Genomic DNA, 72,089 nt, shown 5'->3' on the forward strand with positions numbered 1-72,089 from the left:
AAACTGAGTCTGATTTAGCCCCTACATCTATGTTACAGTATGACTTGGTATACGTTGAACTGTATATATCAATGAACACCCCTTGCTAATGTATACTGTATACTCTATTACCAAATATTTGCTTTTATTATAACACCCTCTATAGCCTGGGACTATATATAGTGACAGATCATACTGGAATTATCTCAGGACAAAAAAAAGTTGCACAAAATTATTTATGTGCATTTCTTACATAGGAAATATTTAAGCACCAGTACTGGCAAATGTCCACATAGAAACTGGGGTATGCTGTGACTTATAGTCCTACAACCACTTCATAGCTAAAGAGTAACAACCCAGTGTAGAGACAGTCTCTTATTTCATATTTCTAAGAAATTGAATGAATTGTGGTATAACAATATGATTTTTTCTCATGAAAATAACGATTTGGTGGAAAATCTGTGGAAGATCAGACACATTCCCATAGCATGAAGCACTGCAGTGACCTCCACACCCTTCAGTGGATCCACAGTGCCACCCAGTGGTAAGTGCTGGCATGATGCTTCCATATAACTTGCAAGGACTGGAAGGGGCTGAACCAAACTTGGGCAGAAAAAAATTTAGAGAGATAGAAGGAGCTTGGGTGTAGGAAGGAAACTTTTCTGTCCTGAGAAGAAGGTCCCATCTCAAGCATCAGCTTCTCTCTCACTACAAAGAATGCCCAGGTCCAGCTAGAAGTGACAATATAGAAAACATTAGCTTTGTTCCTACCTTTAAGGTAAGATTTTTCATGTTTTATGGCAAATGTAGGGGTTTGCTTTGGAACATCAGCAGGGATCAGCCCAATACTGTAATGCTATACTGGATTCCTTTGGCATGGTTATAGTTAACAGAATCAGGTATGCATATCATAAGGAAATTGGGTTGAAATTTGCAGATTTTGGCCAGACATTGAACATATTGGACCGATTATCCTAGCTGGCCATATACACACCATCCCTATTGTAGCCATATAAAACTTTCCTATTCCCTGTAATGGAGACTTTACTAACTATCATAACTTAACTTATAGATTGATATTGATGCTTTTCCAGTCTGATGGAATTGATGACCATTAGTTATATTGTTTGGATCCTAAAGATCTAAAAAAGATTCTCCATGTATAAAACCAAAAATAACAGATTTGATATATTTTATTATTCGAAGGGGATGACCCAATCTGAAGAGATCCTATGCTAAGAAACATTTCCATGTTGTTTATTGTGTGTTAGTTTGTATATAATCTCTTATGTGTGAGATATAACTAATTACATTAAATTGTATCATTTACAAAATATTTGTAATTTCCATATATTTCCAATTGTAGGCTACTTTAGTGTTGCATTGTATGGCAGACCCATCTATTCTATGAAAAAAAGTTATATTGATGGTCTATAATCCCAGATGCTATACTAGGCTACACTAGGCTAGTTCTGCATGCTGTGACTATCTAGGAGTTGTGGTACTACAATTACCAGGAAACGTTGGGATTTGCTGAACCTCAGGATAGGACCATTGGGCTATGATGTGCAATAATTTGTCTGACACTGTCACACCTGTGACATGAGTATAGCATACAGCAAATGAGTCACAACTATATTTTTGTATGCATTGCTAATGTGTTTGTATATATGTTTATCCATATGTATTAAGCTTCAAATGAATCGACAGATATTACTGATATAATGTAATTGGTGCACATTGTCAGTAGCCGTGACTGCAGCTGTTCAGAGTACACTGTTTCGTTATGGGGATCAAGATAGGTGGGAATAATTTTCCCAATTCTGGACTGCATGTACTAATGGCCATGTAATGTGTTATATGGTCAGACATCACCAGCAACACATTATTATACCGCACATGCCCCATGGCATACATTATGGCTTTGTAAACATGGCACAAACTGACATCGGCAGAGATTGCTCTACTGGGTAGACCCTTGGTCATAAGAGAATGGTAACACAATGTGATGACTGTGCAGTGGTGATAATACTATCAAATGCATCAGGGATTTACTCTAGAACAGCAAAGAGTTTGTATTCTTCTACTACATCCGATTTTAGAATACCCTACCGTTGTGTGTATGCAGCACCTACTTACATATATCTTCCCCATGGTTACAGACTACAAACAAACCCTGTGTGTAGTCGGATCTTGTAGTCACGTCTTAATCTCCTCCCTCTGACAGTACATGAGGAAGCACTAGGAAGAGTAACACACGACTACAGGATCAGACAGGGCTGTCTCTAACCATGGCAACACATAGGCCTGCAGAGTAGCTGTAGACAAAAAATGGTGTTACACAGTATTATATGAGAAACTATCATCAAAGAAAGATCAATTCTCATTGCTTTATCATGTGTACAGAGTATTTCAGGAATGGTTTACACATGCCAGGGAAGAAGAGGGCAACTACATAATCTAAAAAATACACGGAAAAATGCTAATATGTGCAATAGCATCGCTGTATAAGAAATGCAATTCCTGGGACCCATGCTGATCTAGAAAGAAAGTGTCAAACTCTCTGCATAGTTCCTCTACTGTAATACAGCTTTATTAAAGTCATGCAGTTTATAATACAGTCCGTAGACAAGAGAGGTGCTGTTAGGGTTAGTTCACACGGGGGCAAGGAGGTGGATTTTGACCTCAAAATCCGCCTCCATACAATGGTGGTCTATGGAGACCACTAGCGTTCTTTTTTCTACTAGCGGCATGTTGCCGCTAGCGGAAAAAAGATGCGAACTGCCCTTTCTTCAGGCAAATTCCGCGGCTCGCCGAGCCATGGCTTCCGCCTGGCGGCAGCAACCTCTGGGGTTGGCCCATTTATTTGAGCCGACTCCGGAGGGGAAAGCCGCAACCGTGACGGTCATGGCAGGCGGGTTTTGACCCGAGAGTGACGCGGCTCCCCGCCAAAATCCGCCCCACCGCTCCCCGTGTGAACGAGCCCTATGGGAAACCAAAATTGTAAGGGGGTTATCTAGCTTTCAGAGGCATAACTTGAAGCTCCAGAACCCCAAAAATCAATAACAAGGTCCCTACCTACCTTGTGCCCTGGCATATTTTATGTGTCAATGGTACTTTTGCTGCCCCCTCAGGGTTCAGGGCCCAGTAGCCACTGCTACCTCTGCACCGCCTATAACAAAGCCCCTGATAGCACTGTAACAGGATGTTTGTCAAATCCCATGGATTAGGAAGCGATGGCATATCCTGGTGGGAAAACCATTTTAACACCTAAAGACCATATGATATAGTATTACATCATGGATAGGTAATAGTACATCATATTGACAAGAGCTGTACCCTGACCGTTACTGCTGACCGGGCATTTAAGTGGTTAGAGAGAGTGGGGCTGCCAATTACTCCACCCATGTGGCCTAGCAATGGCCCCTAGATCTTAGTACACCTATTAGGCCCTTCTGGAGAATGCCAAATACACTGCAAAAAGTGTGTGTGTGTATATATATATATATATATATATATATATATATATATATATATATGCTGTATATATATATGCTGTATATATATACATACAAATAAATACACATACAGTAATTGGGGGGGGGGGAAACAACTATAGCAACAAAAACTTTTACTGTTTTTTGTGCAAAGGTATCAAAACATTAAAAAAATATGTATTAATTTGGTATCATTATACTGATCAGCACAAGTTTTCATTACATTTATATTGCACAGTAACTACCAAAAAACCCAAAACTTACATAAACAAGTTGCTTTTTGTTCCCTTGTTCTGAAGGCCATAATAGGCTGTATTCTTAAATGGCCTGCCCTCCTGCTTCCTCTCCCCTCCATTTCCAGGGACTGAGCTCAGGATTGCATTGTATCTTGTTATCTCTGGATTAACATGTCCAGATAACAGAGGCAGTGATCAAGTACTGTACTAGCACTTTTCAGGGCTCAGCACTTGAGAGCACTTTGCAGAGAAAGAGGAGAAAATACATGTGGCTGAAAACAGTGTGTGAGTCATCAGCCCAACCAGAGAGGTGGTCTGTAACCTAGGCAACAAGCTGTTAATGCCCAGGAGGCATATTTAGCTATATCTGAGAAAGAAAGCACAATAGATAAAGAAATGTATTGGGTAAAACAATCCCGTACGCTTAAAGAGGACCTTTTTCCTCCTGGGGCGCATGCGGTGTAATAAACCACTAGAAAGCTGACAGTGCGCTGAATTCAGTGCACTATTGGCTTTCACGTTCTGTGCCCCTGGTGAAGAGCTATCGGTGCCGGTACGGTACATAGTTCTTCGCTGTCAGAAGGGTGCTTCTGACAGTCAGTCAGGAATGCCCTTTTGCACAGTAGCGTCTATTGCGCTGTACTGTGAGAGGGGGCGTTGCTTTACCTCCCAGCGATGACGTTGAGCGGTGAGGAACACCCCACCAGTTCTCGTCTATGGATGAGTACTATCAGGAGGGGAGGGAGTCTTTCCTCACCGCTCTCACATTACAGCGCTATAGACATTGCTGTGAAGAAGGGCTTTTCTGACTGACTGTCAGAAACGCCCTTCTGACAGTGAAGAGCTATGGTACTGGTACCGATAGATCTTCACTATGGGCACAGAACGTGAAAGCCGATAGTGCGCTGAATTCAGCGCACTGTCGGCTTTCTAGCGGTGTAATACACTGCATATGACCCAGGAGGTGAAAGGTCCACTTTAAGCTACAAGTCTGAATATGATCCAAAAGATGGGAATACCATTTAAGGGGTTGAAAAAGCAGTATTAGGAAAAGTACCTACAAGGCTTCCATGGGAGATCATAACTGTAGCTTTATGTGCGGCCACCAATCCACATTCTTTCCTCATTTAAATGATTTTTACAGAATTTTGATATTAACAACCTATATTTAGTATAGGTGATCCATATCAGATGGAAATAAGCCCAACACATCAGCAGACGCAGTGCCAGCAATAACACAGAGCCGGTACATAGTGTACTGAGCTGTACTGAGCTGGAAACAGACTGCTCCATACACTATGTAGAGGCCAAACCAGGTTACTGCAGCTCAGTTGAGCCAGTACACAATGTGCAGAGCCGCTCCGTACACTGTGTATATACTAGTTCCCACTATTAGTTGATTTGTTCGGGTGTCAGTCGTGGGACAAATTAGCAATATCAAAAACGTGGAAATCCATTTTTATGTCAATATTTGGAAATCCCCTCCTAAAGCCAATGATAGGGCATAGGCTGTGCTGGCCGTTTGTGGACTCTGTCTCCCATTCTGTTTGAAGTATGTGGAGAGAAAAGTCCTGCAAGCCAATTTTGGGTGGAAATCTGGCAGACCCTATTATAGTCTATGGGGCTTGTGGGTTTCCAAGAGTAAACACTTTTTAAGCAGATCCAAAGAACGGAAACACAAACGCTAGTGTGAACCTAACAATAATGCTATAAAAAACCCCTCAGAATAAAGAACACCTAAATCATACATTGCTGTGTCCTGATATCTATTATATGATATATCTGTGTATCTTTTATAGAGTGGCCATGGCCCAGCTACAAGTGCTGTGTTTGCTGCTCTGCTTTGCCTTCGGTTTCATATCAGCCCAGAATGATGAGCTAAAGACGTGTGAAGGTAACCTGAAAGTATACCTAATGTTATATCAGTACCCCTCAGTACCAGTTTGATGTGGTACCAATGGAAATGCAACTGCACTTGGGATAGAAAAAGACCCTAAAATGTTAAATAACCACACAAGCCTATGCATGATCAAAATCCAAACTTTCGAAATCAAAACTTTACACCCCCAGGACTGAGATCGTAGATGCCCAGGTGGTGGACCCTTCAAGTTCATTGCCCTTGACTTTCTGCACTGAATGCTTTCCCGCCCGCTCCTCTGCCCAGAACGATTGCTCCTGATTGGATGCTAGGGAGATGCTGGGGGCCACCTCCTGGGTACTTGTGATCTTGGCACTTGGAGCATTGAGATGGGGGTTTATCAGTTATACGACCTGCATGACCCTCACCCCACATATGTTTAAAATTGTTCTCCAGAGGCATAACATGAAGTTTCTGGGATCCAATGTAAATTCTGTACCTAGCCCCCCAACTATAATGTATCCTTTAAGGTACTGGTCTCCTCATAATAGGAAGAGACTCATCATTGGTCCTCTAAGGTTCTTGGGCCTCACCCTTTGCACCACTTCCAGTTATGCCCCTGCTGCGCCATATAGCGCCATCTGCAGTTTTGAGGGGTCAAAACTGGTGACATTAAAACCTATTCATTTGCAGAACATTTTATGGTCTGCTTCCATTTTTGGGATATTTTTTATATTGTATGAAGGGGAACATAAGACATATGGGATTTTCCTCACTCTTCTACATTGACGTTATCTGTGAACATTTCTTGTAGATAAGGCCAAATGTCCCATCAATGTGTACTTCCTCATTGACACATCTGAGAGTATCATTCTTCAGACCTCTCCCATCCAGAACTTGCTGGATTTAATGAAGAGATTCATTCCTGCCTTCCTGGCCAAGTTAGAGAATGAGGCCTACCTAGATCAGGTGACTCTGAACTGGCAGTATGCAGGTCTCCATTTCTCAGATGAGGTCCAGGTCTACAGCCAGTTCACCACTGACAAGAATGAATACATTGCAAAGTTACGAGGAGTCCAGTATATCGGACGAGGTACCTTTACAGATTGTGCCATCTCTAACATGACCGCACAGATAAAGGCACATACGGCAAATCAGGTCTCTCAAGGTGGTCGTGAGCCGGTGAATTTTGCCATAGTGATCACTGATGGTCACGTGACTGGTAATCCCTGTGGAGGAGTGAAGACACAGGCAGACAGAGCACAACTCGCTGGAATCAAACTATTCTCGGTAGCCGCAAGTCGCGATGTTTACGAATCTGGTCTACGGGAGATTGCTAATATGCCACACGAGCTGTTCAGGAACGCTTACTCCGTCACCAGTCCTGATAACCAAATCGAGATTGATACGAGGACCATTGATAAAATCATTCAAGTTATGGTAAGCGGAAAAAAAAGGATAAAGATTCACTATATTAAAATGTAATATTAAGGATATCTCAGTCAAACAAGTCTGACAACTGGGTGTTACCAGTGGGGGGTGGGTTCCTATACTGTCTGACACTGCCCGAATAGAGCCGACTGTGGTAACATCTTCCTATGACATGGAGAATAGCAATGCCCAATTGTTGATTTATTCATACATTTTTAGGAGAAATAACAGAGGGACAGCATGATGGAATATTGCAGAAAAAGATTCTCCAGATGTGAAAAAAATGCAAAAAATATACTGTACTAAAACACAAGTTATGAGTAGTGGCAAGTCCACTTTGGATGGCTGCAGGTTAGAAGCTAGAACCCGAAAATTTTGTAGTCCTTAGACATGGTCAAAGACAAGGCTAGCACAAAATAATGAAATCATAAGATTGTATAATTCCTTTGATTTATATTATTGCTCTCAGACACTGCTTTACTGACAGTGGTTACCCCCTAGGATCGGTGATCAGTAGAGAGTCTGAACACTGGGAACCCAACTGATCGCAAAAACTGAGGTTCCAGGTCCCATGGTGGGATGAAAAGTGGTCTTGTATACATGCTGCCGCTCCATTCAAAGTCTATGAACCTAACCAATTACTATGGCTCCATTCAAGTGGGAGACATGAAGTCCTCATTCTATTGATGATGTGCTTACAGAATTTGGGTATCTTTGTCAGTCCCATTGAATATGAATGGAGCTACAGCAAGTAGGCAAGGCAACTGCTTCATCTAAGCCACAATTCCCACAAACCATTTGGGTTCCCCAGTGTTTGAACCCGCAGTAATCAAAAATGTGTTATCTATAGGTGACAAATACTTATTATGTGACAGCCCAATCCAGTCATGTCATGACTGCTGGTAACCCTGGTATCACATTCCTCTAGGAATTAGTCATCTGGTAATCGGTAAGACAGTCCTAAACCGAATGTTTCTCACCCATCTGCATTTAGCAATGGAGAAGTTGGAAAGTGAATTTAAACCTCAGTTGTAAAAAAAATTTTGGAGTAAGCTAGACATGTGGACACGTCTAAATGTAAAGAGTGGATGTCAAGGCACTAAGTTACCCCTCATTCACAGCCAACTTACCCCTCAAGTCGGTGTGTTGGCTGGTAAAGCCAGCCAAAACAGTATGCTGGGATAGAGACTAGTAGTAATACAGTCATCTATACTGCTAGGAGTCCCTGCCTCCCAGAGACATAGTGCCCTGTACTATAATCACTATGAGACAGTATATCAGTGAGAGACAGGGACTCCTAACATCTTAGATAATTCTACTTCTTGGAGACCCTCTGCCGTCATACTATTCTGGCTGGTAAATCCGGCCAACACACGAACCGAGTTTCATGGCTGATACTCGGTTGCGTGAATGCAGGGATACTCTCAACTATAGATAAGTTTCATCTTCCAATAAGGATGTGGCTTCAGATGTATGGCCTCTATATACAGAAATTAATAGGAGTTATTAGAATGTCTGAACGTAAGACCACCTTGAGGTCCAACTAAGATTACTATTTGACAAGATTTATGATCAAAGAACCCTATTTAGATGTTTTCCATGTATCAATGTAAAATAAAACATTATAAACTTTTTTCAACATCATTATTTACTACATTTACACAATAAGCTAAAAATATTTTGTCACTTCTTAATATGGACACAGAAACAGCCCATAATGGTGATTAGCATTACATACAAAGAAACCTCACATCATATTCTTGCAAAAAAACTAGCTTGAAAAAAACTCATAATACCACATGGAAAAAGCACAAGCTAATACAAGAAAACAATAATCCAGCCAATATATAAAAAATTATCAAATATTTTATTACACATTAGATAACAGATTAATATTAAAAACAATAATGTACAGCAGGGCAGATGGATTTAAGCCAAAAGACATACACAAATAGACACACAGAATAAAGAACGTGGGTTCTTATGCTAGACCATATAAGATGAATAAAGGTAAATATAGTAGCATAGAATAACACTTGTATAAGTATAGCAAGGCTACATTAATACCAACAATAAAATACTGTTGGCAAAAAACCCCTCCAAAAATATGTCCCTATAAATGTATATCTATATACTGATATTTTGTAATTATAGCATAAATAGCTGAGGACATATAGGAGGAGGCAAATAAAATATGTAAAGTGTGAGGTAAACTACATGGATATTGCTCCCATCAATAAGAATATAGATTACATATATAATCACACTACAATGCAGCCAAAGCTATATACATACGGAATACAAATAGCTCCTATAAGGCAATAAGCCAAATACCTGAAGTCATGTCTCCAAATGGTAAAGGTCAGCTAGCAGCCACGATAAAGTACTGACAGTTAGGTAGACGGACCACCCCATAATGGTGATTAGTCCTATGGATTCGGGCTAATCCAAGAATGGATCTGTGGCAGAGCAAACTGCAAATCCATAGCGGAAACTTAAGACTCAGCCTTGAATCTCTGTTGTGGCATTTCTTCTAAATTTTTAAGCTTCAAAAATCAGCCATATGAACGTGGTCTTACTGGTACCATGACTCTAAAAATGGTTTTAAGAACTAGCGTTTGGGGGTATATAATGATTTATGCGTTCTGTTATGCTTATGTATATACTGTATTTATATATGAATATTACGTTACCTTTTTAACTACATTGATCTATGAATGTCTTAAGATTAACTTATCTAATTAAATATGTGTGTTTCTTTTTTCTCTGTAGAAACATGAAGCTTACGGAGAGGTATGTAAACTCCCACCTACATGTCATTTTTTTGTCTTCTATTAGAATTTTCACTGGATACTAGATCATAGCATAGCATAGTATGAAGCATGTATCACAACACTAGCAGATAACAAGCATTCAAGAAAATAGGAACTCACCAGTAGATGACTGGAACAGAATAATGGTGGGAATCAAAGGATAAAGCGAATGGATGATGGTGACAGAAGTCAGTGATGGAACAAATAGATGAGGGGTCTTGTATAGTGAACAGATGAACAATCAGACAGGAACTGAACCTGACTTTAATTTTTCCTGAATCTTTCCCACCATTTATTCCTAAATGCTGACCTTAACAAAAAACACCCCCAACCCTTTCTATCCATAATGCAAATCCTAATATGCAATGCTAACTGGAACACAAACTAAGCAAACCTGAATAACAAGCAGTTAGATTCCAGCAGGAAAATAGAAAATAATCAAACAACACAAGAATTTAGAACTGAAAGAAACCACTAGAACTAATAATACTCCAAACACTCCCTTAGGTTAAGGCTCCACATTATGGAAATGCAGCGTTTTCTGGGGTCTGTGTGCTTTCTGCATGGTCTCCGCACAAGTCACATAAACGTAGATCATGAAGTACTTTTATGTCCGCATGTTCCTTGCAGACACCGCATCGAAAGCACATGGACCCCATTATAGTCTATGGGGTCCGTGTGCTGTCATAAGCTCACCGCTTGCCAATGCGTTCGGTAGTCCGTTCAGAGGGGTCCCCATGCGGACTTCCCCGAACGGATTACCAAACACAGATGTGAACCAGGTCTAAGAAAATTGGTTCAAAACATGTATGTGGCTAAAGACATAGGGATGTGTCAAAGCTAAGAATCTTAGACAGTGAACTGTGATCTAGATGGAATATACATAAGTATAAATGTAACTGTAATCCTAATGGTTATTATTCCATTTGCCTAGTATACACTTCTAAATACACAATGTTTCCTCTCTTGCAGTGTTACAGACTGAGTTGTCTGCAGCTTCCCGGACCTCCTGGTTCAGCTGGTCAGAGAGGACAGAAGGTAAGTGACATTGACCGAACCTCGATTTACACTTCTATTTATAACTAATGCTGCCCAGATCATGCTCCAAGATGTCCTATAGATACCTTAACATGTATATAGCCCAAGTAACTCAAGTGTATGGGACTGAGCTTATGGCACCATTGGCAGCTGCTACAATGTATTTGGAGCTGTGTAGTCCTGGAGCAGCTCCGGGAAACAGCTGATCGGGAATTGGGGGTTGGACCCTCGATGATCTGTTGATGATCTATGCTAAAGATCAAGTAGTAAAGACGTGTACAGACATCTACTATTGATAACCTATCCTTAGCATAAGTCGTCACTAGTGAAGTCATGTACTAACCCTTTTACAATAAGTTACTGTGTATAGAACACAATGTAGAATATTATTGTACTCTCTTACTAAAACATGACTCTATTTCAGGGTGCTAAAGGTAATGCCGGTGAACCCGGAGCTGTTGGTCAGAAAGGTCGGCAGGTGAGTGGCGTCACTTTCTATATCGTATGTTCTTTGCATCATTTTTTATTTAAAGATCTTACATTCTAATATTTTATTTTAGGGAGATCCTGGAATTGAGGGACCAATCGGATACCCTGGACCTAAGGTGCGTAGTAGTATTCAGACGTAGCACATAGCCAATAAGCTGTATCTACACATGTCCGTCAAGTAATCCTACATATAACCACTTCTCTCTTCTATTTTAGGGTGGTCCTGGTGCTAAAGGTGAAAAGGTACAGTAACTGCTTCATCTCTAGAAGGTTGTATTTGATGTGATATGAATATTTTTTCTTCCATTAACATATTTTTTTTTTTATCCTAGGGAGATTTTGGTGCAGATGGAAGAAGAGTAAGTTGGGTTTCTAACATTTCTATATTCATGTCTGGAGAGATGGAGTGAATTGTAAAGTAACCGCTGTATTTCTGTCTATGCCAGGGGTTACCCGGTGTTCATGGAAGAAATGGCACAGATGGACAGAAGGTAAGGAGATAAAATGGCGTTAAACTGATGTATGATAGTTACATATTGAGAATAGTATCAGTGCACTGCCGCATACAGGTATAGGAAAAGGTTAGACTGTTTTATTTCCAGACTATGGTTAAGGTCAGATTAAAGTGTTTTGCACTATATACTATTATGGCATATCTACAATCTATGTAGTAATGGACTGATAGGCAGAGATGCCATTCTTAGTACCCCCACCAATTTGTAGAGATCCTATGACCCCCAACTGCTAGTTGTCACATCCAGGTGGTCTATGAATGGCAGGATGGCCACAAATTGACACAGCTCTCGTCATTCAGTTCTGCAATAAATAACTAAGGTGGGAAAATCCCTATAAAGACCATTGCCCCTATATATAGGTCCCTAGACTTGTCTATCCTCTAATCTATAGTCTCTACAGCCTGTTAACTTTTGCTAGGAGCTTTTGGTGACATCCATGTTGCGTTATTACAATAATTATAGTAAAAAATAGTGTTTTCTGACATTATTTCATAGTTACATAGTAGATGAGGTTGGATAAAGACATTAGTCCATCAAGTCCAACCTATAACCCTACAGTCCCTACAGTGTTGATCCAGAGGAAGACAAAAAACCCCATGAGGCTCATGCCAATTACCCCATTTCAGGGGAAAAAATATCTTCCCGACACCAAATCTGTCATTCAGTATAGAAACCCTGGATCAACGTGTCCGAAAAATCTAGAATCCATAACCTGTTATATTGTTCTCTTCAAGAAAGGCATCCAGGCCCTCTTTGAACATTTTTAATGAATCCGCCATCACCACTTCCCGGGGCAGAGACTTCCAGAGCCTCGCTGTTCTTACTGTGAAGAATCCCCTTCTATGTTTCTGGTGAACCTTTCTCTCCTCCAGACGTAGAGGATGTCCTCTTGTCACTGTCACTGGCCTAGGAGTAAAAATATCCTTAGAAAGTTCTTTGTATTGTCCCTTCCTGTATTTGTACATTGTTATTAGATCTCCCCGTAGACGTCTTTTCTCTAAACTGAATAACCCCAAGTTTGTTAATCTATCTTTGTACTCCAGTCCACCCATTCCCCTAATCATTTTGGTTGCTGGTCTTGGCACTTTTCCAAGTTCACCTATGTCTTTCTTGTATATCAGCGCCCAAAATTGCGCACAATATTCTATGTGTGGCCGTACCAGTGATTTGTATAGAGGCATAACTATGTCCTTGTCATGAGAATCTAGACCTCTTTTGATGCATCCCATAATTTTATTTGCCTTGGCAGCAGCTGCCTGGCACTGGTCACTAAAGGTAAGCTTGCTGTCCACCAAAATCCCTAAGTCTTTTTCATTGACAGTCTTACCCAGTAATTTACTATTTAGTACATAGTCATACGTTTTATTATGTCGACCAAAGTGTATTACCTTACATTTGTCAACATTAAACTTCATTTGCCAAGTCTCCGCCCATGCTTCCAGTTTCCTTAGATCCCCTTGTAATATTCTACTATCCTCCTCATTATTGATTACCCTACAAAGTTTAGTATCATCTGCAAATATGGACACCCTGCTCTGTAATATGGACCTCTGCTCTGTAAACCCTCTACCAGGTCATTAATAAAGATATTAAACAAGAGAGGACCTAGTACTGACCCCTGTGGCACCCCACTGGTGACTGTGACCCCCTAATACTGACCCCTGTGGCACCCCACTGGTGACTATGACCCCCTAATACTGACCCCTGTGGCACCCCACTGGTGACTGTGGCCCCCTAATACTGACCCCTGTGGCACCCCACTGGTGACTGTGGCCCAGTCTGAATATTTACCATTAACAAGTACCGTCTGTTTCCTATCTGTGAGCCAGTTGCTAACCCAAAAGCATATGTTTTCCCCCAGTCCCAACATTCTCATTTTGCATACCAACCGTTTAGGTGGAACAGTATCAAAAGCCTTTGAAAAGTCCATTTTTGTAATTTTCTGATCAATTTATGTAGTTACAACCAAACGTGTGATGATCAATAACAAATTCCCAAATCTATAAGTAATGTAAGACCCTGTGGTGAGCCCTGCCATTGCTACCAGGCATCCCTCCCTGTGTAAAGTCAGGTCTCCGCTCCAGATTCCTATCCTATGGATCTCATGGTAGAAAACCAAAGAAGAGCTTCAGCTTTCCGCTGGATGTTTAGTCGCTGACTAACCGCAGACACAATGCGGCTGTATCAGAAATCATGGGATGATCAAGCAGGACGCTTCTTCTTTCAGAGATGATCACTGCCACCCATTAAAAACAATGGGATTCATATTCAGGATGGAATTGAAAGCGGATATCAAGGCAGAATCTGCCTTACAATCAGCTCCAGATTCCTCTATGTGAACATAACCTTAGTTGATCACCCTGGAAAGATTCTTCTGAAGGTTGGCTGTAAATGGCACCCGTTCTTTCTCCTTCAGTAATGTTTAATGTGGTGCTTTAATCTCTCAATATTTCTGTACAATTAATAATAAGAATGAATAATAATGGGATGATAAATACTCTATCTGTCTCTATCTCTAGGGTAAAAGAGGTCGCATTGGTGCTCCTGGATGTAAAGGAGATCCTGGAGACAAGGTAAGATTTCCCTGTAGTACTGAGGATCTTATAGAGGTAGCGTAAATCAATATTGTCATAGAGTGCCCAAATAAGTAGAGTCATATTGTTTCCAAACGAGCAGTATTATATAGTATACTGATACTTAACATTATACAGTGCCCTTATAGAGAGCGTCATACACTGCCCTGATGGATTGGGAATGTATTGTTCTAATTTATAGTGTCAAACAAATTTCAGATGGTTGGTCAGAGAAATAGGATATACCATGTCCAGATAGTGACTAGATTTAGTGTTCAGGTAAAAAGTTGCACACAGTAACAATGGCGCCCAGCTGTGTCCAGTACTTGACTGGATAGTAACTTACTGTACAATACCCTGGTGTAAAGTGTTATACTGTGCACAGATGACTGGTAGCATACTGTTATGTGCCCAGACAAACGGACACTTGCAGTCACTTGATGGTGGTTTCATATAGTGAACAGACAAAAAGCAACATATAGCGCTGTCCAAAGGTTTCAGGCAGGTATGCTTATAATGCTGCCAAGTAAGAACACTTTTAGTACTGGAAGTGTTAATAGGTTATTTTTGTCAATTAATAAAATGAAGTGAATGAATAAAAGAGAAATCTAATACCAATCAATATTTGGAGGAAGTGATGATATGGCCCCCACAGATCTCAACATCATTCAGTCTGTCTGGGACCACATGAAGAGAAAGACGGACTTGTGGAACAACCTCCCTGCTGAGTTCTGCAAAAACTGTCTTCATGTGTATCTAGAAGAATTGATTCTGTTTTGGAAGCCAAAAGCAGTCATGCCAAATATAGATGGGATTTAGATTTCTCTTTTGTTCATTCACTTCTTTTTTTAATTGACAAAAATAAAATATTTCTGAAAGCAGGCTTTTGTTTTGTAGTATTTATTCCACACCCGCCTAAAACATTTGCAGGGCCTACATGAGTAGCATGATACAGTGCCAAATTTTTAGACTCATACAGATTTCAAAAGCATTGTGTAAATGGTGCTCAGATACTAATATATGAGGTATCCAAATAAATATATTACATACAGAGTCAATACATAACGTACTAAAGCATTGCAAATAGCAGCAAGGTAATTGGGGTAACCCGTGCTTAAATATATAGATCATACAGTTCCCACTGCATGCAGTTCCAAGATGGATAAGGACATCCCATACCTTGTAGAATAATGTCATGCTGAGCTCAGATAAAATGTATACAGTACCCTGTTACCCTATAAAAATAGTGCATGCAGTATGCAGATATACATTGCCCAGACAAATAGCAGTGTACCATGTCCATATGGATAGTACATACTATACAATGCTTAGCACTTTCCTATGCCCAGGTGACAAGTGGCATACAGTGCCCAGTTGACAAGTGGCATACAGTGGCCAGCTGACAAGTGGCATACAATGCCCAGGTGACATGTGGCATACAGTGCCCAGGTGACAAGTGGCATACAGTGTCCAGGTGACAAGTGGCATACAGTGCCCAGGTGACAAGTGGCATACAGTGCCCAGGTGACAAGTGGCATACAGTGGCCAGGTGACAAGTGGCATACAGTGCCCAGGTGACAAGTGGCATACAGTGGCCAGGTGACAAGTGGCATACAGTGCCCAGGTGACAAGTGGCATACAGTGGCCAGGTGACTAGTGGCATACAGTGCCCAGGTGACAAGTGGTATACATGCCTAGAGAATGAATGAAGTATGCTGCTGAATAGTGTCAGACAGTTCCCAGATAAATTGAAATTTCACCCAAAATGGTGGCTACAAAACCTAGAAAAAATACACAAATGTTATTATTGATGTCCCGGTACATACCGCTTACAGTAAATGTGATAGAAATTGCCAAAAAATCATAAAAATATGATACAAGTAACTTTTAACTAGTGTGACGTGGTACCCTTTAGAATAGTCTTATACAGTAACTTTTTGAATAGTGTCATTTGGTAATTTATTGAATAGTCTAATACAGTATCTTTTCGGATGGTGTAATGTAGTACCTTGTTGAATAGTCTTAAGTTTTGAATAGTGTCACATGGTACCTTGTGAACAGTTTTATCCAGTAACTTTTTGAATAGAGTCATGTATTACCTTGTTGAATAGTCAAATATTAACATTTTGAATATTGTCATATGAAAAACTGTTGAATCGTCTTACAAAGTAACTTTTTGAACAATGTCACTTAGTAACCTATTGAATATCTAATACAGTATCTTTTTGAATGGTGTAATGTGGTACCCTGTTGAACAGTCTTATACAGTAACTTTTTGAATACTGTCATGTGGTACCCTATTAAATAGTCTAATGTAGTATCTTTTTGAATGGTGGAATGTGGTACTGTTAAGGAATTGCTAGGACAGCAATTCCCCAGTAGCTGTTGAACCCTGGGACAGGACACAAGAGACAGTGAGCCCTAAGCTGAAGCCCCCAACTGACCCTTCCTATTGCCAGGCCCTATCCTACTTAATAGGCAGCAACCACGAAGACAGTCCCTTCCTGGATATGTGAAACACAAAACGGAGACAAGACGGACAACAACAAAGAGAGGTCAGCTAGCCAAGGGTCAGTAACAGTCAAGCGATGCAGTGCCAAATCAGAGTCCAAAGAATAGTCAGTGAGGAAAACCTTTTTGAATAGTGTCATGTTGTACCCTGTTGAATAATCATCATTTCCCATACATACATACCAAGACCAGATAATAACGCATATAATGTGCAGGTAAATAGCAAGGTACGGTATCAAGATAGTTACCCATCTATGCGGCTCAAACACTAGCTAGTTTAATACAACATGAAGTACCCAGTGGATAGTAACTTACAGTACCCTGATGGGAAATGCCATGTAGTGCCCAGGTTATACTATGCCCATATGAATAATGTATACAGTGCTCAGATGAATCACCCACTTAGTGCCAGCCCTTCATACTCTTCTTATAGTACCAGGGTTGTCCAATACTATAACATAGATTGCAAAGTAAAAAATAAAACCTGAATTTAGCTGATATGTTTTGGCTACTGCTGACAACACTTATGCCAGCAAGCTACCACTTAAAGTTAACCCATGAGTATTAGCTACAAGTGATCGACATATGATAATAGATTAACCCATTAATGCCATATCACCATTTACAGACCATTGTTTTTATCAATTTTAAATCGATCTGTTATTTCTGGCATCGCTGAGTGCAGTTGTAGCTCATGGGAAATATTTCTCATTTATTTGTCAGGGTCCTGATGGCTATCCAGGAGATGCAGGAGACAGAGGAGAAGATGGAGATCGCGGTATTAAGGTACGTGACCAGCGCAATCTAGAATTATTATACAGCATTTTGTCAGATTCAGATGTCCTAGTAACTTACCTGACTGTAGCCGGGGACACAACTTGCAGGACTTTTCTCTCCACCTATTCTAATTAAGCGGAAACGGGGGAGGGGGGACAGATTCCCCGAATATTAGTTTGAGCCTAGTGTTACTTGTCATTTACATATTATTCATTATGGAATAGGCTTATGTACACCTAATCAAATGTCTGTATTATTTTCATTTTAGGGAGACCCTGGCCGACCTGGAAGTAACGGACCCCCTGGGGCTTTTGGAGAGAAAGGAAATAAGGTAATAAACATGGAAACACATTCTGAAATGTGAAATCTGATCTACACATTGATCATTTAGGATAATCCTGGTAGGATGTCTGTGCTTTTCTACGGATCCAAAATATGCAAGTAAAACGTCACAAGAAAATATTATTGGGCATCTGTTTTTGGCATCCTTTGAATGGATGTAAAAAACGTGATCTGAATAGAGTCTTAGTATTGAAAATGACTAGTAAATTTTTTCTTCGATGCTTTGGTAATGGTGACTTGGCGCTACGATAATACAAATGGAAGAAAACGTTCCATCTCTACAAATATCAACAAAGGCCGAGGAATCTGGGGCATCAGATTTCTATTTCTATATATGATGTAATGATATTCCTTACTTACTTCTTCTCAGTCTTACTTGCCTCTTGGTCTGTCCATCTATCATGCATCAATTGACCAATATGTATTTTGTTTTATGTTGTTAGGGTCCTGCAGGAAATGTTGGCGCCCCCGGATCTCCAGGTGTGAAAGGTAACAAAGGTGGACCCGGAGTTCAAGGACCAAAAGGGGAGCCAGTAAGAGCTGTTATTTTACTAGATTATATCTTATTATGGTCTTTCATAAGTCATTTTATTCTTTTGGATTCTTGGGCACTTTTTTACAATATGTTTCCATTTAGGGTCGTAGAGGAGATCCTGGTAACAAAGGAAGTGCAGGAACTGATGGTTCCAAAGGAGAGAAGGTAAAGAGATTGGCGTCTTTGTGACTTGTTAATAATAGTTACAAGAATGCCCATTCATTATTTACTAACTTGTTGCTTTTCTTGTATTTAGGGGGATCCAGGACCAGAGGGTCCTCGAGGTCTTGGTGGAGAAGCCGGTGTGAAAGGAGGACGGGTAAAATCTGCATGATTATTGGAGATTTCCTTTGCTCTATAGTCATCAGTGATATAGTGTTGGTGGGATGATATATTCATTCGTGATCAGGCCTAATGTGATGGGCATGCTTTGTATAACCTTAGTAATTATGTAATCACTCATTGACCCAATATTGTTCCTAAAGGGTGATCGTGGAGCCCCAGGCCCAAGAGGAGCTCAAGGACCAGCTGGAGTACCTGGTAGAAATGTAAGTTTACCAATTATCTGTATCATTTACCTAACAGTATAGGACTACCCCTGGCCCAAAACAGGGTACACACTTGCTTTCTCTTAGGGATTCCCGCTTATTGATCCTCTACCATATTACCACCATTACCCCAATACTTTATAGTACATTATCTCTTGGGCGTATAGCGATATTTCCTCACTAACACCACCTGCCACCCATGGGTTAAGCTAATTTTTGGCATCAAAGGATATGCTCACACTCAGAAGATTTGTTGCAGAAATTTTTGTGACTGAAAGCCATTTCCATATTTGAGTATATGGAAAGATTTCTGATTTGGGCCCTATAAGACACCGCGGCTCATAGATTGTCTGGCCCTTGGCGGATCAGGTGGCCACCAGGCTGGAAGGGAAGCCGCATCATGGTGGCACCAATAACTGTGTACACAGCACTTATTGAGCCCTGTGTATACCACAGAGTTAACAGAGTTAGATGGTGACCACCTAGACGTATATTGTCAATGGGTGGTCAGCATTTGGCTACAGAAGACCTATTATGGGGTTTAGTAATATAAAAACGTAACACAATGTTTTATGATGTGAGTAACATGCAGGAATAAGCTGAATGAGGACCCTTAAAATTCAAGAACAAGCAAATGTACAATGATGCAGGTTGGAAAGTCCAACCTCTACAGACAAATTCCCCGTTGCCTGTTCTGTTCTCGTAGGTCTCTCCCCGCTCGCCTGCTGCAGCGCGCCACTCCACAAGCTGCTCATCTTTCTTATTTTTGCTTTTACATAGAATATAATAGGCATACAATTTCTATTTGGTTCAAAATTGCCGATAATCCAGTTATTAATGTCTTTGCTTTCTTTTCAGGGGTCAAGAGGAGACCCAGGTGATATGGGAGAAAGAGGGAGCCCAGGACTACCAGGACCTAAGGTGACTAAGTTACTTAAGATTTTCTTCCTTCTGGAGGAGAGCTAATTAGCATATTTGTTTCCTCACAAAACATTACTTAGAAGAATAAACCAGTTGGATCTCTTCAATGGGAACCAGAACCCACTAGATTTAGGTTTCTCACTAAAATTATTCTTATAATGAATAGTTTGTAACCTATTTGCGTTTTGAAATCTTACACAATTGTCTCTAAAATTGGATATAGAATTTCTTGTATGTATACGCCAATTATGGATGGAATTAATAGTATGCTGTTTTCTTACAGGGAGACAGAGGGAGACCTGGCATTAGTTACCCAGGACCACGTGGTCCTTCAGTGAGTATGATCTAGTTTAGGAAAAATTGGATGTTGAATTAGTTGCAGATAATTATTGACTTTTTTATATATATTTTTCTAGGGCGATAAAGGAGAAAAGGGACCTGTGGGACCTCAGGTAATACAACATTTATCCTTTAAAATGTAATTCCACCTTTAATAGGTTGATCTTGTTACTTTAAATTAAAGGATTTTTGGTTATATTGATGACGTTTTCAGTGCATAGCAGGCACACCTAAGCATAGATCATTGATACCATAGTAGCAGAAAACCCCTTTAATATATGTCCATGATCCATAATGAATTAAGTCACTGGGACACTTTCAGTATCACTCAAATAGTTCCATGTCTTAGTAAAAAAAAATGTAAAAACACCCCGTATAAAAGAGAAAAGTCAGCTGAACCTGACAGACCAGCCGACTATCTTATGTGTATGGCAGCAAAAGCTAATGTCGGGAGAATGTTGGATCGGCATGATGAAGCTTACCATGCCCAATTCTTTGTTCCCTAAGGAGATAGGCTACCACCAAAGGTGTTAGGTAGAAATTTTCTCCCCTCTTTCAATAGGAAACACATGTGCATATATGTCCACCACTACCAAATTTCAAATAGTGTATAACCATTGGGGGGGGGAAATACTTAGATACATGTAGGATGGGCATCTCATGACAGAATGTGGTCCATAAAATCAAGCTGAACATCTAGGGACAAGACTATCTGGATATGTTCAGCCACAAGGAAAGGTAAGGAAGAACACATCTGTACACCTTTGCCTGACCCGAGTATGCATGAACGTGGGGAAATTGATAATTTTTCAGCCAGAAACTATCAAAGATGTATTGACACCTTTAAAAATGGGTTTATATTTCCAAATACTATATTATTTGCTTATACTCACAGATGGTCCATCTTTTTTTTCCAGGGAGGACGAGGGGACTTTGGCCTCAAAGGAACCGCAGGACCAAAGGGAGGGAAGGGAGAGCCTGTAAGTAGCCAGTGTTGTATAACTGGCATAGTAATTTCATTATACTGTGAGATTCTCTGCCTACCTACTATATAGGAAATAGAAATATAGTGTAATAACAGTAGCATATTATAGAGGTATTATATAGCTATTATATTTTATTTCCTCTTGTACAGGGTGACCCAGGACCTGGAGGAGAGCCAGGACCCCGTGGACCAACTGGAGGGCCCGGAGGACCGGTATATATTTTTTATTTGACATATTAGCTATCTGCTTTTTTATCTTGTATATCTTGCTTTTGCAAGATATATGTGGATTTATGTGGATTGGCAGTCACTTGTTTTAATGACATTTTGCATTCTTCATTTTAGGGTGAATTGGGACCTCCTGGTGACCCTGCATTGACAGTGAGTACAGAAACATGTCCGATGTACATGTTAATTGTATAGTAATGCAGTTATATGTAACTAAAGATGTCACATGTTGCATTGTAGGATGTATTGCCAAATTTCACCGTTTAAAGTCACCATTGAGTCAACTTTTTTTTTTTCCTAGGAATGCGATGTCATGACCTACGTTAGAGAGACATGTGGATGCTGCGGTTAGTTATTAAATATATACAATACAATTTCTCATTATCATTAAATATAGTTTATCTTTTCAATGAATATCATGTTCTTAAAGGGAGTGTCCAGGATAAGCTAAGAATTAACCCCTAAATGAAACCCCCTCCCCAGCCTAACTTATAATTTACTTAAGTTTTAAAAAGTCTGTAATTACCCATATTCCTGACCGCCCCAGGGACATGTTCTGATAATCTAGTGATGTTCCGTTTCACTGCTTCCAAAACAGAACGTCACCATTACTCTTCCCCTCCCCATCCCCATCAGTAATTACCAAGCCTTCTTGTGTCCACGAACGGTTCCACCCCTCTTTCTGTCTGCTAGTAGTGGGTGGAATAGGTTAGTTAGGGAGATGGGAAAGATTGGGAGGGGCTAGTAATGGGTGGGATCACTAGACTAGGGAGAAAGGGAAGGGGAGTGTAACGGAGTGAGAGAGGAGGGGGGCTGAGTGAGAGGGAACTAGTGTAGAAGCTACACAATAGGAAGCTAACACCTTGTAAACAAATGCAGAGGATGCCAGCAGCTGCCAGAGACACCCAGAAATCACCCCAAACACTGCTAAAAGTATATGGGTGTACTTATTAACCCATTACTATCACTAATTATTACACAAATTTTGCTTATTTTTACTTTGTAGCTGTGTCATTGTCTCCATTGAATGTCTTTGTCTGCACAGTAATGTCTCTGATATTGGCCACTTTGTCAGAGATATCACCTTGCATGTTAGAATTGGGATCAGTACATCAGGCAGTGGTGTCTATATAGTCAGATGACTGACTGTTATGGGTTGTTCCAAGGTATGTAGTTATCCACTATTGATAGGGAATAATTTAATGACCAGTAGCTGTTTGAATGCTAAAACTAATCCTGAGAATCGGTCCCCTGTGCTCCTGTGCTGATGAATTTGCCGACTGAGCATTTGCCCTTCCACTCCATTTATTCCCTGAGGAAGTGCCAGAGATAGTCTGGAACAGCACTCAACTATCTTCAGTGTTCCCGTTGAGAATGAATGGAGCCGCAGGGTGCATGATCGGCCTGCCACTCCATCTGGATGGGATCATCAGAGCCTCATTCTCAGGATCGATGGGAGTCCTAGTGGTTGGAACCGCATCAATCATAAAGTCTCCCCCTATCCTACTGATAGGGAATAACGTCACAACTTGGTACAACCCCTTCAAAGCTCTTCTACTAATAATGCCCCATTAGTAGCCCTACTTGTGGAACTAGAATTTGTATAGTTCTTTTACAGAAGTTAGTTTATACTATTTTTGCATATGATTTTATAACTATACTACTGTAGGTTTGTTGTTTTATTAGTTGCATTGCAGTAACTCTCTTGCTTGCTCCTCCGCAGACTGTGAGAAGCGTTGCGGTGCTCTGGATATTGTGTTTATCATTGACAGCTCTGAGAGTATTGGCTATACTAACTTTACCCTGGAGAAGAACTTTGTCATCAATGTTGTGAGCAAACTTGGATCCATTGCTAAAGATCCAAATGCTGACACAGGTAAGTTGTATTTGTTCATATAAAAAACAATTTAGATGCCTCCGGGGCCCCATGTGGCCTAAGTTCTGCGGTTTGACCACAGTGTTGAATCTTAGTCACATATTGTAGAAAAATATGCACAGCAGACACGCTGCGATTTCCAAAAACGTTGCGGTTTTGGAAATCTCAGCATGCAATTAAACCTACGGAAACATTGGCGGTTTCGCTATAGGTATAATTGAAGCAGAAAGCCCTCAGAGGAAACCTCTGCAGACTTTCTGTGAAAAGGGCTGCAGGAAAAACAGCGATGCTATGCCACAGGGCTTTTTTGCTGCAGCCCACATGGGGCATTAGCCTTAACAGGCTTCATCTTGTGGCCATGTGTCTATATGTTATCTCCATACAAGCCTGTTCCATGTATACATACACTATGTGATCAAAAGTATCCGGACACCTGGATGAAAATGACTTACAAGTTTGTGGCGCCCTCCATCGGTAATGCTGGAATTCAATATGGTGTTGGCCCACCCTTAGCCTTGATGACAGCTTCCACTCTCGCAGGCATACGTTCAATCAGGTGCTGGAAGGTTTCTTGGGGAATGGCAGCCCATTCTTCACGGAGTGCTGCACTGAGGAGAGGTATCGATGTAGGTCGGTGAGGCCTAGCACGATGTCGGCGTTCCAAAACATCCCAAAGGTGTTCTATAGGATTCAAGTCAGGACTCTGTGCAGGCCAGTTCATTACAGAGATGTTATTGTTGTGTAACCACTCTGCCACAGGCCGTGCAGTATGTACAGATGCTCGATCATGTTGAAAGATGCAATCGCCATCCCCGAATTGCTCTTAAACAGTGGGAAGCAAGAAGGTGTTTAATACATCAATGTAGGCCTGTGCTGTGATGGTGCCACGCAAAACAACAAGGGGTGCAAGCCCCTACCATGAAAAATACGACCACACCATAACACCACCACCTCCGAATTTTACTGTTGGCACTACACACGCTGGCAGATGACGTTCACCAGGCATTCGCCATATCCACACCCTACCATCGGATCGCCACATTGTGTACCATGATTCGTCACTCCACACAATGTTTTTCCACTGTTCATTTGTCCAATGTTTACGCTCCTTACACTAAGCGAGGCGTCGTTTGGCATTGACCTGTGTGATGTGTGCCACCCAATCACTTGACCACGTTCAAAGTCTGTGAGTTCCGCGGAGCGTCCCATTCTGCTCTTTCACGATGTCTAATGTCTACTGAGGTCGCTGATATGGAGAACCTGGCAGTAGGTGGCAGCACAATGCACCTAATATGAAAAACGTATGTTCTTGGGGGTGTCTGGATACTTTTGATCACATAGTGTATATACATATATCTATATCTAGATAGATAGATAGATAGATAGATAGATAGATAGATAGATAGATAGATAGATTCAATGTTAACCCAGAAATGAAATTTCTTTATAACCAAGAAAGATTTTATCCTGTAGGCACTCGAGTTGGTGTTGTCCAGTACAGTCATGAAGGCACCTTTGAGGCTATTCAGTTGAATGATCCTCGTATTGACTCTTTATCAAGCTTCAAGGAGGCAGTGAGACGCCTTGAGTGGATTGCTGGAGGAACATGGACCCCATCCGCCTTGCAGTTTGCTTACAACCAACTGATCAAGGAGACAAGACGAGACAAAGCTAAAGTCTTTGCTGTGGTTATTACTGATGGACGTCATGACCCAAGAGACCCCGATGATCGTCTACAGTCACTGTGCAACCGCAATGTCATAGTAAACGCCATTGGTATCGGCGATATGTTTAACAAAGAAGATGATTCCGAAACCCTGACTTCCATAGCCTGCGACAATAAGGGGCAAGTCCAGAAGATGAAACTCTTCTCAGAACTCGTAGCTGATGAGTTTATCGACAACATGGAACAACTGCTGTGTCCAGGTATATGAAATGTGTTAGCACTGGCGGTACAGCTGTAGTTTACGATACATATATACATATACACGTATGTACATAGCTATGTAATGTAATGCAGAACAAACCTTTACTGAATCTCAATGCAGCCTAGAATAACTGAGCCTTATTGTGTAAATGTTCCTTCTACTGGCTACATTTTGGACCCAAATATCACTCTTGATATAAGTAATATTGCATTGCTGAATTTTAATAGTTAACTCTTTTATCTTGTCTTCTTTCTAGACCCTCAGGTTGTATGTCCGGATCTGCCATGTCAAGCAGGTAATACGTTTTACATTGGTCATTCTAGTTCTAGTAATGGTTGATCCAGCACATAACGTATGTATGTGAGTGATGCTTGTCTATGTGCGTAAGCCATTGTCTTATGTCCTATAATCATACTTTATAGTTTATCTTGGCTTTATATGTTTCTTTGTTCTGCAGAAATGTATGATAGATATGTGGATTCTATTATATAACAATTCTATGGTTACACGACCACTCTCCCTATACTTAGAATAAGCCACTTAGAAGCAACCATAATTACCCATTAAAGGTATATTTAAAGGGGCTAACTTTTTAGGCTAACCACATTCATGTGTTTTTCCAACATAGTGAATTTACAAAAATTTGTAAATTAAGATGAATTTGTTGTCAGGTCATTCTCCTTATAAGTAGAATAGCTATACTGTATATACTGTATGTCTGTATATCAGTCATGTACAGATGTCTTCTACCTTAGCTTTTCTATTGGCTAGACTTATTCTAAGATGTGTGGCAGAAGATAACTAGCTTTAAAAAAAACATGATTTTTCAGTACATTGCCAGAAATTGTTCTATAGTTGTCTACTAGAGATGAGCAAGTAGTACTCGATCGAGTAGGTATTTGATTGAATACTACGGTATTCAAAATACTCATGCTCGATCGAGTACCACTCGCTATTCGAATGGAAAAGTTCGATGCAGAACCAGCATTGATTGGCCGAATGCTATACAGTCGGCCAATCAACGCTGGTTCTTCTCCTACCTTTAGAAGTCTTCTCCGTGCAGCTTCCCCGCGGCGTCTTCCGGCTCTGAATTCACTCTGCCAGGCATCGGGCTTGGGCAGAGCCGACTGCGCATGCCCGCTTGTAGTTTGGACATGCGCAGTCAGCTCTGCCCAGGCCCGATGCCTGGCAGAGTGAATTCAGAGCTGGAAGACGCCGCGGGAACGCTGCACGGAGAAGACTTCTCGGAGGATCCAGCCCGACCCTCACTCGTGGACTTGGTAAGTGTAATTTGATCGAACGTTGCCTACCCCTGAAATGAGTAGTCGAATATTGAGGGGCTACTCGAAACGAATATCGAATATCGAACATTTTACTGTTCGCTCATCTCTAGTGTCTACCCAATGGTTGTAATATGAATTTCAGCCTATCAAGGATTTTGCTAATATGTCAAGATAATGTATTGACTTTGTATAGTAAGAATTTGGAGTTCTTAAAGAACTTTGCAGAATATTAAAGGGCTTGGCCAGTTTAAAGAAGGCCGACTACTGTAAGGGTGGATATATCTGTATGTAGTTCTTAGGAAGTAGGTAGCAGAAGTTACCAGATTCTTCCATATATCATAAAATGAGATGTCTTCTCAGTGGTAATACAAAGGGTTTTTTTACCACCTTGTTTCCAGCTATATACAGTAGTCACACTATATCATAGCAGAATGGCAAGATGCGCTACTCCGTATTTTCTACACAATTGTACACAAGTCTACTACGTCTTACCATGAAATGTGTCCAACCACTTCTGACATTACTGATATACTGAATCTCACCTGATCTGTCTGGATAAGGAGAAGTAACTAACTAACTAACTAACTCATAGTGGTCAAGGACAATAGTATAAGGAAGGGCAGAAGAGACTTCCTAACTCTATAAGCAGTTTAATGTATATTGTCTCAGGGGAAAGGGAACCCTGACCCTGTCCTTCTGGCCCTCACAGGTGGGAGGGGACATAACCCCGAAACTATCGTAAATTACGACCTTAATGAAGAGGGTGTGGAGATCGCCTTTCCTAAAACGTTCCCTCAGGTTGCTGAATTCCTTGAGTCTCAGAAGGCGAGTTCCGAGCCCCCAACGCACTCCCAGCTCATTGCTATGATGGTTTATACGGCTGAAAGGGCCAAATTCTCCAACGGAGACGAGAGGCAGAACTGGACCGGGCTGTTTGTTGATGCTTTTAGAAGGGTTCATGCAGACATTGTAGGCGATGCCAATGCACTCACTGGAATCTGTTAATGCAGTCGTCTTATTCCCATACTTGTCAAAGAGGCGTTGTGATGTACCTGTTACAGGTTTAGCAGGTGGACTGTATATGATGAGGTTTATGAGTTTTCTAAATGTGAACTTGATAATTAGGCAGAGCTATATATATACAGATATAGAGCTTTATCCCAGACAGGACTCTGGATTGGACAAATTATAAAATAATAAACTTAAATTTTCTATATGTATCTATATATCTATATATATATATATATATATATATATATATATATATATATATTACATGTCCTGTAATATAATTTATTACAGTTACATAAAATATAATATAGTTATAAATAAAACTTTAATGCAAATGCTATTTATTTAACCATTATATATATGCTCCATTCCTTAATGCTTGAAGGGAACCTGCCATGCTGAGCGTAGTATCTGATCTAGTATAGAGTAGAATAAGCTGGCCAGACTGATATATGGTTTTATAGGAAAGGATTCAGTGAAACTTTATTCATTTAACTTCCTATTGGGTGGTCCTAAGCAGTGAATTACAGGTATCTCTATATGCACGCTTGTATGTGGAAGGCTGTCAGCCATTGAGTAGCACCGCCCACCGGACTCCTAAGCAAAGGAAGAGCTTGGATTCTAATAAACATATCATAAATTGCAGTGGTCTATAATATCAAACAAATTCAGATATCCCAGCACCCAGGTGTAAGGCTACATCCATGAATGTGTGCTATGTCAATGTGCTAGCCGTGTTGTTACTCGCTAGGACGCTGACCCATTATTTTCTATGGCCCTATATACATAGCTTTGTATTATCACAAGTACATGAACCTGATGGAAACTCAGGACAGGGCCTGTTCTTATCTATTTTGTGGCCTGGTCTCAGTGTGCTAAATGAATAGGTCCATGCAAGGCTCGGATGGCACACGTATATCACCTGTCTGCTGTCTGACGTTTTTCACGGATCGGCACTTGCATGTAGTGTGCATGTAGCCTTAAACAAGAATTTACATCTTTATGGAGTTTGGTTACCCCTTTTTTAATAGGGGTAACCGCCTGACCATACATTGTGTCTATAGTGACATCTGCAGTGAAAATGTAGTATTACATCCTGACCATTCAAATCAATGACCAACCATGTATATACCAATGCATGGAGGGAGCCCACTTTTATGATATCCACATCCCATGGTGTGTCTAATACAAAGGGGTTGCTATTATAACCCCTCTACCTTAAATGAATATGTTAATATGACAACAAAAGGTCTGATAGGCCAGAATTATTTCACGACTTGCATAGAAATTGCCTTCTTAGTCCTTAGTCCTTCATTGCCTATTTTTTATTTTTTTTTGCTTGTGTCATATTTGTCTTCATCTCACTGCTCTATGATATATGTACATGTTTGCATGTGTTCTTGTGTGAATGTGTCCAAAAATACAATTTGCCAATTGCAACATGAAGAGAGAGGAGTCATTCATACGGCCATTGATACAGTCATATCAGTGTGAAATAAGGCAAGGCAGACGTGTTTTCCTGGTTAGACTTTTTTAGGATCCAATCCTGTTTTTGGCTAGGAGTTTAGGAATGCAGCACAAAATTAAAACATGGCAGTCTTATGTTATAGCATGACACATACAGTATATACAGCAATAATAAACTCATTGTTACAATGGGACGCTGGCCTATCATTGTAATTATTTTATATATTATGCTGTTATAACGGGACTTGCAAACCTTAGTAAAGTCTCTCGTCCCTATACATGTATAGAGATAGGTTAAATGCAATTGTCTAGTAAGCTGTCAAATGTATATTTTAGGTGATTTATATACATGCATGCAGGTTTATATAGTATATTGTAGTAGTGAGTATATCAGCTGTATACACTGTATATACACCTTTTTTCCACAGAACTTGCAGTTGCTCAGTGCACTCAGCGCCCAGTGGACGTTGTCTTCCTTCTGGATAGCTCTGAACGTATGGGAAAGCAAAACTTCAGACAAGCAGCCACATTTGTCGAGGAGGTATCTAGACGCCTGTCTCTGTCAAGGACCAATGATGACGCTAACAATGCCCGTGTGGCCCTATTGCAGTATGGTGGAAAGGATGAGCAGGCTGTGGTATTCCCACTTACCTATAATTTAACAGAGATTAACCAAGGTCTATCACGTCTTACCTACTATGACTCTTCCTCCAATATTGGAAATGCCATTGTCTATGCCATCAATAATATCCTTGGGGACAAAACCAGAGGTGCAAGGAAGTTCGCAGAAACCTCATTTGTCCTGATCACTGATGGCGTTACTGGTCAGGAGGGTCTGGAAGAGTCGGTGACCGCCATGAAAAAGCATAATGTTGTATCTACTTTGGTGTCTGTTGGATCAGACCTTGATGTACCGGTGCTAAGGAAGCTCAGTTTAGGAGAGAGGGCAGCCATCTTTAAAGAGAGCGATTATGGCAGACTCACTGAAAATGCGTTTATGGACAGATTTGTGCGTTGGGTTTGTTAAGCACAAGGCTAGATTTATCAAGAGATGAGAAAACCTTTCTTTAGCAGTATGTAAGCTTCTTGAGATCGAGAGTTTCTGTAGCAGATCAGTGTCTTATGAGCTTCATATACTGTGTAAATTGGCCCAATGCTAGAAGATTTCAAAATTCTTGCCAAAATTTGCAAGTAGAAATGGGAAACCATTTTCTCATGTCTCGATAAATCATGACAAACAATGCAATATACACACACAAACACTCTACAAACACTGTAGGCCCTGTTCACATTTGTGTTGGGGGTACTGTTAGGATTCATTCAATAGAACAGAATATTGCAGTAAATTGACAGACACCATTATAGTCAGTAGAGTCCACTGGGCTCCATCCATTGTTCATCATGCAACAGATGCGGCATATGATTATTTTCGTTGTTCTGTTCCAATATTGGATGAGAGCAATGGAAATAACAACACACATGTGAACAGAGCCTTACAAATACACATACAGACAGACACAGACTTCAACAAAATGGGGGTATATTTCTTCCAAAGTGAATAGCAAAACACACTAATTGTGAAGACAAGACATAGGGTTGGGTGTGTACACCTATACATCTACATTCAATTGCAGGTAATGGGTATAATTAATATGTTTTTCTAAATTGGAATATTTTGTGTTGTAACTGTGTAACAACAGGAAAACCTTCTTGGGTATGCACAATGCATTGACTTATGCTCTAGCATGGTCCGTGCCACATTCATGCGGTGCTATCTGCAGGTCACAAGTCGAGGTGTCCTGAATCTTAAACCTGTGGCGGGGGAAATAATGGGGCAAAGGGTTGGTTACATAGATGTGTATTTTTCTACATCTGAAAAGGAGATATTGCCCTCACAACAGTTGTCAAGTGATACAGCAAGCCAGGGGTTCGGAGACTGTCTTTTGTTTGTCCTGGAATATTTCGCTGTAAAGACAATAAAATGTTCTCCTGTCATCTTGTGTCTTACTTTGTTCATTTAGTGCAAGTACATGAGTGCATTCAATAGGAAACGGGTAGGAAAAGTATAAAGGGAACTGGTCACTTTTGCTATCAAGACCCCAGGATTTCTATGTACACCCTTGGGTCACTCCTATATCCACAGCCAAGAATAATCCCCCCAACTAGAGGTCCACTGTAAGTAGAGTTATGTTATTACAGGTGTAGTGTTGCATTTATTGTTGGACCCCATAGCACTGTATTGTAAGGGCAACCAAGAAGGCCAAGAGGAGATGACCAAATAACAAGAATCCTTTGTCTTCATATAGTGTCAGGATATGCTCCCTTATTGCAAACCAACTATCTTATAAGGATGATGCCAGTGGTTTCACATTTCATACATACCGCCCATTCCATCGTCCTTTTGCTATATAGGACAGCTTGTCTTACTTTTTCCAATATCACCCTTTTTGGAGGCCTCAAAAATCAAGAAAAAAAAAAAAACACTCCTTAATAATCTAGCTGCCATAGATGCCCCAAAAATGCCTTTTAAAGATGTTCCCAAACAGTTCTCCATTGGGGCCCTTACCATTTTTGACAGTTGCAGTTGGACATCATCACACAACAGAAAGCTTTCATATGCCAGGTCATAGTAAAAACACTTTAGATTTTTAGGAGCAAAACAGTAACCATGCAGTTACATGACAAAAATCTGCATAACAAGGGGTAATATGGTGGCTGAGTGGTTAGCACTGTAGCTTTGCAGTGCTGTAGTTCTTGGTTTGAATCTCACCAGGAGCAACATCTGCAAGGAGTTTATATGTTCTCCCCGTTTTTGTGTGGATTTCTTCCCATTCTACAAAAAAACCCCATACTGATAGGAAAAAAAAACAAATGTACATTGTGATCCCCATACGGGGCTTACCATCTACATTAAAAGAAAAAAAAATCTGCATAACTAATCTTATACTAAATAGTAACAAGTCACATATATGTTCACGTTCAAGGCTGAAGTGGATGGTGAGATATGAAACCTGAAAGTCACAAGATCAAAAGATTGTTCAAAACGTTGTTACCCTTTTGCCCTTCAGTATATATATATATATATATATATATATATATATATATATATTTACTGTATATATATATATATATATATTTATGTGTTACACTATATACACTATGTTGCTGACATAACATCACTGCTGCATCCAGTGGCATAACTAGGAATGGCGGGGCCCCATGGCAAACCTTTGACATGGGGTCCCCCCTCCAAAGACCCCGACCGACCGCCCCTTTTCCCTCGCGTTCCTGCCTGCACTATTATGCCCACTAGTGGCTCCTGTACACAGTATTATACCATATAGTGGCCCCTGTACACAGTATTATACCCTATAGTGGCCCCTGTACACAGTATTATACCCCATAGTGGCTCCTGTATACAGTATTATGCCCTATAGTGGCCCCTGCACACAGTATTATGTACTGTAATAACCCCTTCGTCCAGTGGCGTAACTAGGAATGGCAGGGCCCCGAGGTGAACTTTTGACATGGGCCCCCCCCCCCTGACCGACAGTGACACTGAACACCTCGACTGACCTCCTCCTCCACATTCCTGCGCGCTCTATTATGTCCCTTAGTGCCCCCTGCACACAGTATTATGTCCCATAGTGGCCCTGTACACAGTATTATGTCTCTTAGTGACCCCTGCACACACAGTATTATGTCCCTTAGTGGCCCCTGCACACAGTATTATCCCCCATAGTGGCCCCTGCACACAGTATTATGTCCCTTAGTGGCCCCTGCACACAGTATTATCCCCCATAGTGGCCCCTGCACACAGTATTATCCCCCATAGTGTCCCCTGCACACAGTATTATCCCCCATAGTGGCCCCTGCACACAGTATTATGTCCCTTAGTGGCCCTTGCACACAGTATTATCCCCCATAGTGGCCCCTGCACACAGTATTATGTCCCTTAGTGGCCCCTGCACACAGTATTATCCCCCATAGTGGCCCCTGCACACACTATTATGCTCCACTGTGGACACCCATAAAAAATTATTATACTCTGGGGTCTTTTCAGACCCCAGAGTATAATAATCGGTGACCCGGGGGAATAAAAACATAAAAAACTACTACTGTTTACCTGTCCCCCAGCTCCTACGCTATCGGCCTCCGCTGTCGTCCTTCTTGAATGACGTCGGACGTCACATGACCCAGGACGCAGGCCCGGTTCATGTGACGTCAGAGACGTTAGACAACTAGGCCTGAGGCCTGCCTGGATCGTGGAGAGGTAAGTAACAGGTTTTTTTTAATATTTCCTACCTCTCCTGGGCCTCATATCAATATACTCGGGGGTCTGTGGGGGGGGGGGGGATCCTTTAAAAAAAGAGTAGCAGCATCCCTCTGCAACCACTATTATGCCCCAGTGGCTGTGGAGCATAATAGAGGTTTCAGGGACATAATATATATAGACGCACACCTTCCCCTTGCTACCTGATGCGGATGATGAAAAGAAAAACCTAATCGCGCCGCCCCCCAAATCTACTCCCCCCCCCCCCCCCCTGGTCTGGAGTCTGGAGTGGGAGGCGTCTTTGATCGACCGCCTCAGGCAGCAGAGGGGCTAGGTTCACCACTGCATCCCATATTCCAAAAAGACATACTAATAGGGAAAAAATGTACATTGTGAGCTCTATGTGGGGGTCTACATTGTTGTGGGACACCATTTTGATACTTAGGCCACGACACAAACTTCTTATAAGAGAAATCATTTTTATTCAGAAAAGACCGTCATAAAACAACTAGTAAAACATTCAAAAAGTTTGGGATTCATAGACAATGGTCCGACTTACATGGAGGAAAACAACAGAATAAATAAGGAAAACGTCCAGCGTCACAGCGGTCCTGAATGTCAGACTTTTTTTAAACGTAATATCAACGTCCAATATGTCAGCCCCAGGCGAGGAGCATTTCCGAATAATCATTTATTAAAGCCTGCAGCCTTTACATCATAAACGTCACATAGTGCTCAGTGTATAACCACGAAATACTACCAGCCTTGTGACCATCTCCCACATAAGCCTTAGGTTTATGAGTACCATAGTCCTTCATATTTACTGTATTGGCAGTATTATATGTATCACGTGTACATCTTATACATTTCTATATGAAGCTGTTATATGGTCACTGTATATTGGTATTATATGAACACTTTATGGCGGTGTTCACACTATGGGATTATTAGTGACATCTCTGTATAGCATTCTTGGTTAGGTAACTGTATGGAAGTTTATTTAGCTAATATATGACACTATTATTAGAGCACCATATGGTCATATGTACATTGCATGAATTTACATGTTCTTGTGGGTTTGGGCACAATTTTTTGGCTTATTTTGCTGTGCTTTTGTCATCGCAAAAATGATGCAGTTATGAAAAAACAGATCACTTTCTACATTGATGTACAAAATTGTGGTTTTTTTGTTGCCAGTTTTGTGTTAAGATATGAATTACCCTTAGAACACACTTCAATACAATAGCAATATCTACTATACACATTTATTTAGTGTCTGTAGTCGTGGCCATAATACAGGCAATATATCAGTGAATTATTTATACATAGATATGTGTAAAAATGTGTCCTAACGATCGTCTTCCATGTTGCCATCTTCATTATTTTTCTTTCACTTTAGTTCTGCAAATACAAACATAAAAAAGTAAGTGCACAATACATATAGTATAGCTGTAATAATGTATGTAGTATAGCGGTAATAATGTATGTAGTATAGCTGTAATAATGTATGTAGTATAGCGGTAATAATGCATGTAGTATAGTGGTAATAATGTATGTAGTACAGCGGTAATAATGCATGTAGTATAGCGGTAATAATGTATGTAGTATAGCGGTAATAATGTATGTAGTATAGCGGTAATAATGTATGTAGTATAGCTGTAATAATGTATGTAGTATAGCGGTAATAATGCATGTAGTATAGTGGTAATAATGTATGTAGTATAGTGGTAATAATGTATGTAGTATAGCGGTAATAATGTATGTAGTATAGCGGTAATAATGTATGTAGTATAGCGGTAATAATGTATGTAGTATAGCGGTAATAATGTATGTAGTATAGCGGTAATAATGTATGTAGTGTAGCGGTAATAATGTATGTAGTATAGTGGTAATAATGTATGTAGTATAGCGGTAATAATGTATGTAGTATAGCGGTAATAATGTATGTAGTATAGCGGTAATAATGTATGTAGTATAGCGGTAATAATGTATTTAGTATAGTGGTAATAATGTATGCAGTATAGTGGTAATAATGTATGTAGTTTAGCGGTAATAATGTATGTACTATAGTGGTAATAATGTATGTAGTATAGTGGTAATAATGTATGTAGTATAGCGGTAATAATGTATGTACTATAGTGGTAATAATGTATGTAGTATAGTGGTAATAATGTATGTAGTATAGCGGTAATAATGTATGTAGTATAGCGGTAATAATGTATGTAGTATAGTGGTAATAATGTATGTAGTATAGCGGTAATAATGTATGTAGTATAGCGGTAATAATGTATGTAGTATAGCGGTAATAATGTATGTAGTTTAGCGGTAATAATGTATGTACTATAGTGGTAATAATGTATGTAGTATAGTGGTAATAATGTATGTAGTATAGCGGTAATAATGTATGCAGTATAGTGGTAATAATGTATGTAATATAGTGGTAATAATGTATGTAGTATAGTGGTAATCATGTATGTAGTATAGCGGTAATAATGTATGTAGTATAGCGGTAATAATGTATGTAGTATAGCGGTAATAATGTGTGTAGTATAGTGGTAATAATGTATGTAGTATAGCGGTAATAATGTATGTAGTATAGCGGTAATAATGTATGTAGTATAGCGGTAATAATGTATGTAGTATAGCGGTAATAATGTGTGTAGTATAGGGGTAATAATGTATGTAGTATAGCGGTAATAATGTATGTAGTATAGCGGTAATAATGTATGTAATATAGCGGTAATAATGTATGTACTATAGTGGTAATAATGTATGTAGTATAGTGGTAATAATGTATGTAGTATAGCGGTAATAATGTATGCAGTGTAGTGGTAATAATGTATGTAGTATAGTGGTAATAATGTATGTAGTATAGTGGTAATCAGGTATGTAGTATAGCGGTAATAATGTATGTAGTATAGCGGTAATAATGTATGTAGTATAGTGGTAATAATGTATGTAGTATAGCGGTAATAATGTGTGTAGTATAGTGGTAATAATGTATGTAGTATAGCGGTAATAATGTATGTAGTATAGCGGTAATAATGTATGTACTATAGTGGTAATAATGTATGTAGTATAGTGGTAATAATGTATGTAGTATAGCGGTAATAATGTATGCAGTGTAGTGGTAATAATGTATGTAGTATAGTGGTAATAATGTATGTAGTATAGTGGTAATCATGTATGTAGTATAGCGGTAATAATGTATGTAGTATAGCGGTAATAATGTGTGTAGTATAGTGGTAATAATGTATGTAGTATAGCGGTAATGTATGTAGTATAGTGGTAATCATTTATGTAGTATAGCGGTAATAATGTATGTAGTATAGCGGTAATAATGTATGTAGTATAGTGGTAATGTATGTAGTATAGTGGTAATCATGTATGTAGTATAGCGGTAATAATGTATGTAGTATAGCGGTAATAATGTATGTAGTATAGTGGTAATAATGTATGTAGTATAGTGGTAATGTATGTAGTATAGTGGTAATCATGTATGTAGTATAGCGGTAATAATGTATATCGGTTATCACAAATATAAAATGCTAAAATAACTTAAGTGCAATTAATAATAGCAGAGCAAAAAAGACTTCATAAACTGGCACTTCTAAGGTAAGGCTGAGGCCCCAAATTACAAAAATGCAGCTTTTTATGTTGCAGATTTTGCTGTGTTTTTTTGAGCCAAAGCCAGGAGTGGAATGAGCAGAAGGTAGAAGTATAAGTCCTTTATATACATCTCCCATTCCGCTTGTAGCCATTCTTGGCTTTGGCTCTAAAAATGTAAGAAAATCTGCACTCGAAAAAATCTGTGTCTCCACATCGTGGGGCTTTAGCCTAAAATGTGCTAAATAGGATGGATCGGTTTCTACAGCAGATAATATGGATTAAAACCAACACATGGATTCTCAATATTTTAACAGTTCACTTTGCATGTCATGAACAACATGTTTTTCCTAAAAAATATTCCTAAAACTTGACTTATGTTAATAATAAGGCAAAAGCTATGGGGCGGAGGGGAAGTGTATATAATGTAGCACTACAATCCTTTCCCTGTGTGCTATGACATTTACTTGTACCATAGTCCTTCATATTTACTGTATTGGCAGTATTATATGTATCACGTGTACATCTTATACATTTCTATATGAAGCTGTTATATGGTCACTGTATATTGGTATTATATGAACACTTTATGGCGGTGTTCACACTATGGGATTATTAGTGACATCTCTGTATAGCATTCTTGGTTAGGTAACTGTATGGAAGTTTATTTAGCTAATATATGACACTATTATTAGAGCACCATATGGTCATATGTACATTGCATGAATTTACATGTTCTTGTGGGTTTGGGCACAATTTTTTGGCTTATTTTGCTGTGCTTTTGTCATCGCAAAAATGATGCAGTTATGAAAAAACAGATCACTTTCTACATTGATGTACAAAATTGTGGTTTTTTTGTTGCTTGTTTTGTGTTAAGATATGAATTACCCTTAGAACACACTTCAATACAATAGCAATATCTACTATACACATTTATTTAGTGTCTGTAGTCGTGGCCATAATACAGGCAATATATCAGTGAATTATTTATACATAGATATGTGTAAAATGTGTCCTAACGATCGTCTTCCATGTTGCCATCTTCATTATTTTTCTTTCACTTTAGTTCTGCAAATACAAACATAAAAAAGTAAGTGCACAATACATATAGTATAGCTGTAATAATGTATGTAGTATAGCGGTAATAATGTATGTAGTATAGCTGTAATAATGTATGTAGTATAGCGGTAATAATGCATGTAGTATAGTGGTAATAATGTATGTAGTACAGCGGTAATAATGCATGTAGTATAGCGGTAATAATGTATGTAGTATAGCGGTAATAATGTATGTAGTATAGCGGTAATAATGTATGTAGTATAGCTGTAATAATGTATGTAGTATAGCGGTAATAATGCATGTAGTATAGTGGTAATAATGTATGTAGTATAGTGGTAATAATGTATGTAGTATAGCGGTAATAATGTATGTAGTATAGCGGTAATAATGTATGTAGTATAGCGGTAATAATGTATGTAGTATAGCGGTAATAATGTATGTAGTATAGCGGTAATAATGTATGTAGTATAGCGGTAATAATGTATGTAGTATAATGGTAATAATGTATGTAGTATAGCGGTAATAATGTATGTAGTATAGCGGTAATAATGTATGTAGTGTAGCGGTAATAATGTATGTAGTATAGTGGTAATAATGTATGTAGTATAGCGGTAATAATGTATGTAGTATAGCGGTAATAATGTATGTAGTATAGCGGTAATAATGTATGTAGTATAGCGGTAATAATGTATTTAGTATAGTGGTAATAATGTATGCAGTATAGTGGTAATAATGTATGTACTATAGTGGTAATAATGTATGTAGTATAGTGGTAATAATGTATGTAGTATAGCGGTAATAATGTATGTAGTATAGCGGTAATAATGTATGTAGTATAGTGGTAATAATGTATGTAGTATAGCGGTAATAATGTATGTAATATAGCGGTAATAATGTATGCAGTATAGTGGTAATAATGTATGTAGTTTAGCGGTAATAATGTATGTACTATAGTGGTAATAATGTATGTAGTATAGTGGTAATAATGTATGTAGTATAGCGGTAATAATGTATGCAGTATAGTGGTAATAATGTATGTAATATAGTGGTAATAATGTATGTAGTATAGTGGTAATCATGTATGTAGTATAGCGGTAATAATGTATGTAGTATAGCGGTAATAATGTATGTAGTATAGCGGTAATAATGTGTGTAGTATAGTGGTAATAATGTATGTAGTATAGCGGTAATAATGTATGTAGTATAGCGGTAATAATGTATGTAGTATAGCGGTAATAATGTATGTAGTATAGCGGTAATAATGTGTGTAGTATAGGGGTAATAATGTATGTAGTATAGCGGTAATAATGTATGTAGTATAGCGGTAATAATGTATGTAATATAGCGGTAATAATGTATGTACTATAGTGGTAATAATGTATGTAGTATAGTGGTAATAATGTATGTAGTATAGCGGTAATAATGTATGCAGTGTAGTGGTAATAATGTATGTAGTATAGTGGTAATAATGTATGTAGTATAGTGGTAATCAGGTATGTAGTATAGCGGTAATAATGTATGTAGTATAGCGGTAATAATGTATGTAGTATAGTGGTAATAATGTATGTAGTATAGCGGTAATAATGTGTGTAGTATAGTGGTAATAATGTATGTAGTATAGCGGTAATAATGTATGTAGTATAGCGGTAATAATGTATGTACTATAGTGGTAATAATGTATGTAGTATAGTGGTAATCAGGTATGTAGTATAGCGGTAATAATGTATGTAGTATAGCGGTAATAATGTATGCAGTGTAGTGGTAATAATGTATGTAGTATAGTGGTAATAATGTATGTAGTATAGTGGTAATCATGTATGTAGTATAGCGGTAATAATGTATGTAGTATAGCGGTAATAATGTGTGTAGTATAGTGGTAATAATGTATGTAGTATAGCGGTAATGTATGTAGTATAGTGGTAATCATTTATGTAGTATAGCGGTAATAATGTATGTAGTATAGCGGTAATAATGTATGTAGTATAGTGGTAATGTATGTAGTATAGTGGTAATCATGTATGTAGTATAGCGGTAATAATGTATGTAGTATAGCGGTAATAATGTATGTAGTATAGTGGTAATAATGTATGTAGTATAGTGGTAATGTATGTAGTATAGTGGTAATCATGTATGTAGTATAGCGGTAATAATGTATATCGGTTATCACAAATATAAAATGCTAAAATAACTTAAGTGCAATTAATAATAGCAGAGCTAAAAAGACTTCATAAACTGGCACTTCTAAGGTAAGGCTGAGGCCCCAAATTACAAAAATGCAGCTTTTTATGTTGCAGATTTTGCTGTGTTTTTTTGAGCCAAAGCCAGGAGTGGAATGAGCAGAAGGTAGAAGTATAAGTCCTTTATATACATCTCCCATTCCGCTTGTAGCCATTCTTGGCTTTGGCTCTAAAAATGTAAGAAAATCTGCACTCGAAAAAATCTGTGTCTCCACATCGTGGGGCTTTAGCCTAAAATGTGCTAAATAGGATGGATCGGTTTCTACAGCAGATAATATGGATTAAAACCAACACATGGATTCTCAATATTTTAACAGTTCACTTTGCATGTCATGAACAACATGTTTTTCCTAAAAAATATTCCTAAAACTTGACTTATGTTAATAATAAGGCAAAAGCTATGGGGCGGAGGGGAAGTGTATATAATGTAGCACTACAATCCTTTCCCTGTGTGCTATGACATTTACTTGTAGCTGCCACTAGAGGGCGCTCCCTGCATACTAATAATATAAGGCTCTTACATGGATCACAGAGAGGAGCTCTCACTTATGTCTATTCTGATTACTTGTATTCTTCATGTTTTCTTAGAACATGCGATTCTTTTCTTATTCCTCATAGAATGTATAGGACGTGACCCTATATACTCTGACACTGTTCAATCAGTATTGGCTTCGCAAGACTATCCAGGGATACTTTCAGAAGGGGAATGATATAACACCCAGCTATGTATATATTCATACAGTTCTAGGAGGGATAAAGAAAATGGTGCAATGCGGTGCAAAGAGTTAAAAAAAATAGTGATAACAAGAAGAATAGAAGTATTTCCATAACCAGACATGTCGGGAGCGGTGAATGATCCCCATAAAATACGCATACAGACAGAATTAGATCATCTGCACCGAGTGTGTATGTTCTCCCCATGTCTCCAAAGACATACTGACAGGGAATGTAGATTGTGAGTCCTATATAGGACAATGATGGATAATGTCTGTAAAGTTACATTCATATAGTTACATAGTAGATGAGGTTGGATAAAGACATTAGTCCATCAAGTCCAACCTATAACCCTACAATCCCTACAGTGTTGATCCAGGGGAAGGCAAAAAAACCCCATGAGTGCTGCAAAATATGTTGGATTATACAACCAAAGCAAGTAAATTTTAAAGTTTAAAAACAGACTTTTCCTGTTAATATTCGTAGAAGATTAAGGGACTGTTCACATGATGGAAAATGAAGCGGAATTCCACTTTATATTCTGGCTGCCATTTTCCAGTCGCTGGCTACCCACAATGGCAATTGCAGATGTAGAGCATTGGTATTCCATTGTGGCGACAGTATATATTGGACTAGCGGCAGATTGACCAGTATCCTTGAGTTGTAGGGGATCTTCTGAACCCCAAGGGTCACTGTTAGGGCCAATAAAATAAAAAACATTACTCATTTCTCCCCCGCCCTCCACGTCCGGCAGCGTCTTCTGTTTATAGGCCCCGGCTGACGTTGGCAGTGACATCCTGCTTGTTCAGGGACAGACGAGTAATATTTTTACTTTATCGGTCCTACAGTATTAGTAAGCCCCTTTTTAGAAAAGCCATTTTGGATAAGCCATTGGATAGAGTTGGGCAGTTCAGTGTTTTGCTAAAGTCCCCATGATTTCTGTGTAGGGCCCTTATAGTGTCCTCTTAGGTTTTGCATTTTTGGTTCAGTAACTTTAGCAGTCAGGAAACCAGCCGGATTTTAAGTCCAGACCTTATTGCAGCCATGCTTTGTCCTCTGGCAGGAGGTCGGTGATATTTAGGAACATTATCAACAAAAGATAACACGGCTAATATGCTCTGAGGGTAAACGGGTTCTATAGGATGCAAAGAGATCTCACATTACAGTACAATCACTGCACATCATATATTACCATGAGATATTTTTGTATCATATTATAAATAATAACCTAAATATTAATTCAGCCAAATTTACTTTTTTCTGGAAAAAGTACCCTAATACAATTTCCTCAATAAAGACTCACCTTTTCAGGGTTTGACAGACAAGCCTAATGATGCCCATGATGCCCGTGATGCCCATGATGCCCATGATGGCCATGATGACCGTGATGTCCAAAGTGTCCATGATGTCCAAAATGTCCATGAGGACTATGGTGTATATGTGGTCCAAGATGTCCAGGGTGACCATGGTGTATATGTAGCCCTCCGTGGTGAGGTCCTACGTGGGGATGATGGTGGTGATGGTGATGGTGCCCATGTGGGTGATGGTGACCTGAAACAAGTCATTCAGTATGATCATACAAAATTTCAAAATCATGTACAAGTCCATCTTACACAGATATTAACCCAGTTTACAAAAAATATTGATATTTAATGTGTATGTAACATCACAGTGGCAGATAATATAAGACAGTGATAACACAGCGGATGTAAGATGAATATGGGGACTGCAATAGGAATTGCAATACGTCATAGATAGTAATGGTTCTTCACATGTATATACACATACTGTACTATAGAAGGCAGACAGATTTATACATAACTTAATAAGAAAATATGATAAGATAGATAGATAGATAGATAGATAGATAATAGATAGATGATAGATAGATAGATAGATAGATAGATAGATAATAGATAGATCAGATAGATAGATAGATAGATAGATAGATAGATAGATAATAGATAGATAGATAATAGATAGATAGATAGATAGATAGATAGATAATAGATAGATGATAGATAGATAGATAGATAGATAGATAGATAGATAGATAATAGATAGATAGATAGATAGATAGATAGATAGATAGATAGGAGATAGATAGATAGATAGATAGATAGGAGATAGATAGATAGATAGATAGATAGATAGATAGATAGATAGATAGGAGATAGATAGATAGATAGATAGATAGATAGGAGATAGATAGATAGATAGATAGATAGATAGATAATAGATAGATGATAGATAGATAGATAGATAGATAGATAGATAGATAATAGATAGATAGATAGATAGATAGATAGATAGATGATAGGTAGATAGATAGATGATAGATAGATAGATAGATAGATAGATAGATAGATAGATAGATAGATAGGAGATAGATAGATAGATAGATAGATAGATAGATAGATAGATAGATAGATAGATACAGTCCTATGAAAAAGTTTGGGCACCCCTATTAATCTTAATCATTTTTAGTTCTAAATATTTTGGTGTTTGCAACAGCCATTTCAGTTTGATATATCTAATAACTGATGGATACAGTAATATTTCAGGATTGAAATGAGGTTTATTGTACTAACAGAAAATGCGCAATATGCATTAAACCAAAATTTGACCGGTGCAAAAATATGGGCACCTCAACAGAAAAGTGACATTAATATTTAGTACATCCTCCTTTTGCAAAGATAACAGCCTCTAGTCGCTTCCTGTAGCTTTTAATCAGTTCCTGGATCCTGGATAAAGGTATTTTGGACCATTTCTTTCTACAAAACAATTCAAGTTCAGTTAAGTTTGATGGTCGCCGAACATGGACAGCCCGCTCTCAAATGATCTGAAAACAAAGATTGTTCAACATAGTTGTTCAGGGGAAGGATACAAAACGTTGTCTCAGAGATTTAACCTGTCAGTTTCCACTGTGAGGAACATAGTAAGGAAATGGAAGACCACAGGGACAGTTCTTGTTAAGCCCAGAAGTGGCAGGCCAAGAAAAATATCAGAAAGGCAGAGAAGAAGAATGGTGAGAACAGTCAAGGACAATCCACAGACCACCTCCAAAGAGCTGCAGCATCATCTTGCTGCAGATGGTGTCACTGTGCATCGGTCAACTATACAGCGCACTTTGCACAAATAGAAGCTGTATGGGAGAGTGATGAGAAAGAAGCCGTTTCTGCACGTACGCCACAAATAGAGTTGCCTGAGGTATGAAAAAGCACATTTGGACAAGGCAGCTTCATTTTGGAAACAAAAATTGAGTTGTTTGGTTATAAAAAAAGGCGTTATGCATGGCGTCCAAAAAGAAACAGCATTCCAAGAAAAACACTTGCTACCCACTGTAAAATTTGGTGGAGGTTCCATCATGCTTTGGGGCTGTGTGGCCAATGCCGGCATCGGGAATCTTGTTAAAGTTGAGGGTCACATGGATTCCACTCAGTATCAGCAGATTCTTGAGAATAATGTTCAAGAATCAGTGACGAAGTTGAAGTTACGCCGGGGATGGATATTTCAGCAAGACAATGATCCAAAACACCGCTCCAAATCCTCAGGCATTCATGCAGAGGAACAATTACAATGTTCTGGAATGGCCATCCCAGTCCCCAGACCTGAATATCATTGAACATCTGTGGGATGATCTGAAGCGGGCTGTCCATGCTCGGCCACCATCAAACTTAACTGAACTTGAATTGTTTGTCCAAAATACCTTTATCCAGGATCCAGGAACTGATTAAAAGCTACAGGAAGCGACTAGAGGCTGTTATCTTTGCAAAAGGAGGATCTACTAAATATTAATGTCACTTTTCTGTTGAGGTGCCCATACTTTTGCACCGGTCAAATTTTGGTTTAATGCATATTGCGCATTTTCTGTTAGTACAATAAACCTCATTTCAATCCTGAAATATTACTGTGTCCATCAGTTATTAGATATATCAAAATGAAATGGCTGTTGCAAATACCAAAATATTTAGAACTAAAAATGATTAAGATTAATAGGGGTGCCCAAACTTTTTCATAGGACTGTAGATAGATAGATAGATAGATACTAACCGTAATGTGCGTTTCCCATTATAATTGGAATCTGGGGAAAGAAAAAACAATCACGAGTCAAACCTTTGTCTTTCTAACACTCATATATGATCCAAGTATAATAAGCTGATGCTTTATATCATTTGTACAGTATTAAAGCCACTATTATTAGAAGTAAAACTACAGGAGATGTCGCCTGTAATGTGGCAGTCCTTATGGCGGGATAACCTATGTGCTGGAGATGTGTAGACTGATGAGAATAGATCTGAATCTGATTATATAGGTTATAGGGGCTGCTGGTACACTAACCCATGCCCTAATGTTTGGTGCACATTAAATAGTTAAAACTTTTCGATCACACACACCAATATATAATATGGATATATTGTATATTTATACCTATACCGATTCCTACTGACATGGAAATACATACTTAATACAAAACACCTTCCTTTCTACTTCTCATCTAAAGCTTTTTGTAACAATAAATGTAGCAAAAGTTTCAAAAGAAAATTCTTCTATCACGATAAAAATCTTTATCACAAAGAGAATATTGAATTGTGAATAAATGGAGGCTTGTAGGAATATCACATAGGTGTATGACATAGGACTTACCTGCTATAGGTGCAGGGAGATCAGTGACTGCTCAGGGCTGACACGCTGAATATATAGTCGGATAGAAGACTGAAAGGATTTGTTACACCGGGGGAAAGCAAATAGAAGACTTTGTGGAAAATAGAAAGGTTTTAGGTTTCCACTGACATCAAACTAGTGACAACAGTCCACTCCCTGACGTGACACTCCTTGGCATGACATCCCCATGACAAAGGTCCCATGGTAAAAATATGATGACATACCACAAACAGAACTCGTGACTGCAATTCTTGTAACAACAAATTTCCTCATGTCTAACCAATGTAAGAGACAATGTACGATAATCCTTTAATAGTGTCTCCATGGGACTGTAATACGACATGCCACAAGCACTATCTATACTACTTGTAATATACTGCATACAGTATATAAAGATATGGAGAAATATACTGTATATAAACACATACATATATGTGTGATAAGGTTTGTATAAAAAATTTACATTCTAGTCCACGGTTGTAGCTTTAGATATTGCAGATACAGCAACAAACGTTCCAGCAGGAGGAGAGAAACGAGTGATTATGAAGATAATCTTGTTTCCCTTAGTCCTAACAGCGGCACAATGTGGGGTATTTCTGCCCCTGTGTGCTGGTAGGACAGGCGGATATTTAATTAGCCAATCAAATGCGTGGCAGGCCCTATAAGAGGGCACAAGAACCTCCCCTCTGCGTGTAAATACAAAAGTACCTCCATTACATTTATATACAGTTTTATACATAAGATATGATTCCCAGGGTGGGAAATCTTGTGCCGCTGTTAGGACTAAGGGAAACAAGATTATCTTCATAATCACTCGTTCCCTGTCGTCCTCAACAGCGGCACAATGTGGGGATATAGCAAGCAGGTCCCCAAGATGGGTGGGACAAACCCATGACCGAACTTAAACTGGTCTGGGCAAAGGCAGTGGAATCTGCCACTTGGTCCTTCAGGCGGTAATGCCGAATGAAGGTGGATTCAGATGCCCAAGAGGCAGCTGCATATATTTGGTCCACAGACAAAGCACTTCTTTCTGCCCGTGAAGTGGACACTGCCCTGGTTGAATGGGCATGAAGGAAAGATGGAGCCGACAGCCCTTGGGCGGTATAGGCGACTCTAATAGTCTCGGTAACCCACCGGGATATTGTAGCTTTGGCGGCTTTGGCGCCCTTGTTTTTCCCCGTGTAGCTGACCAACAGGTTTTCAGTCCACCTAAAGGGGCGAGTGCGCTGCAAGTAGATCTGCAGGCATCTAACCACATCCAGCTTGTGCCATCTTTCTTCTTCAGCAGAAGAAGGGAACGGAAAAAATACTGGAAGGGAAATCAGTTGGTTCCTGTTTACAGCAGATGGCACCTTGGGACGAAACCCAGGGAGGAACCTAAGCTGTACATGGTCAGAGAAAAAGGTGGTATATGGCTCCTCAGCGGACAAAGCTTGTAGTTCACTAACGCGTTTGGCAGGTGTGACTGCCAATAGCAGCGCCATTTTGCCGGTTAGCGACTTGAGGGAGACCTCTTCCAGAGGTTCAAATGGCTGGCCACATAGGGCGTTCAGGACCGGAATAAGGTCCCATTGGTGGACAGGGGTGTTTACCACCGGTCTCAGCCTAGTTGCCCCTTTAATAAAGGTGCTCACTAAAGGATCCTGAGACAAACGCCTCCCCAGATAGGCGGACAGGGCCGCTACGTGTACCTTGAGTGTGGCCGCAGCAAGACCTCTGTCTAGTCCGTCTTGAAGGAAGTCCAGGATCGCCTCCGTAGGGGGATCGGTGGAGTCCACTTGATGCTGCAGACACCAGGCATTAAAGATGTTACCTATTCGACGGTAGTTCCTGTTAGTCGAATCTGCTCTGGCGCTGGATAGGGTCTTCAAGACGGCTTGTGACAGTCCTCTATTTCTCAATAGGGACTGGTCAACCTCCAGGCTGTCAGGTTGAGTCTCCTCAGATCCTGGCATCTCAGCTCTCCTTGGGTTACCAGGTCTGGGAGTGGGGGGAATTTTCTTCAGGTGGATGGAACGATTTCGGACTTCTCCCAATTGATAATCCTAACTCCTGTAGGAAGTTGATGGCAAGGTTGAGCTGCTGGAGGAGGGCAGCAGGAGACTGAGCTTTCAGTAGCCAGTCGTCTAGATAAGGGACGATGAAAAGACCCTGAAGTCTGAGGGCCGCGGCGACCGGAGAAATCACCTTGGTGAATACCAGTGGGGCGGATGTGATGCCGAATGGCAGAGCTGTGAATTGATAGTGCTCCCTGTGGCCGGCCATAGCGACGGCAATCCTGAGGAACTTCCTGTGGAAATGAGCAATGGGGACATGTAGATAGGCGTCCTTCAAATCGAGGGTAACCATCACCTCTCCTGGCTGAAGAAACACAGCCACGGAATCCACGGTTTCCATTCGAAATGACCTCTTCCTGATAAACCGATTGAGGTACCTCAGATCTATTATCATCCTCCAGCCCCCGGTGAACTTGGGGACCAGAAAGACGGGGGAGTAGACTCCCAGACCGAGGTCTGAGGCTGGTACCTTCTCCAGGGCGCCCTTGGTAACATATTCGGCAACCAAGGCTTCTAGACTGGCCTGCTGAGAAGGTGGAAGAGTTTGGGTGGAAACGAACCGATCTGGAGGTGGAAGATGAAAGTCGATGTGATACCCGTGTTGTATGATCTTCAACACCCATGGGTCTTGGATATGGGTGAACCATGCTCTGGAAAAGGAGGAAAGACGTCCTCCCACAGGAAGGGGGGCCACAGGGAGCTGCCCCACGTCAAAACTCAGGCTTCCTCTTGGTGTCCTCCTTGGAAGCGCCACGACCAGCTCCCCTAGGGCGATATCTAAAACGCCGTTGTTGGGAAGGGCGTCTATAATTAGAGGAAGAACCTCTGCCTCTAGAGGGAGCACGTCTGCCCCTGGATGCTTGACCTTCCCCTACCTTCAGCTAATCCCTCCATAATGGCGTCTAAGCTTTGGCCAGACACCCTTCCCGGCTCAAAGGGGAGAGCACAGAGTGCTGCTTTAGACGCAAAATCTGTCCGCCAAGGCTTTAGCCAAAGGGGTCTACGGGCCGCAGTAGACAACGCCATAGATTTGGCGGAGATTTTTAATTGATGGCAGGAGGATTCCGCCAAATAATCTGCAGCCCTATGAACTCTTTTCATAGAGGCCAGAATCTCATCTCTGTCTACGCCCAAGTCTATATCCCGCTCCAAGGCGGCTAAGCGGTTGCGCAAAAAGTCACCAACCATAGAGGAGGCTATGGCCACAGAGGCTTGCGCGGAGGAAGCTGAGTAGACCTTCTTCAGAACGGAGTCCACCCTACGATCCAGAGGGTCCTGAAGATTTGAACCATCTTCCAAGGGCACCAGGGTTCTGCGGGACAGCTTTGCTACGGCCAAATCCACCTTCGGGGGAGGCCCCCAGGAATCCCACTGGGTAGTGTTAACAGGAAACAAACTCTTGAAGATCCTGGAAAGCGAATGTCCTTTCTCTGGCTGTTTCCACTGCTGCGCCATAAGGTCGGTCAGCGTGGCGTCCGCATGGAAGGCAATATGTCCCCCAGAGGCAGACGTGGAGGCTTCCCCGTCAACATCTCGGCCCACTGTAGACCGGATGGACTTCAGCAGCCTGCCCGTTTGTTCATAATGGAACGCAGTTCTGCTGGAATAACTGAGTCGTCCTCGGAGGAATCATCCTCTGCCACCCGCAGGTGTTCCAAGGGGGGGAGAGACGAGGAACGGAGCTCAGAGCATGGTCTCCTGGTGAGCTGAGACAAGGTGCAATGGATCCCTTTGAGGGAATCATCCTGCAAAACAAAAAGGAGAGTACAAGCAAGGGAAAAACTATTTACCCAAGCGATGCCCAAACTCACCATCTCCTTGACCCATGCCATCATATCTCTGGGAGAGGGCTCCACAGGTGGAGGACCTCTGCACCCGCGACAACGGGCCCACTCATAGCCTGAAAATAGGCAAGTTATAGGACCAGTAGTACCCCGCAGGGCACAACCTTTCAAGCCGCTACCTACCATCAGGGAGCGGTGTGTCGCAATCGAAGCAGGAAAGATGTTTCCTCTTGGAAGAGGTTTTCCTCCTACCATCCCTAGGAGGGGTAGTAGAGGATGACATATCCAGGTCCTGTAGACCGGACAGCGAGGTGACGGATCCCAATAAAGTTTGCAAACTGGAAAAGAGTTCAAGATCAATGAACACCACAATCGCACGCCTTCAGCAGATACTGCAGGAAGGTCTCTGACACCAGGCCAGCCAGCCTCTTAATTCTGGCCGGCTGGAAGTGGGCGGAGCCACAATCAAAGCAGGTGAGGCAACCTGCCCAGACAACTACTCCTGTAATCGGGGGTCTGCAAAGATATACATTCCCCCCCACCAAGAGGCCCTTAACACGGGCACTTACCCCCACATCTCCCCGTCTTTTCCGGCCTTTAATAAGGCCTGAATCTTCCCTGGGTGAGCGGCCGCCAGCGCCAGGCCGTTGCCATGGCGCTATGATACTTCCGGCGAAACCGGAAGTGCGCGCTTACAGCGGCCGGCGGGGAACAGGATACACAACAGTGTGGTTCCACCCGCCGGCAGTCCGCGCGGCCACCAGAGGCGGCATGCGGAGTCCCCGGACTCTCACCAAAATGTCAGGTAAGTCACAAGGAGCAGGGGAAGCGGAGGAGAGAGGGGGCAGGGGGGATAGAGGGGGGTAGCCACACATGGCTAACAAGCACCTTCTCCCCGCAGGGCACAGAAGGTGACAAGAAAAAAACAACCGCTCAGGAGGTGAGTGATCCTGCTGAGCTTCTCTAAGAGGACACAAGTCCTCCCACCTGTCCTCTGTCCACACAGGACAGAAAAAAACACGCAGAGGGGAGGTTCTTGTGCCCTCTTATAGGGCCTGCCACGCATTTGATTGGCTAATTAAATATCCGCCTGTCCTACCAGCACACAGGGGCAGAAATACCCCACATTGTGCCGCTGTTGAGGACGACAGGGAACTATATTTTCTACCTCCTATTCCCGTCACTTATTATGGTTAGCATCTGATCTTTGGGGGTCTAACACCCATATTCCACACCAATCATTTGTTCCAACTCCCATTGGGCATTGGAAGCTGTACAGGCAGTACCATAAAGCAAGCGATACCTTCTGCATCTGCCATCCCATGTTTAGCTTATGACGCCTGTTGCTAACCCAAACTGATCCAGGTGTAGGACCACCGCTGGTCAGATACTGCTGGCCTGTCTTGAGGAACGTCGTGTCAATATGAAGATCACCTAGGGGCCTGAAAAAACACTTTAGGCTAAGGCCCCACATAGCGCTGCTGGACACAAGGCAGCACAAACACATTGCTGTTTTTCCTACAGCTCTTTTCACAGAAGGCCCAAAGAGTTTTCGTCTACAGAATTTCTGATCCTATTACACCTATGTTTCCATAGATCTAATTGACATTCTGCGATTTACAAAAATGTGGGCATTGCTGCATTTTTTTTGCAGTGTGTGGATGGGATTAGCCAGAATCTCCTCCAATTTGCCGGTACCATAAAACACTGCGTTTTTTTGCAGTGGCATTTTCACAACTTGGGGCCATGGCTTTAGGTTAAGGCTACATTTATTGAAACACGGCTAAAAAGATCTGTTGTTTATTTGTTTGTTTTTTTTGCAATGTGGGGAAACATAAAATTGAATTTGCTTTGCTCATCCAAGAATGATCAGCTGAATTTCCGTAATGTGGGGTCTAATCCTCAAGGAGCCAAATGGTGTATAAGACAAACAGCAGCATCTTGTGTCCAGAGGGGGAGTTCACACTACCGTTACTAATGTCTGTTGCTGTCTTTTATCATAGGATTAGTGTCAATGGGAACAGATACAGAATCAGTCTGAGACCATTCTCTGAGACAATTTAATGTCCGTTGCTGTCATCCTATGACAGAAGACAGCAATGGACATTAGTGTTCAGTAGTGTGAACTTCCACTTAGATACTTTATTGCAGTTTCATATGCTTTGTGGAGCGCTTTACACATCCTCTTCCTCAGGAACATATGACAAACAAACAATAAAACAGTAAAGCCTATATTTGCTTTTATAATGTTTTTCTTTTCTATTGTGATCACCTGATACCTCCAGCCTGGGGCGCACCCTGAAGTGAATAGAAATGCAAGCACAGAATGTACATATAACTATAACTAGATATAGGAAATACTAGCTAGAACTAAATAAATGTAATCGTAAGCAGGGGCGTAACTTGAGGGAGTGCAGAGGGTGCAGTCATACCAGGCCCAGGAGCCTTAGGGCTAGTTCACACGTAAAAACCGCCTGGCTTATTTTGGGGGTCCATAAGCACTGGCATCAGTATTGAGATTGCAGCTTCCATCTGTCCCATAAACCAAGGAGACCCACAGATTACCCCTAACCACACTAAGGTTTATTAAACTCCTTAGCTCCCGTAACCATCACTATCAAGAATTGACTGTAGGGATGAGGTAGGGGGCCCCGGACAAAAGATTGCACTGGGCCCACAAGACTTTAGTTACGCCACCGCTGTCAAGTGTTCCTAGCATGTAAAATATTGGGAAAATAATGAAAGAATGGAGAAACCATAGAAAACGAAGCATCTGTATGTGAGAAGAAAAATCTAGTGTGACAAAACTTCCCCTCCTTATGATGTGAGTTGTGCAACACACAGGAGAGATGTTGTGGGAAGGGGGGGGGCAGGTGCTTGTGTCACAGGGAAATGCAAGTACTGAGGGGTGTCACACTTCTAAATAGATTGTGTAAGAAACCCGTGTAATAAAAAGATGTCTAGTCCCTCTCATTAACCCTTTAGGGGTAGGAGAGAGTCCTCCTATAGACTAGCAAAATGGAAAAAAAAAAGGTTTAAAAATTTAAAAATACATAACCTAATAACTAGAATTTCATGACTTTTAAAGATGCATGATAAATTATTAGACGATTAGAAATAGTTAATTAAGTGTTCAATTACCGACCATTGTATGTCAGCATCAAGAGGAATATTATAACAAATATATCAGCATAGAATAAAAACTATATATTGAAAAATAGCATAAAAAATATGTTAAAATATTCATAGTAAAATTCTATCAATTAAGTAGGTACAGGGGCTACCTACCTACCGTGGTAGCAGCTGCCACAGGGCCCGGGACATTAGAGGCCCTACGTTTTTTTTCTTTTTTTTTAAAGTACGGGTCCTATTTACTTACCGATCCTGAAAAGACCCAGAGTATAATAATTGTTCATGTGTGTCCACAATGGGATATAATACTGTGTAGTGGGGCCAGTATGGGGGATAATACTGTGTAGTGGGGCCAGTATGGTGACATAATACTGTGTACTGGGGCCACTATAGGGACATAATACTGTGTGCAGGGGCCAATATGGGGTATTATAGTGTGCGCAGAAATGCGCGCGGGGGTGGGGGTGGTCGGCAGCGGTAGGGGTCAGTTGGTCGAGGTCTTCAGCGTCGGTCAGGGGCCCCTTCTCAAAAGTTCACCACGGGGCCCCGCCATTCCTAGTTACACCACTGAGTAGGTAGTATATCCTGGGGATTTGATGTATCCATATGGGGACAGGGAATCAAAGCCTAAACATTTTTCTACATAAGTACTGTATTTCTAGGATCCATTGCTTTGTTGTAGTGGCATAAGATAAGAGATGAAATGTTTATCATGAAATCCTAACATCTTTAGGTCATATTCACTTGTAGCTTAATCTAATAGAATATGTTACTCGATACATTTGGTTATCAATCTTGCTCCAATTGCCAGATACTGCTTATTATGTCTCCATAGGGTCAGACAGGGCCGATGATTGTTTCCAGTTTGCAGTTGCTTATCTGAGTCCAGATAAGAGTTACAACAGTCCCCTAGTGGAGGTATCGTGATAACAGTCTCTACAGTACTACCATAAGGACTCTGAGAGGATCCCATCAAATTCTAAGTATTATGGAGGGCTTGGTTTCATTGAACCAATATATTAAACCTATATATTACTCAGCTCCGTTCCTCCTGTTCTATAACATGCTGCCAGCAGATCAGACTGCATGTCCAATATTGTATTTTAGAAATAAGATTTGAATACTTTTATTGAGTCTTTTTTATTGCAGTGATTTAGATAAAACAATCCCCTTTTGTAATAATGGTGTCAGAGGTGGGCACATCTCATACCCCCATGTAGAAAGTTATCTGGTGACAATATTCAGGGGTGCACTTACCATTTTTTAAACTTTTTCAGTACTCAAGGGTCCAGTCTCAACCTGTTCTTTTTGTTGGGTTCATCTAGTACACGTGAGATCTATGAGTTATTTGCATTAGCTAGGACTCCATGGCAGGACATATTGTGACTTCTCCTCTCTTCCTCATTTTTCACACATTCTTAGATATGCTATATGTGTTTCTGTGTCACCATCCATTGGTTGTGTGGTGAACTGCAGCCTTTCAAGGGTTTTGCTAGCATATTATTGTATTGAATTTGTTTAATTGGAAAATGGAATCCTTAGGGGTTTTCCTAAGGATACGTCAATCACTATCAGATCTAACCAGTAACCTTCTATGGAACTTTCTATAATATTATTTATGTATCAGCTGCTGAACAGTGAAGGTGCTGGAGGTCAGACCCTCAGTATAGGTCATAAATATTTTAGTTGGGGATTTTCCTTTAAAGATGGGTATGTCTCCACATGAGTAATACTGTTGACATACAATAAAATGATAGAAATTCAGGATAATTTCCAGCAGTCAAACAGTTAACATCAGGCTGATTTCTCAGTAGACCGGTCAGTGCGTCATCTGTGGTGGCAAAGCAGAAATTGCAGTGATGATGCAACTAATGAACTAATGAAGTTTGTAGGTTCCACTTGTTTCACAGACCTATTACATTGCAATAATCACCTCCATCTATATTGGCGGAATTGCTCAATGCCGACCCTCAGTGGGCCCTTTTCCCCCAGGCCCTCAATATCTGCCTAAGTTCTCCAGGTGCTGACGTCGGTCCCGATGCCGGCCCTGCATTACAGTGCAGTTTCTGTGACTGAAAAGGTCTGTCTTTGGGGGAAACAGATCATGGAAAGGGCACAGAGGTGAAAACAAACACTATATCACTTGTCCACCAAAAATATTATCTCTGCATTACTTCATCAGTTTGTGGCCACAAAGGCATGTTTCTACTCCTATTATAGGCCCTCTACATGGCACTATTAAGTTAAGATAAGATAAGATAAGATAATCCTTTAATAGTCCCACAGTGGGGAAATTTCAGCATGTTACAGCAGCATAGTAATACAGATACAGGATAATACACAGTAATATAATACAGACGTAGGCATGCATATGCTGAGAATAGAAGATATACTAGGAGTCCTTAGCAGCTAAGGAACAGAAGAAGAAAGAAGGAAGACTTCATAATAATAATCATTAGTTTTCTATATGGAGTGATCTTCGCTTAGTCTGATGTAGATGATACAGCCTGATCACGGTTGGAAGGAAGGACCTGCAATAGCACTCCTTCTCACACTTGGGGTGAAGCAGACGGTCACTTACAGTGCTGCTAAGTGCCATCAAGGTCTCATACATGGGGTGGGATTTGTTCTCCCACATGGAGCTAACCACTGACAGTATCCTTCTGTCACCCACCACCTATACTGGGTCCAAGGGGCTCCCCAGGACAGAGCTGGCCCTTCTGATCAGCCTGTCAAGTGTATTTCTGTCCCTGGTTGATATACTGATCCCCCAGCAGGCCACACCGAAAAAGATGGCTGAAGTAGTCACAGAGTTGAAAAAGGCCCTAAGAAGTGACCCCTGGACTCCGAAGGCCCTCAGCCTCCTGAGCAGGTAGAGTCTGCTGTGGCCCTTTCTGTGCAGCGCCTCCAGGTGATCAGCACAGTCTAGTTTATTATTGAGGAGCACGCCCAGATACTTATAGGTCCTGACTATCTCAATGCATGTCCCTTGGACCTCCACCGGGGTCGGGGCACTTCTCCATTTACTAAAGTCCACCACCATCTCCTTAATGATTTGAGAAACATTTTGGTGCTTATTGACTCCCTTTAATGGCTATTTTAGTAATTTATTTAGTGACTGTAGCTGTGGCCATATATTAGTGAATTATTAATATGTATGTAGTTGTCTGTTCATATATCTCTACAGATGTAGCCTATCAATCTTCTTCCATGTTGTCTCCGTAAATATATTTCTTATATTCCTTCCACTTCAACTCTGCAAAGACAAATATGCAAAAATATGTAAGAAAGTAAGAGCATAATATCTATAATATAACGTACATATCTTATGAGATCCATTATCACAAATATAGAGGAGCAACAGCTAAGCGACTATTATAGGGAGATGGGTCAAAGTTGGTGCCAATGAAAAAGGGTTTAGCAAACATTCGAATCCCAAGTATTATTTTTTCATGATCTTCTATTTTTCTATTTTATCGGCTTGATCATTACATCTCCACATTCATATTACTTCATTTACAGTCTTGCTTATATAGTATGACACGTAAGACACAATCCTATGAGCGCATTCAATAATTTCATAGTTCAGTAATAGTAGACTGCTGGTAACACTCTGTTGTCAATGTATCTATACGTTTCTAGAAGAAACTAAAGAACAGATGTGCAGAGTTATAAGGAAAGATGCTCTGAAATCCATGAGGGACATGAATAGTATTTACTAATAGTCAATAAAACAAGTCATCTCCCCCTCCAGACCATTCTCAGTTCTCGATTTCCCCATACTCAATGTGAGAAACATGAATATCTACTTTCAGACAGGAATTGTAATAAAATAAATGCTATAAGTCAAATCCCTCAATCCAGACTCAACTTACCATAGCTAGATAGATAGATAAGCTTAATGATGGCCATGATGCCCATGATGTCCATGATGTCCATGTGGACCAGGATGTGAGTGTGGTCCGTGGTGTCCAGGATGGCCATGTGGACCTACATGATGAGGTGGATGAGGTCCTGGGTGGGGATGATGGTCATGGGGGTGATGATGGTGGGGATGACCATGTGGGTGATGTGGACCTGAAACAAATTATTCAAAATGATTTTTAAACATGTCCAGACCGTGTACATGAAGTTCTAATGATAACATCTCTAGACAGGAAAACAGATATAGACAGGTCACAGTAACTTAATAATGTAATAATTTGTTACAGTACAGAGATAATGCATACAGTGATGTCACAGCGTAGAAATAATGAAAATCTCATCTCTGAGTGACAGTAGACCCCTTATATGGGGACCCCCACTGAAACTGCTATGTCTAATATCCTGGCAGTTCCGCATATACCTATACGTATAGTATATACTGTACTGTATGAGTATTTATAACATGTAATAGATAGCCCTAAGCCATGATGATGATGAATTGGTCAATTTTTGTAATATATGACTAGCAGTCATAGGTAAGAAAATATACATAGTAGATAAATCTCATGGGCAAAAAAACACTTTGGATCCTAACCTTGGTTGGAGTTTCCCATAATGGCTGGATTCTGGAGAAAGAAAAAACAATCATGAGCCAAATATCTGTCTTTCTACCACTCGCAGTAACTGTATGTATCACATAATAATAATAATAATAATAATAAATTTCCATTTTCAATGTAGAAGACACTATTATCAGTTATTATTCCTACTAATAGATTGTATTGTTATTGTAATATCTCCCTTTAGAATTAATAATGTCCCACTAGAATCTCATAGATTGTAAGCCTTCGCGGGCAGGGCCCTCTACCCCACTGTGCCAGTCGGTCATTGTTAGTATTATGTCTACTTGTATATTCTGTGTACTGTATGTAACCCCCAAATGTAAAGCACCATGGAATTAATGGTGCTATAGAAATAAACAATAATAATAAATAATAATAATTTCACATCCTGAATTGTTAAGACACTAGTTGGAAGCCAAAAACATTTTTTGATATACCACCATATGAATTACTCTTGATAAGACATAAAAGTATATTTATATAAGCAGCACTGAGGTACGTGACGCTGGAAATAAATATGTAAAAGATACAAAATTATGCTAGTTTAAATTTTTAAAATTTGTTAGATCAATTTTTATGGATTTTTTTCCATTGGAATTATAAAGGGAACAATGCTATAAAAAAAAATTCTAACGTGTCACAAAAAATATAAATTAGAACAGTATTGAACCCTATATGGCCCTATACAGTATTGAACCCTGAGCCTATAGCCATTGCACACTTGCACATACCTCTCACTGGTGCAGGGAGATCAATGACTGCTTAGGACTGCTCAGCTGAATATATAGTCAAATAGAAGATCGAGAGGAAGCCTGGGTAAACCAAATAGAAGAGTTTGGAGAAAACATACAGGTTTTACGTATCCCCTGACCTCAAGCTAGCAATTCTTGTTTCAGCAACAGTTCACTCCCCGACAAGACACTCCCAAGAAGTCCCCATGACAAAGAACCCACAATAAAAAATATATGATGACAAACAGAGCTCATGTCCGCAGTTTTTATAACTGTTGTGTGAACAGGTTTTTATGATGATTTATAGGTATTTACTGTAGCTAGGACATGTCACAAGCATTGTATTTCTGAAATGTACTGTATATAGGGAATAGGCCTAAGCAACAAATGTACATTATACTTTATGGATTTGTAGTAGTGCAGAGATGGCGGTATGTAATGCAGCAGATATGGACAAAACCAGTTTGACTTTGGGCTACTCCTGAAGCCATTGTCTAAATAATCCCCTGAACTTCACCCCCACACCCTGTATGGAGATATGAAGTTTGCTGCAGGAGACCACCAGGTCTGTAACTTTAGGAGTTATGTCAGTGTTAATGACCCAGGCGAGTCAACAGATGCCGCTACATACAGTCCTATGAAAAAGTTTGGGCACCCCTATTAATCTTAATCATTTTTAGTTCTAAATATTTTGGTATTTGCAACAGTCATTTCAGTTTGATATATCTAATAACTGATGGACACAGTAATATTTCAGGATTGAAATGAGGTTTATTGTACTAACAGAAAATGTGCAATATGCATTAAACCAAAATTTGACCGGTGCAAAAGTATGGGCACCTCAACAGAAAAGTGACATTAATATTTAGTAGATCCTCCTTTTGCAAAGATAACAGCCTCTAGTCGCTTCCTGTAGCTTTTAATCAGTTCCTGGATCCTGGATAAAGGTATTTTGGACAAACAATTCAAGTTCAGTTAAGTTAGATGGTCGCCGAGCATGGACAGCCCGCTTCAAATCATCCCACAGATGTTCAATGATATTCAGGTCTGGGGACTGGGATGGCCATTCCAGAACATTGTAATTGTTCCTCTGCATGAATGCCTGAGGATTTGGAGCGGTGTTTTGGATCATTGTCTTGCTGAAATATCCATCCCCGGCGTAACTTCAACTTCGTCACTGATTCTTGAACATTATTCTCAAGAATCTGCTGATACTGAGTGGAATTCATGCGACCCTCAACTTTAACAAGATTCCCGATGCCGGCATTGGCCACACAGCCCCAAAGCATGATGGAACCTCCACCAAATTTTACAGTGGGTAGCATGTGTTTTTCTTGGAATGCTGTTTCTTTTTGGACGCCATGCATAACGCCTTTTTTTATAACCAAACAACTCAATTTTTGTTTCCAAAATGAAGCTGCCTTGTCCAAATGTGCTTTTTCATACCTCAGGCAACTCTATTTGTGGCGTACGTGCAGAAACGGCTTCTTTCTCATCACTCTCCCATACAGCTTCTATTTGTGCATAGTGCGCTGTATAGTTGACCGATGCACAGTGACACCATCTGCAGCAAGATGATGCTGCAGCTCTTTGGAGGTGGTCTGTGGATTGTCCTTGACTGTTCTCACCATTCTTCTTCTCTGCCTTTCTGATATTTTTCTTGGCCTGCCACTTCTGGGCTTAACAAGAACTGTCCCTGTGGTCTTCCATTTCCTTACTATGTTCCTCACAGTGGAAACTTACAGGTTAAATCTCTGAGACAACTTTTTGTATCCTTCCCCTGAACAACTATGTTGAACAATCTTTGTTTTCAGATCATTTGAGAGTTGTTTTGAGTAGCCCATGATGCCACTCTTCAGAGGAGATTCAAATAGGAGATCAACTTGCAATTGGCCACCTTAAATACCTTTTCTTATGATTGGATACATCTGGCTATGAAGTTCAAAGCTCACTGAGGTTACAAAACCAATTTTGTGCTTCAGTAAGTCAGTAAAAAGTAGTTAGGGGAATTCAAATCAATAAAATGATAAGGGTGCCCATACTTTTGCACCGGTCAAATTTTGGTTTAATGCATATTGCACATTTTCTGTTAGTACAATAAACCTCATTTCAATCCTGAAATATTACTGTGTCCATCAGTTATTAGATATATCAAACTGAAATGGCTGTTGCAAACACCAAAATATTTAGAACAAAAAATGATTAAGATTAATAGGGGTGCCCAAACTTTTTCATAGGACTGTAACACCGAAGGATCAGGTAGAGATGTGGCCATAAGACAATCAGGGGTCAGGGCAGGCAGAGTTTGTGCAGTTATCCAGGGAGAGGTCAGAGCAGGTGGCGCAGACTCAGTACAGTAATCCAGGCAGAGGTCAGAGCAGGTGGCGCAGACTCAGTACAGTAATCCAGGCAGAGGTCAGAGCAGGTGGCGCAGACTCAGTACAGTAATCCAGGCAGAGGTCAGAGCAGGTGGCGCAGACTCAGTACAGTAATCCAGGCAGAGGTCAGAGTAGGTGGCGCAGACTCAGTACAGTAATCTAGGCAGAGGTCAGAGCAGGTGGCGCAGACTCAGTACAGTAATCCAGGCAGAGGTCAGAGCAGGTGGCGCAGACTCAGTACAGTAAACTAGGCAGAGGTCAGAGTAGGTGGTGCAGACTCAGTACAGTAATCCAGGCAGAGGTCAGAGCAGGTGGCGTAGACTCAGTACAGTATTCCAGGCAGAGGTCAGAGCAAGTGGCACAGACTTAGTACAGTAATCCAGGCAGAGGTCAGAGCAGGTGGCGCAGACTCAGTACAGTAAACTAGGCAGAGGTCAGAGTAGGTGGTGCAGACTCAGTACAGTAATCCAGGCAGAGGTCAGAGCAGGTGGCGTAGACTCAGTACAGTATTCCAGGCAGAGGTCAGAGCAAGTGGCACAGACTTAGTACAGTAATCCAGGCAGAGGTCAGAGCAGGTGGCGCAGACTCAATACAGTAATCCAGGCAGAGGTCAGCGTAAGCAGCATGGGATTGGAGTCAGAAAACAGGCAGAGATCAAATGAGAGTAAATAGAAAGCAGAAAAAATAAACAGAAAAGCACCGCGCGGCACCTAGTGCATTATCCCTTAAAGCTAAAAGCTCAAAGCAAAGAGACAAATCAGTAATCACCTTTGATATGGTGTAAATATTACCATACAAAAGACAATGTAGAGAGGGATCCAGTAGCAGCAGGATCACCGTATAAAAACGTAATAATTTGCAAACCAGGACCGATCCACCCAATTCAATATCCAGAATAGGGTGTAAAGAAATAGATCCGCGCTTACCCTCAGAAGATCTTTATTCAAGCCTTAAAACACAGTACACAACGCGTTTTGGAACTCAGTCGTCCCTTTTTCAAGTGTCCATTTAGTCAGACTACTCTGACTAAATGGACACTTGAAAAAGGGACGACTGAGTTCCGAAACGCGTTGTGTACTGTGTTTTAAGGCTTGAATAAAGATCTTCTGAGGGTAAGCGCGGATCTATTTCTTTACCCCCTATTCTGGATATTGAATTGGGTGGATCGGTCCTGGTTTATAAATAGAAAGCAGGGCATCCTGTGGAGGAAAGTATCTTAAATAGTCCACATTTGCAGGAGATTCACTGGTAAGATGTATAGATTCTTAAAAGGCCTGCACACCCTACAGGCAAGGACTGAAGCACAATGCCCACAGCCAGGAAGAACGGTGCGGAACAGCAGAGAGAGGAGACCAGCAAGTATTGTCAGATGACTTTATAACCTGCCCCTGATGTCAGTGGGGGTTCCTCCACAACAGTTTTACACAATAGATTTAGACATGGAACATAGTAGGTGGGTGTGCTGTCATGGTCAGATCCCTAGGAAGATAGTGGACCCACTGACTTGCTATTAGATTTATTTTAGGTCATGTCTTATTTTTGGCCGTTTTGGGGCGTCCCTCAATACACTGAAATGTATGGATCTGTGAAAACGTGTTCCCGTCACGGTCCATTTTTTTACAGCCATTTTGCACCTCTTTAGTCCCACCATGGAAACCCTAGTGACAGAAGTGTGAGGATAGTGAAAGGGACATCACTACAAAATTAGGCTGAGTGGGGTGCAGGGAGGCATACTGTTATAGCATCCACATTTTGCAGTGGGTCCAGGAGCTCTAAGTTTTGCCCATTTAAAGCTCTGAATAAATTATCTGTAACTTCATTCCCAAATGTGTTCATCTTTATTGATAGGGAAGTAAGGGCTCGTTCACATCTGTGCCCGGTCTCCGTTCTGCAGGTTTCCGTTTCCTGCACAAAACAGAGGCAGGAGACGGAAACCTGCAGAACTCTTTCATGCCCATTCATTTGAATGGGTTTGAAAGATGTCCGGCCGTGAGTGGCGGTGAGCGTTTTATGCTCTAAGCCGCGAAACAGGTTTTTTAAAATCGGACACAGAGTCAGACATGCAGTACTCTGTGTCCGATTTTAAAAAATGGTTTTGTGGCGGAGAGCATAAAACGCTCACCGGTGTTCACAGCCGGACCCGCTCTGACAGCTTTCCGTCTTCTGCATGCAGAAGACGGAAAGCTGAGAATGGAGACCTGAACGCTAGTGTGAACCTAGCGTCAAATGAATAAAGTAATCAATACAATATGAGAAGTTAGAAATATAAGATGGAGATAAGATACATTTGCTTTACCATGCTGAGTGGATCTGATAATGCTATTGATTAACTAATGAGTAAATAAGAGGAAAAAAAATATTTTACTCACATTACATCATATCTGTCATGGCCGTGTCCTGGAATTTCCCTAAGATTTGTGGACACTTTGAAACATATCCAGAGTATAATGGATAAAAACACACTTGTAACAAACCCATTTGCTCATCCCTAAAAGTGACCAATGCAAGAATTGTAATTTCATTTATAGAACAGGTCACAGCAGAGTTATTCTCATCTTAGACATGTATGGTATATTCACAGTATATGCTAGAAATGTCCGATAGAAGCCGGTGCCAACAATTTTCTCTCTGATAGGGTCCTGCAACCCCAACCCATCCTGGCGGGTGCTATGACCAATGTAAATGGAGAGGTAGCTGCTTTTGTTAAATATTTATATATATATATATATATATATATATATATATATATATATATATATATATATAGTATATCCTCATAACGAACAAAATAAGAAAGTTAATATGTTCTATGCACATTTTCAGAAAGTAGAGAAATTGCTAAATCCCCCTCTCTTCATTCCCAATGTAAATGTTGATTAATAATATACTTTACATCTACCTCTAAATAGTTATATTAAATAATATTACTTGTCTGACCATAACAAGCCCTGATAAGGTTACATCAATGTCTAAGCATAAACCATATGGCTATTAGAATTTATTGAACTTAATAAGCCATAGACAGGAATTCCTATAGAAAATCAGGCCTTAATGTTAAAACAGTATTGGGACTTAAGAGGTTAAATGAGCTGTATATGTTGCCATGGTAACTGCATCTTCTTACAACCAATAGGATTGCAGGATAGGAATTTGAAAAATCAGTTGGTGCAGTCAGTTAGTGGAGGACGGGCGTCCATGATCTTCTCTCTGCAGCCGGGATGGACCTTGTGGCGATGTCTTTGGTAAGTGACCGCAAACTAATCCTAATACTGAAGATCTCAAGACATGACTGATCCTTACACAGACTGTATTACAGGAAACAGCTAGGGGGCGACTGTTATTACATGACCAGTATTAGTCTCTGTTCACATGAGCTTCTCTCTATTCTGCCCCATCATTTATATAACAAATAGGAAACATTTATATTAATGTTTTTAATCATTTATAATAAGATTTCTTCCTGAGTCCAATGGCTTCAGTTGCCATCAGTTATCAGGTTTGGGTTGTTATAGAGCAGACAGAAGAGCGCAGTCAGCTCTGCTATTCTGTATAGTTATAAAAGTGAGAACCTGACGTCCTGATTTTATATTTCTACCCTTAAAACCAATGATGTCTGTCCTGCCCTCTACATTCAACCAGTTGCCCACATTTAATACATGGAGTAGGAATCGCTCTCAGCACATAAGCAAAATATATCTGAATGTTGACAGAATATTGTGCAGAAAATATTCTGTTTGGAAGAAATAATTGATGGTGCCTGGTACCTGATACACGTGACCCTGATATAAATTCTCATTTTATGATACCTTATTATATTACCTTTTATTTCTTCAATATGTGATAAGTACAGTGATAGGGTGGGGGTCCTGAGACCACCAGAGGAAATTATTGTGAATGTTCACCCTCTGTCAATACACAGCATTTGTATGTTATATACTGTATTACTCCTATCATAAACTTTGTTTGTAGCCGACATGGTTTTATCCTTATTTCTATGTAGGGCAAAGAACAACAAATTCGTCGTAGGTATTTAAGGTACCAAATATGTAATGTCTGTGTGAGTGATGTCTGTGATCATAGCAGGTATGTATATCTACATTATGAGTAAGGTGTGTATATTATATTTGAACGCACATGTATGCATTATGTTTTACGTTCAGAATGAGCTGAGCGTATCCTCAGTGTGAATGCACCCTTATACTCTGGGGTCTGAAGAGACCTCAGAGTATAATAATTGCAGTTGTGTTATCGACCTGCTGGATGAGCCTGGCGAATGATAAATTTAGCAGGGATAACCCAACACTAGTGTAAGTATATGTGTATTTAGAAATATTTGTACATTGTATCACTTAAGCATCTCTGTTGTTAGTATGTGTAAGTGTAAATGTAGTTATAGATGCAGTTTTTAAAATTAATTATGGCACGATATTTCACCAGCATCATGCCAGAAGCCTTAGCATGAGCTGCCTAGTAATGCAAATGAATTGCCTGGCTCCACCTGCCTTTCTCCTGCACTACGGCCCATGTTCTTCTGCCTATAGGCAAAAAGAAAAAAAAAAGAAAAAAAAAACTTGGTGGCACAATGGAGCAATGATAATATCCCTGTATATTTGGCCCTATTCATGGCGTCAATGATCCTGTGAATTTGCCCATTTGAATTTGGTAACAGGGGGAGCAGCAGTAGGGCAGGAGGGAACAGAGTAGTGAGGTATAGCATTGAAGATGGATTGTGCTAATCCACCTGTGATTGCATACTGTACATTTATACTTATATTGCAGAATTGACAAAGTGCCAACTATGATTCTCTCTATAAACAGCAGCATGTGTATGTATGTGTATATAATTTTAATGGAGAGGTATAAATAGAGGGGGTGTACGAGGAGAGGAGAGGAGAGGAGAAGAGAAGAGAGAAGAGGAGAGGAGAGAAGAGAAGAGAAGAGAGTAGAGTAGAGTAGAGTAGAGTAGAGTAGAGTAGAGTAGAGTAGAGTAGAGTAGAGTAGAGTAGAGTAGAGTAGAGTAGAATGAAGTAGAGTAGAGTAGAGTACTGTAGACTATCTTGGGGGTTCAGACTTAGGTAGGTAGCAAACTAATTTAGGTAGCTAGAAGATTTTGCAATACTGTCATTATATTTCAGACACTGTTAATTTTAGTTGTGTAGATTTAATAAAAGTTTTAGCATTTTATCTTTGTATCTACACAGATTGTATCTATTGGCATAATTTTTGCTTAGGTAGATGGTTAGTAATTCTAGAGAAGAGGAGAGGTGTGAGAAGAGGAGGGACAGGAGGAAAAGAGAGAAGGAGTAGGAGTAGAGGAGTGATAGGACAAGAGAAGAGTAGAAGTAGGTGCAGAGGAGGGGTAGGAGGCGATGATGGGTAGGAGAAGAGTTGCGGTATGAGGAGAGGAAGTGGTAGGAAAAGATGAGTAGAGAAATGCATAGAGAACAGAGTGGAAAGAGGAGAGGAGGGATAAATACTGATCGTGGAATAATGACTTTAATACTAGAATACCTATCAATATCTATGTACACAGTATATGTTGGTGTTTGTGTTATTTATATATAAAATGTCTATATTTTATTAAAACTTCTTTAACTTATCTTAATATAAAATATGTGTCAGGTTTTTGTTCTGTATATATTTATTGTCCAGTTATGTAATAGGCATCTATATTTACAGTAAACAAGTATAGTATATATAGACAATAAAATCTTTAGAACAATGTATATATAGATAGATTAGATAGTTAGATAGGATAGATAGATAGATAGATAGATAGATAGATAGATAGATAATGATAGATATATAGATTAGATAGATAGGAGATAGATAGATAGATAGATAGATAGATAGATAGATAGATAGATTAGATAGATTAAGACAGATAGATAGATAGATAGATAGATAGATAGATGAATATCTATAGGCAAATTGCAAAAGTGGCACTAGATAGAGAATGAACCTACTATAGAGTTAATAATAATATGTTGCAGTGCTGCTTCTCATTCCATATTGTTGTTTGTCCATATTCAGATTCTGTAAGGCGTGTACTGTATGTATACATTTTCTATCATGAAATGCTGCATATTTAGATATTTTGTCTTTAAGTTGTGCCAATTATGTACAAATTGTGCCATATATTTAAACACATTTAATTCAATAAATAAAAATATATATCCATCATAGTACGTTATGTTACTAGTATACTATCATATATTGTTATGTATTAGCCATTGTGATGTAATAGTAATTTTTTTGTATAGCATGCTTCACCCCATCAACCACCTTAGTGGTCTTATTAGGATGGGTCCCTACACTAACACTTTACATGTAGGACAAGAGATAAACTTCTTAAAGATTCGCTGTTACAATGCAGTTTTTAAGAATTTAATGTCTGGGGTCTTTTCTATAGATTAGAAGTGGGGGGGAAATAAAGTCTTAGTGTAGGGACCCATCTGAATGAGGTCGCCGTGACGTGGCAGATGGGCTCGCACAGTTCACCAAACTGTGTGCTAAGAACCTCACATTTATAACAGTAGTCAGAAATACATGAAAGTGTAGTGCAAGAATTTTATCATTTGAAGCTCCGCACCAATAAACTATTCTGGGTGCATCAGTTCTGGGGGGACATGAAACTGTGGAAGCAACCGGGGGGGGGGGGGGGGGCATGAAACTGTGGGGGTAACGGAGGGGCATTACACTATGGGGGTAACCTGGGAGGTGGGGGGACATGATACTGTGCGGGCAACCTGTGAGGGTCATATCAGTGTGGGGGGACATGATGCTGTGAAGAACTGGGGGGGGATGTCAGTGTGGGGGGGCATGATACTGTGGGGGCAACCTGGGGTGAGGACATGATACTGTGGGCATAACCTGAGGGGAGCATGAGATGGTGGGAGCAACTTTGGAGGGGGGTAGTGACACGGTGTGGGCAGCCAAGGGAGTAGGGGATGTGAATTTGTTGGGGCAACATGGAGGGGATATTATAAGGGGAATATTGTATGGGGCCAGCAGGGAGCCATTATACTGTGTGAGAGCCACTAAGGGGTGTTATACTATGTAAGGACCATCGAAGGAGCATTATAATTTGTGCAGGTCAGGTATTTCTAAGTGGTAGTCATGGGGGGCCCACTTATGAAATCTTTGCACAGAGCCCACCAATGTCTTAAAATGGCCCTGCCCTCCAAGGACAAGAATAAATCTCACCTTCATGGACTCCTGTAAGCACTAAGTGCTTTTCCTATGTTTACAGTATACGGTTGTGAAGAAACCGCCAGTTGTAAAAGATTACACTATTGCTAAATATTACTCTATAGGATTAGACAGAAGTGTACAGTGACTTTTGACCACAGAGGAATATATTCATTTGCACATTGTTACCATATTTCAGTTCCATTGACATTCCAAGTAACAATGACTTTGTTAGTACAATCACAAAGAACATATAGTGTAAAGTGTGTGCAGGTATATACAGTCTCCAGTCACTCCTATAAGAATTCATAGCAAAGGGGAAAAATATTCCCTCCTCAAGTTAGTCTTGAGCACTTTATTTAAATAGAATGTCAAAATAACTTCGTCTTTCTCTTAAGACCCATACACAGGATAATTCGGACCAAAAAATCTGGTGTGTACATCATTAGACTTCCGCTGGGTTCACACCAGCGTTCGGGTCTCCATTATCAGGTTTCCGTCTTCTGCAGTTTCTGCAAGAAGGGCCGAGATTATCAAATATGATACTCTCTTCTCCAAGAGGACTTTGAGGTCTGGAATAAAATCCCTTGGACAAGTCATAGGGCTTATACCCATAACTTGGTCACATGTTCACCTTTATAATATCCAAATATATTGTCTATATGATCAGAGTTAGTTATATGTTCCATGGCATAGAGACATGGAACATGTAAGAACATGGTCAGACTGGCCCACCGAGGTACCGGTAAATTGCCCAGTGGGCCCCGTGCCCTTCAGGAGCCCTACCGGACCCCCAATGCTTTTTTTTATAAGGCAGTGGAGGTGCGGTAATGGCCCCTATTCACTCTACCCACTGCTGGCCAGCACATTATGTCATTGCGGTGTGATGTGCGTCACACAGGGCCTAGGCTGCTATGGGAAGAGGAGAGGTCGTGAGCAAGAGTGGGGTGAGGTAAGCGATGCAGCCAGGTTTTTCCCAGTTTTGAGATCCAGTTTTAACAACCAGATCGCAAAATCAGGGAGAAGTGGTGACACCGACCGGGTTCTGCTACTAGTAGAGCCAAAAGCCACAGGCTTCCTGCTCTACCATTCACAGACTTGTAGGCCACAGGCCCCATTGAGCCTGCGGCCTACAAGCTAAGCTCTGATACTTACCTGACTGCTGAAAAAAAACAATTAAGTCCTAACTGTACATGTGGCTTACTATGAGTCACACAAATCAACCAAACAGAGCACAATACCATCTCAGCAGACTCACTGTGTCAGGACAGACCTAAGCGTCTCCTCTCACTCCCAGGATCTGCCCTGAAGTGCAGGCTCTGCAGCCTTTTATGGGCCAGTACCGAGCTTAGGCCCTACACCTGGGACTGAGGCCTAATCAAGACCCGACCTGGACCACACATATGTCAGGAATCTGGGGGAGATATACCGTGACTCCAGTACTCTGCCTGTCACCTTCACACAACTAATACCTATACATACATATACTGAACTGGTAAACAACACATAAAACTATCAGCTGTGAAGTGAGCGAGAGGCTAGAGATCACACACAGATGTAGCACCCACTTAGTATTGTCATTTTTACTTTGTTGTCACCCTTCCCTATCCGGCTATGAGTCACACTAATAAACTGCACAAAGGCCATATCTGTTGTAAAAGTCTATTTGCTTAGAGGCTTCCGATGAAGTTCAGATTCTATAAATCATTGACAGTAAAAAGCACCACTGTAGAATTTATGAGGGTTTTTTTTTTATGTAGTTCTTTAACAGCTGAACATTTTGACAATAACTACATTTGGTATAACATTTGTTATTTCATTTCCAAAAACTGAAAAAAATAACAAAACTGCTTCTAAGCCTGAAAAAAAGACTTTGAAAACCTTCCAGACTTACACTAGGTTCACAGTAGTGATGGGGACCTAAAAGACAAGACCCTGTCTGCTTAAAAAGCGGTTAAACACGGAACGCTCGGAACTCATAGACTGTGAACAGAACATGTATAAGGCAAAGATTTCCACCTCTTCCATGTTTTGGACCCATTCTAGTTTTGATGCAAAATTCCATTCAAAATACTGCTGTATCACTGTGGCTATACACATACAGAGTCATCCTGTTACCCCCGTGCAAGGATCATAAAATGGGGACTCTAGGACACGGCAACAGGCTAATAAACTACCATCACATGTTTTGATAATATAATTTGCTTCTTCTGTAAATCTATAAAAATCCTGTCTTTAGCAGTTTTTTTTTAATTAGAAACACTGAACACATAATGCCTCATGTAAGTAGCATAGATATTCTGAATACATTGCTCACAGAAACAAGAGGAGCAGAGAGGTTTCTTTGTCACAGTTTCCAAAATAGTCATGGTGTTATAAGTACAGACCTAAGACTAGACCCTCTTAAAAGAGAAAAAAATTCCATGTATCAAGTAGAGGATAACCCTCGTTTGGTTTGCAGTTTCAAGCCCCTTTTTCTTCACAAAAGGTATGTTATGAACTGACGGTAGCCAAATAATAAAATACTTTGTATGTCACTTTTGTAAAAAAATAAATAAAACTACACTGAAGTCTTATGCAAATTGGCATTTGGTGCACTGGGGGCGGGCCTTCAGCTCTGAGAGCACTGCATTGCTTCTTAGGATGGTAGATGTCATAGCAGTGGGAGGATCAACTCCTATGGCAAGGGTGGCACAAGCAATAGAAAGAGCAGTGCTCCAAGAGCTGAAGGCCCACCCCCAGTGCTCCAACTGTATCAAAGTTGTTGTTGTTCTCCAAATTTACAAATGTGACATACATAACAATGCTACATGGTACATTACTTATCAGTGTAATGTGCTCTATAATAAGGTTTTGACTGTATTACAGTTTTGGGTATACATGGAATAGATGATAGGACTATACTAGAGTTATATGTCTAAGACCTAGAATCTTCTACCTAGCAGACACTGGATAATGGTTGAGAAGACTCTGCAACAAGCAAATCCAACATGTAATACCTTAAGAAGGTGTATAAAATGTCACAGAGGATAGGTGGCATGGTGGCTCAGTGGTCAGCACTGCAGATTTGCAGCATTGGAATCCAACTAAGGACAACATCTGCAAGCAGTTTGTATGTTGCCCCCATGTTTGCGTGGGTTTCCTCCGGATACTCCCACACTCCAGAGAGATACTGATAGGGAAAAAAACCCTAAAGATATTCTAGAGAATGTCACAGACGTACCACAATTTATGGCATCGGGGAATGGAGTCATACTGGTTATATCATTTACATTTCACCTACTGTAAACCTTATTATTGTCCAAGCCCTGCCACTGAGAAACCTGTATGATGGGGCTATAAACAAAGGTTTATATGGCAGCAGAATGACGGAAGAGATCACCAGGTACAACGTGATCTTACACAAGCAACATGAGGTGTAATAACAGTATCTGCCAATCAGTGGCGTAACTAGGAATGGCGGGGCCCCGTGGCGAACTTTTGACATGGGGCCCCCCGACACCGAAGATCTCGACTGAGTCCCTCCTACGCATTCCTGCGCGCTCTATTATGTCCCTTAGTGGCCCCTGCACACAGTATTATGTCCCTTAGTGGCCCCTGCAGACAGTATTATGTCCCTTAGTGGCCCCTACAGGACTAAATACTGTCACCGCTGACCGCTATACCAGGACAAATTGTGGATAAAAAAAAATCTGGTCCTGTGCGTTACAATTTAGTAACTCCATGTGCCTCATATTAATAGCAGTTAACCCCATCATCTCCCTGACATTAACCCCTGTGTGCCTCACCATAAGAGTTACTGATATGTGAGAGACATGGAGGTAATAATAAAGTATCTTCATTATTATTACCCCCATATGTCTCACATATCAGTAACTCTTATGGTGAGGCAAACAGGGGTTAATGTGAGGGAGATGATGGGGTTAACTGCTATTACTATGAGGCACATGGAGTTACTAAAACACAAGTAATCCCCCCAAATGCCTGATAGTAATAAGTACAGTAACCCCAGTACGTACCTGTGTAGCTTCAGTTTCATTTTCCTGGAGCAGCTTCTTCCTCTTCTCTTCTGTGCTGGACGGCAGGGATAAGCCCCGCCTCCTCCTCTCATTGGTGGGCAGAGGACAGCAGAGAAAGGGAGGGGGGAGAGGGGGAGCGTCCTGCAGCGCTGAGAGGAGTCAGACCTGCAGCTCCTGTGTCTCAGCCGTTGCTGCAGCTTCGGGGCCCCCTGTTGGTGGAAAGTATTCCACCAACAGGGGGCCCCGATCATTATACTCGGGGGTCCGAAAAGACCTCCGAGCATAATGATAGCAGCGGTAGCAGCTGTCACCGGGCCCCTAATGTCCCGGGCCCTGTGGCAGCTGCTACCGCTGCTATGGTGGTAGTTACGCCACTGCTGCCAATACTCCTACACATCTATTAAGTGTTTCAAAACTGTCCCACTCCTTGCTGACCGAAAATCTTACATAGGTAAACAATTTTTAGTAAATGTGATACACCTTATAAGTTATAAGCAATTCCCCTTGACTTTTTTC

The 72,089-nt window shown here is 40.5% G+C and overlaps 1 protein-coding gene and 1 long non-coding RNA gene across 2 annotated transcripts; one reads left to right on the forward strand and one right to left on the reverse strand.

The window, feature by feature from the left end:
* Positions 1-594: 594 nt before the first annotated feature.
* Positions 595-31,175, forward strand: COL6A2 (collagen type VI alpha 2 chain). Its single transcript, XM_075283776.1, has 28 exons — positions 595-757; positions 5,512-5,606; positions 6,385-7,010; positions 9,774-9,794; positions 10,787-10,852; positions 11,277-11,330; positions 11,413-11,457; positions 11,558-11,584; positions 11,674-11,700; positions 11,788-11,832; positions 14,376-14,429; positions 17,664-17,726; positions 17,986-18,048; positions 18,503-18,592; positions 18,697-18,759; positions 18,851-18,913; positions 19,080-19,142; positions 20,001-20,063; positions 20,347-20,397; positions 20,480-20,515; positions 21,320-21,382; positions 21,538-21,600; positions 21,733-21,768; positions 21,917-21,962; positions 23,339-23,491; positions 24,965-25,417; positions 25,676-25,714; positions 29,609-31,175. Exons 2-28 carry the CDS (start codon positions 5,519-5,521, stop codon positions 30,205-30,207), a joined length of 3,060 nt encoding a protein of 1,019 aa, XP_075139877.1. The 5' UTR covers positions 595-757; positions 5,512-5,518; the 3' UTR covers positions 30,208-31,175.
* Positions 31,176-38,043: 6,868 nt separating this feature from the next.
* Positions 38,044-45,799, reverse strand: LOC142217021 (uncharacterized). Its single transcript, XR_012717372.1, has 4 exons — positions 45,717-45,799; positions 45,123-45,153; positions 42,373-42,620; positions 38,044-38,127 (listed from the first exon to the last, which is right to left on the reverse strand). It is a non-coding gene; the product is annotated as an uncharacterized LOC142217021 (long non-coding RNA).
* Between the last annotated feature and the right edge of the window lie 26,290 nt (positions 45,800-72,089).

The sequence above is a fragment of the Leptodactylus fuscus genome, chromosome 8 (assembly GCF_031893055.1).
Source record: "Leptodactylus fuscus isolate aLepFus1 chromosome 8, aLepFus1.hap2, whole genome shotgun sequence".
Classification (NCBI taxonomy): Eukaryota; Metazoa; Chordata; class Amphibia; order Anura; family Leptodactylidae; genus Leptodactylus; species Leptodactylus fuscus.

Coding starts and splice junctions, on each gene's coding strand:
- COL6A2 (XM_075283776.1), top strand. CDS start 5,519: ATGGCCCAGCTACAAGTGCTGTGTTTGCTGCTCTGCTTTGCCTTCGGT. Junction 7,011..9,773: donor ATAAAATCATTCAAGTTATG/GTAAGCGGAAAA, acceptor TTTTCTCTGTAG/AAACATGAAGCTTACGGAGA. Junction 25,715..29,608: donor GGATCTGCCATGTCAAGCAG/GTAATACGTTTT, acceptor TTTTTTCCACAG/AACTTGCAGTTGCTCAGTGC.